Source organism: Oryza sativa, chromosome 1 (genome assembly GCF_034140825.1).
Source record: "Oryza sativa Japonica Group chromosome 1, ASM3414082v1".
Taxonomy (NCBI): domain Eukaryota; kingdom Viridiplantae; phylum Streptophyta; class Magnoliopsida; order Poales; family Poaceae; genus Oryza; species Oryza sativa.
The window spans coordinates 17,181,296-17,253,384 of NC_089035.1; the positions used below are offsets into that span (position 1 = coordinate 17,181,296).

The 72,089-nt window shown below is 44.3% G+C and overlaps 2 protein-coding genes and 1 long non-coding RNA gene across 3 annotated transcripts; all 3 read right to left on the bottom strand.

The window, feature by feature from the left end:
• Nucleotides 1-30,737: 30,737 nt before the first annotated feature.
• On the bottom strand, nt 30,738-33,726 carry LOC9269970 (uncharacterized). The gene is made up of 4 exons (XR_001540211.3): nt 33,318-33,726; nt 32,574-32,619; nt 31,766-31,840; nt 30,738-31,131 (listed from the first exon to the last, which is right to left on the bottom strand). It is a non-coding gene; the product is annotated as an uncharacterized lncRNA (long non-coding RNA).
• A 24,259-nt stretch (nt 33,727-57,985) lies between these two features.
• Nucleotides 57,986-58,540, bottom strand: LOC136355327 (uncharacterized). The gene has a single exon (XM_066307757.1). It carries the CDS (start codon nt 58,538-58,540, stop codon nt 57,986-57,988), a length of 555 nt encoding a protein of 184 aa, XP_066163854.1.
• Nucleotides 58,541-63,600: 5,060 nt separating this feature from the next.
• Nucleotides 63,601-65,615, bottom strand: LOC136355330 (uncharacterized). Its single transcript, XM_066307759.1, has 3 exons — nt 64,701-65,615; nt 64,056-64,223; nt 63,601-63,981 (listed from the first exon to the last, which is right to left on the bottom strand). The coding sequence occupies exons 1-3, from the start codon at nt 65,613-65,615 to the stop codon at nt 63,601-63,603; spliced, it is 1,464 nt and encodes a 487-aa protein (XP_066163856.1).
• Between the last annotated feature and the right edge of the window lie 6,474 nt (nt 65,616-72,089).

Consider the following 72,089-nt stretch of genomic DNA (forward strand, 5'->3'; position numbering starts at 1 on the left):
AAACATGATTTTTGGACATATTGGAGTGTATTGGGTGCGTTCGTGGCAAAAACTCACTTCGTGATTCGCGCGGCGAACTTTTGTCAATTACTGCCAATATTGGCAGACGAGGGTGCGATGTTTTCTACTGGAATCAAAAAGTTCAAAAAGAGCCAAAACATGATTATTGGACATATTGGAGTGTATTAGGTGCGTTCGTGGCAAAAACTCACTTCGTGATTCGCGCGGCGAACTGTTGTCAATTAATGCCAATATTGGCATACGAGGGTGCGATGTTTTGTACTGGAATCAAAAAGCTCAAAAAGAGCCAAAACATGATTTTTGGACATATTGGAGTGTATTGGGTGCGTTCGTGGCAAAAACTCACTTCGTGATTCGCGCGGCGAACTTTTGTCAATTAATGCCAATATTGGCATACGAGGGTGCGATGTTTTGTACTGGAATCAAAAAGCTCAAAAAGAGCCAAAACATGATTTTTGGACATATTGGAGTGTATTGGGTGCGTTCGTGGCAAAAACTCACTTCGTGATTCGCGCGGCGATCTATTGTCAATTAATGCCAATATTGGCACACGAGGGTGCGATGTTTTCTACTGGAATCAAAATGTTCAAAAAGAGCCAAAACATGATTTTTGGACATATTGGAGTGTATTGGGTGCGTTCGAGGCAAAAACTCACTTCGTGATTCGCGCGGCGAACTTTTGTCAATTAATGCCAATATTGGCACACGAGGGTGCGATGTTTTCTACTGGAATCAAAAAGTTCAAAAAGAGCCAAAACATGAATTTTTTACATATTGGTGTGTATCGGGTGTGTTCGTGGCAAAAACACATTTCGTGATTCGCGTCGCTAACTTTTGTCAAATAATGTCAATATTGGCATATATTGGCCCACACGGGTGTGATGTTTTTGAACAGAATGAAAATGTTCAAAAAGCACCAAAGCATGATTTTTGGACATATCAGAATGTATTGGGTGTGTTCGTGGCAAAAACTCACTTCGTGATTCGCGCGGCGAACTTTTGTCAATTAATGCCAATATAGGCACACCAGGGTGCGATATTTTCTACTGGAATCAAAAAGTTGAAAAAGAGCCAAAACATGATTTTTGGACATATTGGAGTGTATTGGGTGCGTTCGTGGCAAAAACTCACAACGTGATTCGCGCGGCGAACTTTTGTCAATTAATGCCAATATTGGCACACGATGGTGCGATGTTTTGTACTGGAATCAAAAAGTTCAAAAAGAGCGAAAACATGATTTTTGGACATATTGGAGTGTATCGGGTGTGTTCGTGGCAAAAACACATTTCGTGATTCGCGTGGCTAACTTTTGTCAAATAATGTCAATATTGGCATATATTGGCCCACACGGGTGCGATGTTTTTGACCGGAATGAAAATGTTCAAAAAGCACTAAAGCATGATTTTTGGACATATTGGAGTGTATTGGGTGCCTTCGTGGCAAAAACTCACTTCGTGATTCGCGCGGCGAACTTTTGTCAATTAGTGCCAATATTGGCACACGAGGGTGCGATGTTTTCTACTGGAATCAAAAAGTTCAAAAAGAGCCAAAACATGATTTTTGGACATATTGGAGTGTATTGGGTGCGTTCGTGGCAAAAACTCACTTCATGATTCGCGCGGCGAACTGTTGTCAATTAATGCCAATATTGGCATACGAGGGTGCGATGTTTTGTACTGGAATCAAAAAGCTCAAAAAGAGCCAAAACATGATTTTTGGACATATTGGAGTGTATTGGGTGCGTTCGTGGCAAAAACTCACTTCGTGATTCGCGCGGCGAACTTTTGTCAATTAATGCCAATATTGGCACACGAGGGTGCGATGTTTTGTACTGGAATCAAAATGTTCAAAAAGAGCCAAAACATGATTTTTGGACATATTGGAGTGTATTGGGTGCGTTCGAGGCAAAAACTCACTTCATGATTCGCGCGGCGAACTTTTGTCAATTAATGCCAATATTGGCACACGAGGGTGCGGTGTTTTCTACTGGAATCAAAAAGTTCAAAAAGAGCCAAAACATGAATTTTGTACATATTGGTGTGTATCGGGTGTGTTCGTGGCAAAAACACATTTCGTGATTCGCGTCGCTAACATTTTTCAAATAATGTCAATATTGGCATATATTGGCCCACACGGGTGCGATGTTTTTGAACAGAATGAAAATGTTCAAAAAGCACCAAAGCATGATTTTTGGACATATCAGAATGTATTGGGTGTGTTCGTGGCAAAAACTCACTTCGTGATTCGCGCGGCGAACTTTTGTCAATTAATGCCAATATTGGCATACGAGGGTGCGATGTTTTGTACTGGAATCAAAAAGTTCAAAAAGAGCCAAAACATGATTTTTGGACATATCAGAGTGTATTGGGTGCGTTCGTGGCAAAAACTCACTTCGTGATTCGCGCGGCGAACTTTTGTCAATTAATGCCAATATTGGCATACGAGGGTGCGATGTTTTGTACTGGAATCAAAAAGTTCAAAAAGAGCCAAAACATGATTTTTGGACATATTGGAGGGTATCAGGTGTGTTCGTGGCAAAAACACATTTCGTGATTCGCGTGGCTAACTTTTGTCAAATAATGTCAATATTGGCATATATTGGCCCAAACGGGTGCGATGGTTTTGACCGGAATGAAAATGTTCAAAAAGCCCCAAAGCATGATTTTTGGACATATTGGAGTGTATTGGGTGCGTTCGTGGCAAAAACTCACTTCGTGATTCGCGCGGCGAACTTTTGTCAATTAATGCCAATATTGGCACACCAGGGTGCGATGTTTTCTACTGGAATCAAAAAGTTCAAAAAGAGCCAAAACATGATTTTTGGACATATTGGAGTGTATTGGGTGCGTTCGTGGCAAAAACTCACTACGTGATTCGCGCGGCGAACTTTTGTCAATTAATGCCAATATTGGCACACGAGGGTGCGATGTTTTGTACTGCAATCAAAAAGTTCAAAAAGAGCCAAAACATGATTTTTGGACATATTGGAGTGTATTGGGTGCGTTCGTGGCAAAAACTCACTTCGTGATTCGCGCGGCGAACTTTTGTCAATTAATGCCAATATTGGCACACGATGGTGCGATGTTTTGTACTGGAATCAAAAAGTTCAAAAAGAGCCAAAACATGATTTTTGGACATATTGGAGTGTATCGGGTGTGTTCGTGGCAAAAACACATTTCGTGATTAGCGTGGCTAACTTTTGTCAAATAATGTCAATATTGGCATATATTGGCCCACACGGGTGCGATGTTTTTGAACGGAATGAAAATGTTCAAAAAGCACCAAAGCATGATTTTTGGACATATCAGAGTGTATTGGGTGCGTTCGTGGCAAAAACTCACTTCGTGATTCGCGCGGCGAACTTTTGTCAATTAATGCCAATATTGGCACACGAGGGTGCGATGTTTTGTACTGGAATCAAAATGTTCAAAAAGAGCCAAAACATGATTTTTGGACATATTGGAGTGTATTGGGTGCGTTCGTGGCAAAAACTCACTTCGTGAGTCGCGCGGCGAACTTTTGTCAATTAATGCCAATATTGGCACACGAGGGTGCGATGTTTTGTACTGGAATCAAAATGTTCAAAAAGAGCCAAAACATGATTTTTGGACATATTGGAGTGTATTGGGTGCGTTCGAGGCAAAAACTCACTTCGTGATTCGCGCGGCGAACTTTTGTCAATTAATGCCAATATTGGCACACGAGGGTGCGATGTTTTCTACTGGAATCAAAAAGTTCAAAAAGAGCCAAAACATGAATTTTGTACATATTGGTGTGTATCGGGTGTGTTCGTGGCAAAAACACATTTCGTGATTCGCGTCGCTAACTTTTGTCAAATAATGTCAATATTGGCATATATTGGCCCACACGGGTGCGATGTTTTTGAACAGAATGAAAATGTTCAAAAAGCACCAAAGCATGATTTTTGGACATATCAGAATGTATTGGGTGTGTTCGTGGCAAAAACTCACTTCGTGATTCGCGCGGCGAACTTTTGTCAATTAATGCCAATATAGGCACACCAGGGTGCGATATTTTCTACTGGAATCAAAAAGTTGAAAAAGAGCCAAAACATGATTTTTGGACATATTGGAGTGTATTGGGTGCGTTCGTGGCAAAAACTCACAACGTGATTCGCGCGGCGAACTTTTGTCAATTAATGCCAATATTGGCACACGATGGTGCGATGTTTTGTACTGGAATCAAAAAGTTCAAAAAGAGCGAAAACATGATTTTTGGACATATTGGAGTGTATCGGGTGTGTTCGTGGCAAAAACACATTTCGTGATTCGCGTGGCTAACTTTTGTCAAATAATGTCAATATTGGCATATATTGGCCCAAACGGGTGCGATGGTTTTGACCGGAATGAAAATGTTCAAAAAGCCCCAAAGCATGATTTTTGGACATATTGGAGTGTATTGGGTGCGTTCGTGGCAAAAACTCACTTCGTGATTCGCGCGGCGAACTTTTGTCAATTAATGCCAATATTGGCACACCAGGGTGCGATGTTTTCTACTGGAATCAAAAAGTTCAAAAAGAGCCAAAACATGATTTTTGGACATATTGGAGTGTATTGGGTGCGTTCGTGGCAAAAACTCACTACGTGATTCGCGCGGCGAACTTTTGTCAATTAATGCCAATATTGGCACACGAGGGTGCGATGTTTTGTACTGCAATCAAAAAGTTCAAAAAGAGCCAAAACATGATTTTTGGACATATTGGAGTGTATTGGGTGCGTTCGTGGCAAAAACTCACTTCGTGATTCGCGCGGCGAACTTTTGTCAATTAATGCCAATATTGGCACACGATGGTGCGATGTTTTGTACTGGAATCAAAAAGTTCAAAAAGAGCCAAAACATGATTTTTGGACATATTGGAGTGTATCGGGTGTGTTCGTGGCAAAAACACATTTCGTGATTAGCGTGGCTAACTTTTGTCAAATAATGTCAATATTGGCATATATTGGCCCACATTGGTGCGATGTTTTTGAACGGAATGAAAATGTTCAAAAAGCACCAAAGCATGATTTTTGGACATATCAGAGTGTATTGGGTGCGTTCGTGGCAAAAACTCACTTCGTGATTCGCGCGGCGAACTTTTGTCAATTAATGCCAATATTGGCACACGAGGGTGCGATGTTTTGTACTGGAATCAAAATGTTCAAAAAGAGCCAAAACATGATTTTTGGACATATTGGAGTGTATTGGGTGCGTTCGTGGCAAAAACTCACTTCGTGAGTCGCGCGGCGAACTTTTGTCAATTAATGCCAATATTGGCACACGAGGGTGCGATGTTTTGTACTGGAATCAAAATGTTCAAAAAGAGCCAAAACATGATTTTTGGACATATTGGAGTGTATTGGGTGCGTTCGAGGCAAAAACTCACTTCGTGATTCGCGCGGCGAACTTTTGTCAATTAATGCCAATATTGGCACACGAGGGTGCGATGTTTTCTACTGGAATCAAAAAGTTCAAAAAGAGCCAAAACATGAATTTTGTACATATTGGTGTGTATCGGGTGTGTTCGTGGCAAAAACACATTTCGTGATTCGCGTCGCTAACTTTTGTCAAATAATGTCAATATTGGCATATATTGGCCCACACGGGTGCGATGTTTTTGAACAGAATGAAAATGTTCAAAAAGCACCAAAGCATGATTTTTGGACATATCAGAATGTATTGGGTGTGTTCGTGGCAAAAACTCACTTCGTGATTCGCGCGGCGAACTTTTGTCAATTAATGCCAATATAGGCACACCAGGGTGCGATATTTTCTACTGGAATCAAAAAGTTGAAAAAGAGCCAAAACATGATTTTTGGACATATTGGAGTGTATTGGGTGCGTTCGTGGCAAAAACTCACAACGTGATTCGCGCGGCGAACTTTTGTCAATTAATGCCAATATTGGCACACGATGGTGCGATGTTTTGTACTGGAATCAAAAAGTTCAAAAAGAGCGAAAACATGATTTTTGGACATATTGGAGTGTATCGGGTGTGTTCGTGGCAAAAACACATTTCGTGATTCGCGTGGCTAACTTTTGTCAAATAATGTCAATATTGGCATATATTGGCCCACACGGGTGCGATGTTTTTGACCGGAATGAAAATGTTCAAAAAGCACTAAAGCATGATTTTTGGACATATTGGAGTGTATTGGGTGCGTTCGTGGCAAAAACTCACTTCGTGATTCGCGCGGCGAACTTTTGTCAATTAGTGCCAATATTGGCACACGAGGGTGCGATGTTTTCTACTGGAATCAAAAAGTTCAAAAAGAGCCAAAACATGATTTTTGGACATATTGGAGTGTATTGGGTGCGTTCGTGGCAAAAACTCACTTCGTGATTCGCGCGGCGAACTGTTGTCAATTAATGCCAATATTGGCATACGAGGGTGCGATGTTTTGTACTGGAATCAAAAAGCTCAAAAAGAGCCAAAACATGATTTTTGGACATATTGGAGTGTATTGGGTGCGTTCGTGGCAAAAACTCACTTCGTGATTCGCGCGGCGAACTTTTGTCAATTAATGCCAATATTGGCACACGAGGGTGCGATGTTTTGTACTGGAATCAAAATGTTCAAAAAGAGCCAAAACATGATTTTTGGACATATTGGAGTGTATTGGGTGCGTTCGTGGCAAAAACTCACTTCGTGATTCGCGCGGCGAACTTTTGTCAATTAATGCCAATATTGGCACACGAGGGTGCGATGTTTTGTACTGGAATCAAAATGTTCAAAAAGAGCCAAAACATGATTTTTGGACATATTGGAGTGTATTGGGTGCGTTCGAGGCAAAAACTCACTTCGTGATTCGCGCGGCGAACTTTTGTCAATTAATGCCAATATTGGCACACGAGGGTGCGATGTTTTCTACTGGAATCAAAAAGTTCAAAAAGAGCCAAAACATGAATTTTGTACATATTGGTGTGTATCGGGTGTGTTCGTGGCAAAAACACATTTCGTGATTCGCGTCGCTAACTTTTGTCAAATAATGTCAATATTGGCATATATTGGCCCACACGGGTGCGATGTTTTTGAACAGAATGAAAATGTTCAAAAAGCACCAAAGCATGATTTTTGGACATATCAGAATGTATTGGGTGTGTTCGTGGCAAAAACTCACTTCGTGATTCGCGCGGCGAACTTTTGTCAATTAATGCCAATATTGGCATACGAGGGTGCGATGTTTTGTACTGGAATCAAAAAGTTCAAAAAGAGCCAAAACATGATTTTTGGACATATTGGAGTGTATTGGGGTGCGTTCGTGGCAAAAACTCACTTCGTGATTCGCGCGGCGAACTTTTGTCAATTAATGCCAATATTGGCAGACGAGGGTGCGATGTTTTGTACTGGAATCAAAAAGTTCAAAAAACGCCAAAACATGATTTTTGGACATATTGGAGGGTATTGGGTGCGTTCGTGGCAAAAACTCACTTCGTGATTCGCGCGGCGATCTTTTGTCAATTAATGCCAATATTGGCACACGAGGGTGCGATGTTTTCTACTGGAATCAAAATGTTCAAAAAGAGCCAAAACATGATTTTTCGACATATTGGAGTGTATTGGGTGCGTTCGTGGCAAAAACTCACTTCGTGATTCCCGCGGCGAACTTTTGTCAATTAATGCCAATATTGGCACACGAGGGTGCGATGTTTTGTACTGGAATCAAAAAGTTCAAAAAGAGCCAAAACATGATTTTTGGACATATTGGAGTGTATTGGGTGCGTTCGTGGCAAAAACTCACTACGTGATTCGCGCGGCGAACTTTTGTCATTTAATGCCAATATTGGCACACGAGGGTGCGATGTTTTGTACTGCAATCAAAAAGTTCAAAAAGAGCCAAAACATGATTTTTGGACATATTGGAGTGTATTGGGTGCGTTCGTGGCAAAAACTCACTACGTGATTCGCGCGGCGAACTTTTGTCATTTAATGCCAATATTGGCACACGAGGGTGCGATGTTTTGTACTGCAATCAAAAAGTTCAAAAAGAGCCAAAACATGATTTTTGGACATATTGGAGTGTATTGGGTGCGTTCGTGGCAAAAACTCACTACGTGATTCGCGCGGCGAACTTTTGTCAATTAATGCCAATATTGGCACACGAGGGTGCGATGTTTTGTGCTGGAATCAAAATGTTCAAAAAGAGCCAAAACATGATTTTTGGACATATTGGAGTGTATTGGGTGCGTTCGAGGCAAAAACTCACTTCGTGATTCGCGCGGCGAACTTTTGTCAATTAATGCCAATATTGGCACACGAGGGTGCGATGTTTTCTACTGGAATCAAAAAGTTCAAAAAGAGCCAAAACATGATTTTTGGACTTATTGGTGTGTATTGGGTGTGTTCGTGGCAAAAACACATTTCGTGATTCGCGTGGCTAACTTTTGTCAAATAATGTCAATATTGGCATATATTAGCCCACACGGGTGCGATGTTTTTGACCAGAATGAAAATGTTCAAAAAGCACCAAAGCATGATTTTTGGACTTATTGGAGTGTATTGGGTGCGTTCGTGGCAAAAACTCACTTCGTGATTCGCGCGGCGAACTTTTGTCAATTAATGCCAATATAGGCACACCGGGGTGCGATGTTTTCTACTGGAATCAAAAAGTTCAAAAAACGCCAAAACATGATTTTTGGACATATTGGACGGTATTGGGTGCGTTCGTGGCAAAAACACACTTCGTGATTTGCGCGGCGATCTTTTGTCAATTAATGCCAATATTGGCACACGAGGGTGCGATGTTTTCTACTGGAATCAAAAAGTTCAAAAAACGCCAAAACATGATTTTTGGACATATTGGAGTGTATCGGGTGGGTTCGTGGCAAAAACACATTTCGTGATTCGCGTGGCTAACTTTTCTCAAATAATGTCAATATTGGCATATATTAGCCCACACGGGTGCGATGTTTTTGACCAGAATGAAAAAGTTCAAAAACGCCAAAACATGATTTTTGGAAATATTGGAGTGTACTGGGTGCATTCGTGGCAAAAACTCACTTCGTGATTCGCGCGGCGATCTATTGTCAATTAATGCCAATATTGGCACACGAGGGTGCGATGTTTTCTACTGGAATCAAAAAGTTCAAAAAGAGCCAAAACATGATTTTTGGACTTATTGGTGTGTATTGGGTGTGTTCGTGGCAAAAACACATTTCGTCATTCGCGTGGCTAACTTTTGTCAAATAATGTCAATATTGGCATATATTGGCCCACACGGGTGCGATGTTTTTGAACAGAATGAAAATGTTCAAAAAGCACCAAAGCATAATTTTTGGACATATCAGAATGTATTGGGTGTGTTCGTGGCAAAAACTCACTTCGTGATTCGCGCGGCGAACTTTTGTCAATTAATGCCAATATTGGCACACGAGGGTGCGATGTTTTGTACTGGAATCAAAAAGTTCAAAAAACGCCAAAACATGATTTTGGACATATTGGAGGGTATTGGGTGCGTTCGTGGCAAAAACACACTTCGTGATTCGCGCGGCGATCTTTTGTCAATTAATGCCAATATTGGCACACGAGGGTGCGATGTTTTCTACTGGAATCAAAAAGTTCAAAAAACCCCAAAACATGATTTTTGGACATATTGGAGTGTATCGGGTGTGTTCGTGGCAAAAACACATTTCGTGATTCGCGTGGCTAACTTTTGTCAAATAATGTCAATATTGGCATATATTGGCCCACACGGGTGCGATGTTTTTGAACAGAATGAAAATGTTCAAAAAGCACCAAAGCATGATTTTTGGACATATCAGAGTGTATTGGGTGTGTTCGTGGCAAAAACTCACTTCGTGATTCGTGCGGCGAACTTTTGTCTATTAATGCCAATATAGGCACACCAGGGTGCGATGTTTTCTACTGGAATCAAAAAGTTGAAAAAGAGCCAAAACATGATTTTTGGACATATTGGAGTGTATTGGGTGCGTTCGTGGCAAAAACTCACTACGTGATTCGCGCGGCGAACTTTTGTCAATTAATGCCAATATTGGCACACGATGGTGCGATGTTTTGTACTGGAATCAAAAAGTTCAAAAAGAGCCAAAACATGATTTTTGGACATATTGGAGTGTACTGGGTGCGTTCGTGGCAAAAACTCACTTCGTGATTCGCGCGGTGAACTTTTGTCAATTAATGCCAATATTGGCATACGAGGGTGCGATGTTTTGTACTGGAATCAAAAAGCTCAAAAAGAGCCAAAACATGATTTTTGGACATATTGGAGTGTATTGGTGCGTTCGTGGAAAAAACTCACTTCGTGATTCGCGCGGCGAACTTTTGTCAATTAATGCCAATATTGGCACACGAGGGTGCGATGTTTTGTACTGGAATCAAAATGTTCAAAAAGAGCCAAAACATGATTTTTGGACATATTGGAGTGTATTGGGTGCGTTCGAGGCAAAAACACACTTCGTGATTCGCGCGGCGAACTTTTGTCAATTAATGCCAATATTGGCACACGAGGGTGCGATGTTTTGTACTGGAATCAAAAAGTTCAAAAAGAGCCAAAACATGATTTTTGTACATATTGGTGTGTATGGGGTGTGTTCGTGGCAAAAACACATTTCGTGATTCGCGTGGCTAACTTTTGTCAAATAATGTCAATATTGGCATATATTGGCCCACACGGGTGCGATGTTTTTGACCGGAATGAAAATGTTCAAAATGCACCAAAGCATGATTTTTGGACATATTGGAGTGTATTGGGTGCGTTCGTGGCAAAAACTCACTTCGTGATTCGCGCGGCGAACTTTTGTCAATTAATGCCAATATTGGCACACGAGGGTGCGATGTTTTCTACTGGAATCAAAAAGTTCAAAAAGAGCCAAAACATGATGTTTGTACATATTGGTGTGTATCGGGTGTGTTCGAGGCAAAATCACATTTCGTGATTCGCGTGGCTAACTTTTGTCAAATAATGTCAATATTGGCATATATTGGCCCACACGGGTGCGATGTTTTTGAACAGAATGAAAATGTTCAAAAAGCACCAAAGCATGATTTTTGGACATATCAGAATGTATTGGGTGTGTTCGTGGCAAAAACACATTTCGTCATTCGCGTGGCTAACTTTTGTCAAATAATGTCAATATTGGCATATATTGGCCCACACGGGTGCGATGTTTTTGAACAGAATGAAAATGTTCAAAAAGCACCAAAGCATAATTTTTGGACATATCAGAATGTATTGGGTGTGTTCGTGGCAAAAACTCACTTCGTGATTCGCGCGGCGAACTTTTGTCAATTAATGCCAATATTGGCACACGAGGGTGCGATGTTTTGTACTGGAATCAAAAAGTTCAAAAAACGCCAAAACATGATTTTTGGACATATTGGAGGGTATTGGGTGCGTTCGTGGCAAAAACACACTTCGTGATTCGCGCGGCGATCTTTTGTCAATTAATGCCAATATTGGCACACGAGGGTGCGATGTTTTCTACTGGAATCAAAAAGTTCAAAAAACGCCAAAACATGATTTTTGGACATATTGGAGTGTATCGGGTGTGTTCGTGGCAAAAACACATTTCGTGATTCGCGTGGCTAACTTTTGTCAAATAATGTCAATATTGGCATATATTGGCCCACACGGGTGCGATGTTTTTGAACAGAATGAAAATGTTCAAAAAGCACCAAAGCATGATTTTTGGACATATCAGAGTGTATTGGGTGTGTTCGTCGCAAAAACTCACTTCGTGATTCGTGCGGCGAACTTTTGTCAATTAATGCCAATATAGGCACACCAGGGTGCGATGTTTTCTACTGGAATCAAAAAGTTGAAAAAGAGCCAAAACATGATTTTTGGACATATTGGAGTGTATTGGGTGCGTTCGTGGCAAAAACTCACTACGTGATTCGCGCGGCGAACTTTTGTCAATTAATGCCAATATTGGCACACGATGGTGCGATGTTTTGTACTGGAATCAAAAAGTTCAAAAAGAGCCAAAACATGATTTTTGGACATATTGGAGTGTACTGGGTGCGTTCGTGGCAAAAACTCACTTCGTGATTCGCGCGGTGAACTTTTGTCAATTAATGCCAATATTGGCATACGAGGGTGCGATGTTTTGTACTGGAATCAAAAAGCTCAAAAAGAGCCAAAACATGATTTTTGGACATATTGGAGTGTATTGGTGCGTTCGTGGAAAAAACTCACTTCGTGATTCGCGCGGCGAACTTTTGTCAATTAATGCCAATATTGGCACATGAGGGTGCGATGTTTTGTACTGGAATCAAAATGTTCAAAAAGAGCCAAAACATGATTTTTGGACATATTGGAGTGTATTGGGTGTGTTCGAGGCAAAAACACACTTCGTGATTCGCGCGGCGAACTTTTGTCAATTAATGCCAATATTGGCACACGAGGGTGCGATGTTTTGTACTGGAATCAAAAAGTTCAAAAAGAGCCAAAACATGATTTTTGTACATATTGGTGTGTATGGGGTGTGTTCGTGGCAAAAACACATTTCGTGATTCGCGTGGCTAACTTTTGTCAAATAATGTCAATATTGGCATATATTGGCCCACACGGGTGCGATGTTTTTGACCGGAATGAAAATGTTCAAAATGCACCAAAGCATGATTTTTGGACATATTGGAGTGTATTGGGTGCGTTCGTGGCAAAAACTCACTTCGTGATTCGCGCGGCGAACTTTTGTCAATTAATGCCAATATTGGCACACGAGGGTGCGATGTTTTCTACTGGAATCAAAAAGTTCAAAAAGAGCCAAAACATGATTTTTGTACATATTGGTGTGTATCGGGTGTGTTCGTGGCAAAAACACATTTCGTGATTCGCGTGGCTAACTTTTGTCAAATAATGTCAATATTGGCATATATTGGCCCACACGGGTGCGATGTTTTTGACCGGAATGAAAATGTTCAAAAAGCACCAAAGCATGATTTTTGGACATATTGGAGTGTATTGGGTGCGTTCGTGGCAAAAACTCACTTCGTGATTCGCGCGGCGAACTTTTGTCAATTAATGCCAATATTGGCACACGAGGGTGCGATGTTTTCTACTGGAATCAAAAAGTTCAAAAAGAGCCAAAACATGATTTTTGGACAGATTGGAGTGTATTGGGTGCATTCGTGGCAAAAACTCACTTCGTGATTCGCGCGGCGATCTATTGTCAATTAATGCCAATATTGGCACACGAGGGTGCGATGTTTTCTACTGGAATCAAAAAGTTCAAAAAGAGCCAAAACATGATTTTTGGACATATTGGAGTGTATTGGGTGCATTCGTGGCAAAAACTCACTTCGTGATTCGCGCGGCGATCTATTGTCAATTAATGCCAATATTGGCACACGAGGGTGCGATGTTTTCTACTGGAATCAAAAAGTTCAAAAAGAGCCAAAACATGATTTTTGGACTTATTGGTGTGTATCGGGTGTGTTCGTGGCAAAAACACATTTCGTGATTCGCGTGGCTTACTTTTGTCAAATAATGTCAATATTGGCATATATTAGCCCACACGGGTGCGATGTTTTTGACCAGAATGAAAAAGTTCAAAAACGCCAAAACATGATTTTTGGAAATATTGGAGTGTACTGGGTGCATTCATGGCAAAAAGTCACTTCGTGAATCGCGCGGCGAACTTTTGTCAATTAATGCGAATATTGGCACACGAGGGTGCGATGTTTTCTACTGGAATCAAAAAGTTCAAAAAGAGCCAAAACATGATTTTTGTACATATTGGTGTGTATCGGGTGTGTTCGTGGCAAAAACACATTTCGTGATTCGCGTGGCTAACTTTTGTCAAATAATGTCAATATTGGCATATATTGGCCCACACGGGTGCGATGTTTTTGACCGGAATGAAAATGTTCAAAAAGCACCAAAGCATGATTTTTGGACATATTGGAGTGTACTGGGTGCGTTCGTGGCAAAAACTCACTTCGTGATTCGCGCGGCGAACTTTTGTCAATTAATGCCAATATTGGCATACGAGGGTGCGATGTTTTGTACTGGAATCAAAAAGCTCAAAAAGAGCCAAAACAAGATTTTTGGACATATTGGAGTGTATTGGGTGCGTTCGTGGCAAAAACTCACTTCGTGATTCGCGCGGTGAACTTTTGTCAATTAATGCCAATATTGGCACACGAGGGTGCGATGTTTTGTACTGGAATCAAAAAGTTCAAAAAGAGCCAAAACATGATTTTTGGACATATTGGAGTGTATCGGGTGCATTCGTGGCAAAAACTCACTTCGTGATTCGCGCGGCGAACTTTTGTCAATTAATGCCAATATTGGCACACGAGGGTGCGATGTTTTCTACTGGAATCAAAAAGTTCAAAAAGAGCCAAAACATGATTTTTGGACATATTGGAGTGTATTGGGTGCATTCGTGGCAAAAACTCACTTCGTGATTCGCGCGGCGATCTATTGTCAATTAATGCCAATATTGGCACACGAGGGTGCGATGTTTTCTACTGGAATCAAAAAGTTCAAAAAGAGCCAAAACATGATTTTTGTACATATTGGTGTGTATGGGGTGTGTTCGTGGCAAAAACACATTTCGTGATTCGCGTGGCTAACTTTTGTCAAATAATGTCAATATTGGCATATATTGGCCCACACGGGTGCGATGTTTTTGACCGGAATGAAAATGTTCAAAAAGCACCAAAGCATGATTTTTGGACATATTGGAGTGTACTGGGTGCGTTCGTGGCAAAAACTCACTTCGTGATTCGCGCGGCGAACTTTTGTCAATTAATGCCAATATTGGCACACGAGGGTGCGATGTTTTCTACTGGAATCAAAAAGTTCAAAAAGAGCCAAAACATGATGTTTGTACATATTGGTGTGTATCGGGTGTGTTCGAGGCAAAAACACATTTCGTGATTCGCGTGGCTAACTTTTGTCAAATAATGTCAATATTGGCATATATTGGCCCACACGGGTGCGATGTTTTTGAACAGAATGAAAATGTTCAAAAAGCACCAAAGCATGATTTTTGGACATATCAGAATGTATTGGGTGTGTTCGTGGCAAAAACTCACTTCGTGATTCGCGCGGCGAACTTTTGTCAATTAATGCCAATATTGGCACACGAGGGTGCGATGTTTTCTACTGGAATCAAAAAGTTCAAAAAGAGCCAAAACATGATTTTTGGACATATTGGAGTGTATTGGGTGCATTCGTGGCAAAAACTCACTTCGTGATTCGCGCGGCGATCTATTGTCAATTAATGCCAATATTGGCACACGAGGGTGCGATGTTTTCTACTGGAATCAAAAAGTTCAAAAAGAGCCAAAACATGATTTTTGGACTTATTGGTGTGTATTGGGTGTGTTCGTGGCAAAAACACATTTCGTGATTCGCGTGGCTAACTTTTGTCAAATAATGTCAATATTGGCATATATTGGCCCACACGGGTGCGATGTTTTTGAACAGAATGAAAATGTTCAAAAAGCACCAAAGCATAATTTTTGGACATATCAGAATGTATTGGGTGTGTTCGTGGCAAAAACTCACTTCGTGATTCGCGCGGCGAACTTTTGTCAATTAATGCCAATATTGGCACACGAGGGTGCGATGTTTTGTACTGGAATCAAAAAGTTCAAAAAACGCCAAAACATGATTTTTGGACATATTGGAGGGTATTGGGTGCGTTCGTGGCAAAAACACACTTCGTGATTCGCGCGGCGATCTTTTGTCAATTAATGCCAATATTGGCACACGAGGGTGCGATGTTTTCTACTGGAATCAAAAAGTTCAAAAAACGCCAAAACATGATTTTTGGACATATTGGAGTGTATCGGGTGTGTTCGTGGCAAAAACACATTTCGTGATTCGCGTGGCTAACTTTTCTCAAATAATGTCAATATTGGCATATATTAGCCCACACGGGTGCGATGTTTTTGACCAGAATGAAAAAGTTCAAAAACGCCAAAACATGATTTTTGGAAATATTGGAGTGTACTGGGTGCATTCATGGCAAAAAGTCACTTCGTGATTCGCGCGGCGAACTTTTGTCAATTAATGCCAATATTGGCATACGAGGGTGCGATGTTTTCTACTGGAATCAAAAAGTTCAAAAAGAGCCAAAACATGATTTTTGGACATATTGGAGTGTATTGGGTGCATTCGTGGCAAAAACTCACTTCGTGATTTGCGCGGCGATCTATTGTCAATTAATGCCAATATTGGCACACGAGGGTGCGATGTTTTCTACTGGAATCAAAAAGTTCAAAAAGAGCCAAAACATGATTTTTGGACATATTGGAGTGTATCGGGTGTGTTCGTGGCAAAAACACATTTCGTGATTCGCGTGGCTAACTTTTGTCAAATAATGTCAATATTGGCATGTATTGGCCCACACGGGTGCGATGTTTTTGAACAGAATGAAAATGTTCAAAAAGCACCAAAGCATAATTTTTGGACATATCAGAATGTATTGGGTGTGTTCGTGGCAAAAACTCACTTCGTGATTCGCGCGGCGAACTTTTGTCAATTAATGCCAATATTGGCACACGAGGGTGCGATGTTTTGTACTGGAATCAAAAAGTTCAAAAAGAGCCAAAACATGATTTTTGTACATATTGGTGTGTATCGGGTGTATTCGTGGCAAAAACACATTTCGTGATTCGCGTGGCTAACTTTTGTCAAATAATGTCAATATTGGCATATATTAGCCCACACGGGTGCGATGTTTTTGACCAGAATGAAAATGTTCAAAAAGCACCAAAGCATGATTTTTGGACTTATTGGAGTGTATTGGGTGCGTTCGTGGCAAATACTCAATTCGTGATTCGCGCGGCGATCTTTTGTCAATTAATGCCAATATTGGCACACCAGGGTGCGATGTTTTCTACTGGAATCAAAAAGTTCAAAAAACACCAAAACATGATTTTTGGACATATTGGAGTGTATTGGGTGCGTTCGTGGCAAAAAATCACTTCGTGATTCGCGCGGCGAACTTTTGTCAATTAATGCCAATATTGGCACACGAGGGTGCGATGTTTTCTACTGGAATCAAAAAGTTCAAAAAGAGCCAAAACATGATTTTTGTACATATTGGTGTGTATCGGGTGTGTTCGTGGCAAAAACACATTTCGTGATTCGCGTGGCTAACTTTTGTCAAATAATGTCAATATTGGCATATATTGGCCCACACGGGTGCGATGTTTTTGACCGGAATGAAAATGTTCAAAAAGCACCAAAGCATGATTTTTGGACATATTGGAGTGTACTGGGTGCGTTCGTGGCAAAAACTCACTTCGTGATTCGCGCGGCGAACTTTTGTCAATTAATGCCAATATTGGCATACGAGGGTGCGATGTTTTGTACTGGAATCAAAAAGCTCAAAAAGAGCCAAAACATGATTTTTGGACATATTGGAGTGTATTGGGTGCGTTCGTGGCAAAAACTCACTTCGTGATTCGCGCAGTGAACTTTTGTCAATTAATGCCAATATTGGCACACGAGGGTGCGATGTTTTGTAATGGAATCAAAATGTTCAAAAAGAGCCAAAACATGATTTTTGGACATATTGGAGTGTATTGGGTGCGTTCGAGGCAAAAACACATTTCGTGATTCGCGTGGCGAACTTTTGTGAAATAATGTCAATATTGGTATATATTGGCCCACACGGGTGCGATGTTTTTGACCGGAATGAAAATGTTCAAAAAGCACCAAAGCATGATTTTTGGACATATTGGAGTGTACTGGGTGCGTTCGTGGCAAAAACTCACTTCGTGATTCGCGCGGTGAACTTTTGTCAATTATTGCCAATATTGGCATACGAGGGTGCGATGTTTTGTACTGGAATCAAAAAGCTCAAAAAGAGCCAAAACATGATTTTTGGACATATTGGAGTGTATTGGGTGCGTTCGTGGCAAAAATTCACTTCGTGATTCGCGCGGCGAACTTTTGTCAATTAATGCCAATATTGGCACACGAGGGTGCGATGTTTTGTACTGGAATCAAAATGTTCAAAAAGAGCCAAAACATGATTTTTGGACATATTGGAGTGTATTGGGTGCGTTCGTGGCAAAAACACACTTCGTGATTCGCGCGGCGAACTTTTGTCAATTAATGCGAATATTGGCACACGAGGGTGCGATTTTTTCTACTGGAATCAAAAAGTTCAAAAAGAGCCAAAACATGATTTTTGTACATATTGGTGCGTATGGGGTGTGTTCGTGGCAAAAACACATTTCGTGATTCGCGTGGCTAACTTTTGTCAAATAATGTCAATATTGGCATATATTGGCCCACACGGGTGCGATGTTTTTGAACAGAATGAAAATGTTCAAAAAGCACCAAAGCATGATTTTTGGACATATCAGAATGTATTGGGTGTGTTCGTGGCAAAAACTCACTTCGTGATTCGCGCGGCGAACTTTTGTCAATTAATGCCAATATTGGCACACGAGGGTGCGATGTTTTGTACTGGAATCAAAAAGTTCAAAAAACGCCAAAACATGATTTTTGGACATATTGGAGGGTATTGGGTGCGTTCGTGGCAAAAACACACTTTGTGATTCGCGCGGCGATCTTTTGTCAATTAATGCCAATATTGGCACACGAGGGTGCGATGTTTTCTACTGGAATCAAAAAGTTCAAAAAACGCCAAAACATGATTTTTGGACATATTGGAGTGTATCGGGTGTGTTCGTGGCAAAAACACATTTCGTGATTCGCGTGGCTAACTTTTCTCAAATAATGTCAATATTGGCATATATTAGCCCACACGGGTGCGATGTTTTTGACCAGAATGAAAAAGTTCAAAAACGCCAAAACATGATTTTTGGAAATATTGGAGTGTACTGGGTGCATTCATGGCAAAAAGTCACTTCGTGATTCGCGCGGCGATCTTTTGTCAATTAATGCCAATATTGGCATAGGAGGGTGCGATGCTTTCTACTGGAATCAAAAAGTTCAAAAAGAGCCCAAACATGATTTTTGGACAAATTGGAGTGTATCGGGTGGGTTCGTGGCAAAAACACATTTCGTGATTCGCGTGGCGAACTTTTGTGAAATAATGTCAATATTGGTATATATTGGCCCACACGGGTGCGATGTTTTTGACCGGAATGAAAATGTTCAAAAAGCACCAAAGCTTGATTTTTGGACATATTGGAGTGTATTGGGTGCGTTCGTGGCAAAAACTCACTTCGTGATTCGCGCGGCGAACTTTTGTCAATTAATGCCAATATTGGCATACGAGGGTGCGATGTTTTGTACTGGAATCAAAAAGTTCAAAAACAGCCAAAACATGATTTTTGGACATATTGGAGTGTATTGGGTGCGTTCGTGGCAAAAACTCACTTCGTGATTCGCGCGGCGAACTTTTGTCAACTAATGCCAATATTGGCACACGAGGGTGCGATGTTTTCTACTGGAATCAAAAAGTTCAAAAAGAGCCAAAACATGATTTTTGTACATATTGGTGTGTATCGGGTGTGTTCGTGGCAAAAACACATTTCGTGATTCGCGTGGCTAACTTTTGTCAAATAATGTCAATATTGGCATATATTGGCCCACACGGGTGCGATGTTTTTGACCGGAATGAAAATGTTCAAAAAGCACCAAAGCATGATTTTTGGACATATTGGAGTGTATTGGGTGCGTTCGTGGCAAAAACTCACTTCGTGATTCGCGCGGCGAACTTTTGTCAATTAATGCCAATATTGGCACACGAGGGTGCGATGTTTTCTACTGGAATCAAAAAGTTCAAAAAGAGCCAAAACATGATTTTTGGACATATTGGTGTGTATTGGGTGCATTCGTGGCAAAAACTCACTTCGTGATTCGCGCGGCGATCTATTGTCAATTAATGCCAATATTGGCACACGAGGGTGCGATGTTTTCTACTGGAATCAAAAAGTTCAAAAAGAGCCAAAACATGATTTTTGGACATATTGGAGTGTAGTGGGTGCATTCGTGGCAAAAACTCACTTCGTGATTCGCGCGGCGATCTATTGTCAATTAATGCCAATATTGGCACACGAGGGTGCGATGTTTTCTACTGGAATCAAAAAGTTCAAAAAGAGCCAAAACATGATTTTTGGACTTATTGGTGTGTATCGGGTGTGTTCGTGGCAAAAACACATTTCGTGATTCGCGTGGCTTACTTTTGTCAAATAATGTCAATATTGGCATATATTAGCCCACACGGGTGCGATGTTTTTGACCAGAATGAAAAAGTTCAAAAACGCCAAAACATGATTTTTGGAAATATTGGAGTGTACTGGGTGCATTCATGGCAAAAAGTCACTTCGTGAATCGCGCGGCGAACTTTTGTCAATTAATGCGAATATTGGCACACGAGGGTGCGATGTTTTCTACTGGAATCAAAAAGTTCAAAAAGAGCCAAAACATGATTTTTGTACATATTGGTGTGTATCGGGTGTGTTCGTGGCAAAAACACATTTCGTGATTCGCGTGGCTAACTTTTGTCAAATAATGTCAATATTGGCATATATTGGCCCACACGGGTGCGATGTTTTTGACCGGAATGAAAATGTTCAAAAAGCACCAAAGCATGATTTTTGGACATATTGGAGTGTACTGGGTGCGTTCGTGGCAAAAACTCACTTCGTGATTCGCGCGGCGAACTTTTGTCAATTAATGCCAATATTGGCATACGAGGGTGCGATGTTTTGTACTGGAATCAAAAAGCTCAAAAAGAGCCAAAACAAGATTTTTGGACATATTGGAGTGTATTGGGTGCGTTCGTGGCAAAAACTCACTTCGTGATTCGCGCGGTGAACTTTTGTCAATTAATGCCAATATTGGCACACGAGGGTGCGATGTTTTGTACTGGAATCAAAAAGTTCAAAAAGAGCCAAAACATGATTTTTGGACATATTGGAGTGTATCGGGTGCATTCGTGGCAAAAACTCACTTCGTGATTCGCGCGGCGAACTTTTGTCAATTAATGCCAATATTGGCACACGAGGGTGCGATGTTTTCTACTGGAATCAAAAAGTTCAAAAAGAGCCAAAACATGATTTTTGGACATATTGGAGTGTATTGGGTGCATTCGTGGCAAAAACTCACTTCGTGATTCGCGCGGCGATCTATTGTCAATTAATGCCAATATTGGCACACGAGGGTGCGATGTTTTCTACTGGAATCAAAAAGTTCAAAAAGAGCCAAAACATGATTTTTGGACTTATTGGTGTGTATCGGGTGTGTTCGTGGCAAAAACACATTTCGTGATTCGCGTGGCTTACTTTTGTCAAATAATGTCAATATTGGCATATATTAGCCCACACGGGTGCGATGTTTTTGACCAGAATGAAAATGTTCAAAAAGCACCAAAGCATGATTTTTGGACTTATTGGAGTGTATTGGGTGCGTTCGTGGCAAATACTCAATTCATGATTCGCGCGGCGAACTTTTGTCAATTAATGCCAATATTGGCACACGAGGGTGCGATGTTTTCTACTGGAATCAAAAAGTTCAAAAAACGCCAAAACATGATTTTTGGACATATTGGAGGGTATTGGGTGCGTTCGTGGCAAAAACACACTTCGTGATTCGCGCGGCGATCTTTTGTCAATTAATGCCAATATTGGCACACGAGGGTGCGATGTTTTCTACTGGAATCAAAAAGTTCAAAAAGAGCCAAAACATGATTTTTGTACATATTGGTGCGTATGGGGTGTGTTCGTGGCAAAAACACATTTCGTGATTCGCGTGGCTAACTTTTGTCAAATAATGTCAATATTGGCATATATTGGCCCACACGGGTGCGATGTTTTTGAACAGAATGAAAATGTTCAAAAAGCACCAAAGCATGATTTTTGGACATATCAGAATGCATTGGGTGTGTTCGTGGCAAAAACTCACTTCGTGATTCGCGCGGCGAACTTTTGTCAATTAATGCCAATATTGGCACACGAGGGTGCGATGTTTTGTACTGGAATCAAAAAGTTCAAAAAACGCCAAAACATGATTTTTGGAAATATTGGAGTGTACTGGGTGCATTCATGGCAAAAAGTCACTTCGTGATTCGCGCGGCGAACTTTTGTCAATTAATGCGAATATTGGCACACGAGGGTGCGATGTTTTCTACTGGAATCAAAAAGTTCAAAACGAGCCAAAACATGATTTTTGTACATATTGGTGCGTATGGGGTGTGTTCGTGGCAAAAACACATTTCGTGATTCGCGTGGCTAACTTTTGTCAAATAATGTCAATATTGGCATATATTGGCCCACACGGGTGCGATGTTTTTGAACAGAATGAAAATGTTCAAAAAGCACCAAAGCATGATTTTTGGACATATCAGAATGTATTGGGTGTGTTCGTGGCAAAAACTCACTTCGTGATTCGCGCGGCGAACTTTTGTCAATTAATGCCAATATTGGCACACGAGGGTGCGATGTTTTGTACTGGAATCAAAAAGTTCAAAAAACGCCAAAACATGATTTTTGGACATATTGGAGGGTATTGGGTGCGTTCGTGGCAAAAACACACTTTGTGATTCGCGCGGCGATCTTTTGTCAATTAATGCCAATATTGGCACACGAGGGTGCGATGTTTTCTACTGGAATCAAAAAGTTCAAAAAACGCCAAAACATGATTTTTGGACATATTGGAGTGTATCGGGTGTGTTCGTGGCAAAAACACATTTCGTGATTCGCGTGGCTAACTTTTCTCAAATAATGTCAATATTGGCATATATTAGCCCACACGGGTGCGATGTTTTTGACCAGAATGAAAAAGTTCAAAAACGCCAAAACATGATTTTTGGAAATATTGGAGTGTACTGGGTGCATTCATGGCAAAAAGTCACTTCGTGATTCGCGCGGCGATCTTTTGTCAATTAATGCCAATATTGGCATACGAGGGTGCGATGCTTTCTACTGGAATCAAAAAGTTCAAAAAGAGCCCAAACATGATTTTTGGACAAATTGGAGTGTATCGGGTGGGTTCGTGGCAAAAACACATTTCGTGATTCGCGTGGCGAACTTTTGTGAAATAATGTCAATATTGGTATATATTGGCCCACACGGGTGCGATGTTTTTGACCGGAATGAAAATGTTCAAAAAGCACAAAAGCATGATTTTTGGACATATTGGAGTGTATTGGGTGCGTTCGTGGCAAAAACTCACTTCGTGATTCGCGCGGCGAACTTTTGTCAATTAATGCCAATATTGGCATACGAGGGTGCGATGTTTTGTACTGGAATCAAAAAGTTCAAAAAGAGCCAAAACATGATTTTTGGACATATTGGAGTGTATTGGGTGCGTTCGTGGCAAAAACTCACTTCGTGATTCGCGCGGCGAACTTTTGTCAATTAATGCCAATATTGGCACACGAGGGTGCGATGTTTTCTACTGGAATCAAAAAGTTCAAAAAGAGCCAAAACATGATTTTTGTACATATTGGTGTGTATCGGGTGTGTTCGTGGCCAAAACACATTTCGTGATTCGCGTGGCTAACTTTTGTCAAATAATGTCTATATTGGCATATATTGGCCCACACGGGTGCGATGTTTTTGACCGGAATGAAAATGTTCAAAAAGCACCAAAGCATGATTTTTGGACATATTGGAGTGTACTGGGTGCGTTCGTGGCAAAAACTCACTTCGTGATTCGCGCGGCGAACTTTTGTCAATTAATGCCAATATTGGCATACGAGGGTGCGATGTTTTGTACTGGAATCAAAAAGCTCAAAAAGAGCCAAAACAAGATTTTTGGACATATTGGAGTGTATTGGGTGCGTTCGTGGCAAAAACTCACTTCGTGATTCGCGCGGCGAACTTTTGTCAATTAATGCCAATATTGGCACACGAGGGTGCGATGTTTTGTACTGGAATCAAAAAGTTCAAAAAGAGCCAAAACATGATTTTTGGACATATTGGAGTGTATCGGGTGCATTCGTGGCAAAAACTCACTTCGTGATTCGCGCGGCGAACTTTTGTCAATTAATGCCAATATTGGCACACGAGTGTGCGATGTTTTCTACTGGAATCAAAAAGTTCAAAAAGAGCCAAAACATGATTTTTGGACATATTGGAGTGTATTGGGTGCATTCGTGGCAAAAACTCACTTCGTGATTCGCGCGGCGATCTATTGTCAATTAATGCCAATATTGGCACACGAGGGTGCGATGTTTTCTACTGGAATCAAAAAGTTCAAAAAGAGCCAAAACATGATTTTTGGACTTATTGGTGTGTATCGGGTGTGTTCGTGGCAAAAACACATTTCGTGATTCGCGTGGCTTACTTTTGTCAAATAATGTCAATATTGGCATATATTAGCCCACACAGGTGCGATGTTTTTGACCAGAATGAAAATGTTCAAAAAGCACCAAAGCATGATTTTTGGACTTATTGGAGTGTATTGGGTGCGTTCGTGGCAAATACTCAATTCATGATTCGCGCGGCGAACTTTTGTCAATTAATGCCAATATTGGCACACGAGGGTGCGATGTTTTCTACTGGAATCAAAAAGTTCAAAAAACGCCAAAACATGATTTTTGGACATATTGGAGGGTATTGGGTGCGTTCGTGGCAAAAACACACTTCGTGATTCGCGCGGCGATCTTTTGTCAATTAATGCCAATATTGGCACACGAGGGTGCGATGTTTTCTACTGGAATCAAAAAGTTCAAAAAACGCCAAAACATGATTTTTGGACATATTGGAGTGTATCGGGTGTGTTCGTGGCAAAAACACATTTCGTGATTCGCGTGGCTAACTTTTCTCAAATAATGTCAATATTGGCATATATTAGCCCACACGGGTGCGATGTTTTTGACCAGAATGAAAAAGTTCAAAAACGCCAAAACATGATTTTTGGAAATATTGGAGTGTACTGGGTGCATTCATGGCAAAAAGTCACTTCGTGATTCGCGCGGCGAACTTTTGTCAATTAATGCGAATATTGGCACACGAGGGTGCGATGTTTTCTACTGGAATCAAAAAGTTCAAAACGAGCCAAAACATTATTTTTGTACATATTGGTGCGTATGGGGTGTGTTCGTGGCAAAAACACATTTCGTGATTCGCGTGGCTAACTTTTGTCAAATAATGTCAATATTGGCATATATTGGCCCACACGGGTGCGATGTTTTTGAACAGAATGAAAATGTTCAAAAAGCACCAAAGCATGATTTTTGGACATATCAGAATGTATTGGGTGTGTTCGTGGCAAAAACTCACTTCGTGATTCGCGCGGCGAACTTTTGTCAATTAATGCCAATATTGGCACACGAGGGTGCGATGTTTTGTACTGGAATCAAAAAGTTCAAAAAACGCCAAAACATGATTTTTGGACATATTGGAGGGTATTGGGTGCGTTCGTGGCAAAAACACACTTTGTGATTCGCGCGGCGATCTTTTGAGAAACCGGAGGGAACAGAGAATCGGCATCTCAAGTCATTGTACATTAACGGTTATGTCAATGGGAAGCCGATGTCTAAGATGATGGTCGATGGTGGGGCTGCTGTGAATTTGATGCCATATTCTATATTTAGAAAGTTGGGCGGAAATTCAGAGGATCTCATCAAGACAAATATGGTTCTCAAAGATTTTGGTGACAATCCATCGGAGAATAAGGGAGTTTTGAATGTAGAGCTGACAGTCGACAGCAAGACTGTTCCTACAACATTTTTTTGTCATCGATAGGAAGGGTTCCTATAGCCTGTTGCTAGGAAGGGATTGGATTAATGCCAATTGTTGTATTCCTTCGACCATGCATCAGTCCTTGATTCAATGGCAAGGCGACAAGATTGAGATCGTGCCGGCCGATAGGTCAGTTAACGTTGCCAGTGCCGATTTAGCTCTTTGGGAGATGGATGGTATTGATTGCCTGTCTGGGAAAGTTTGGGATGGAGATTTTCTAAGAGTGTCCGATTGTGATATACAACCAATTGAAGATGGAGAGCCCAAATTATTATTTTGAGGGCGTCGTGGAGGGTTCAAACGTCTACACCAAGGACACAGTAGATGATCTCGATGACAAGCAAGGACAAGGTTTCATGTCGGCTGATGATTTGGAAGAAATTGATATAGGTCCAGGTGATAGACCAAGACCGACATTTATCAGTAAGAATTTATCTCTAGAATTTAGAACCAAGTTGATAGAGCTTTTAAAAGAATATAGAGATTGCTTTGCTTGGGAGTATTATGAGATGCCAGGACTCAGCCGATCGATTGTCGAACATCGGCTTCCTATCAAAACCGGGGTTAGACCATACCAGCAACCACCGAGGAGGTGCAAAGCCGATATGCTTGAGGCTGTCAAGGCTGAGGTTGCACGTTTATATGATGCTGATTTTATTCGTCCATGCCGATATGCTGAGTGGGTTTCCAATATAATTCCAGTTATCAAGAAAAATGGCAAAGTCAGGGTGTGCATTGACTTTCGTGATCTAAACAAAGCTACCCTGAAGGACGAGTACCCAATGCCAGTAGCCGATCAGTTGGTTGATGCTGCTTCGGGGCATAAGATATTAAATTTTATGGATGGCAATGCAGGATATAATCAAATCTTTATGGTAGAAGAGGATATTCATAAGACAGCTTTCAGGTGCCCTGGTGCAATCGGTTTGTTCGAGTGGGTTGTAATGACTTTTGGTCTGAAGAGCGCTGGAGCTACATATCAGAGGGCCATGAATTACATATTCCATGATTTGATCGGCTGGTTGGTTGAAGTTTATGTTGATGATGTGGTTGTTAAATCAAAGGAAATAGAGAATCACATAGCCAATTTGAGGAAGGTTTTTGAGAGAACTAGAAAATATGGCCTGAAGATGAATCCGACAAAATGTGCTTTTGGCGTATCGGCTCGCCAGTTTTTGGGTTTTCTTGTTCATGAGAGGGGGATCGAGGTGACTCAAAGGAGCATTAATGCAATCAAGAAGATTCAACCTCCAGAGGACAAGAAGAAGTTGCAGGAGTTGATCGGCAAGGTAAATTTTGTTAGGAGGTTTAATTCTAATTTGTCTAGCAGGTTAGAACCTTTTATGCTGTTGTTGAGATTGAAAGCCGATCAAGAATTCACCTGGGGGGCAGAGCAACAGAAGGCTTTGGATAACATTAAAGAGTATCTTAGTTCTCCTCCAGTTTTAATCCCTCCACAGAAGGGGATACCTTTCAGATTATATCTATCGGCCGGTGAGAAGTCGATCGGCTCAGTTTTGATTCAGGAGCTTTAGGGGAAAGAGAGAGCCGTATTTTATTTAAGCCGCAGGCTTTTGGATGCAGAAACAAGGTATTCTCCTGTGGAGAAGTTGTGTTTGTGTTTATATTTCTCTTGCACGAAGTTAAGGCATTATCCATTGTCCAATGAATGCACTGTGATATGCAAAGCCGATGTGGTTAAATACATGTTACCGGCTCCAATTTTGAAAGGAATTGTTGGAAAGTGGATATTTGCTTTAACGGAGTTTGATCTGCGGTATGAGTCTCCGAAAGTGATCAAGGGACAAGCTATAGCCATTTTATTGTAGATCATCGTGATGACTCAATTGGCTCGGTCGATATTGTGCCTTGGACTTTGTTTTTCAATGGATCCGTGTGCACTCACGGTTGTGGTATCGGCTTAGTTATAATTTCTCCTCGGGGTGCAAGTTTCGAGTTTGCCTATACTATTAAGCCTTATGCAACTAACAATCAGGCTGAATATGAAGCGGTTCTCAAAGGATTGCAGTTGCTCAAGGAAGTTGAAGCTGATGCTGTTGAAATTATGGGTGATTCTTTGTTGGTGATCAGTCAATTGGCAAGACAGTATGAATGCAAAAATGATACGTTGATGGTTTACAATGAAAAGTGCCGAGAATTGATGGATGGATTTCGGCTAGTAACTTTGAAACATGTGTCTCGAGAGCAAAATATTGAAGCTAATGATTTGGCTCAGGGAGCATCGGGGTACAAGCCGATGACGAAGGATATCAAGGTGGAAATCGCTACTATATCAGCCGATGATTGGAGATATGATATTTTTCAATATTTGCAGAATCCATCTCAATCAGCTTCTCGGAAGTTGCTCTATAAAGCTTTGAAATACACCTTGTTGGATGATGAGTTATGTTATCGGATGATTGATGGGGTGTTGCTTAAATGTTTGAGTGCTGATCAAGCCAAGGTTGCGATAGGCGAGGTACATGAAGGAATTTGTGGAACTCATCAATCGGCTCATAAGATGAAGTGGTTGCTTCGGCAGGCAGGATATTTTTGGCCGACAATGTTGGAAGATTGCTTCAGATATTACAAAGGATGTCAAGATTGTCAGAAGTTTGGAGCAATTCAGCGAGCACCGGCGTCGGCTATGAATTCTATTATCAAGCCATGGCCATTCAGAGGTTGGGGAATTGATATGATCGGTATGATTAATCCACCTTCAAGCAAGGGACATAAGTTTATATTGGTGGCAACCGATTACTTTACCAAGTGGGTAGAAACGATTTCTTTGAAGAAAGTTGATTCAGGGGATGCTATACAATTCGTTCAAGAGCATATTATTTACCAGTTTGGTATTCCTCAGACCATTACAACCGATCAGGGCTCGATCTTCATGTACCGATGAGTTTGTTCAATTTGCCGATAGCATGGGTATCAAATTATTGAATTCTTCGCCATATTATGCACAAGCTAATGGGCAAGCCGAGGCATCTAACAAGAGTTTGATCAAGCTCATTAAGAGGAAGATTTCTGATTATCCTCGGCAATGGCATACTAGGTTGGCCGAAGCATTGTAGTCTTATCGGATGGCTTGTCATGGATCAATTCAAGTTCCTCCTTATAAGCTTCTTTATGGACATGAGGCAGTTTTACCATGGGAAGTTAGAATCGGCTTAAGAAGAACAGAATTACAAAACGAATTGACAGCCGATGAATATTACAATCTCATGGCCGATGAAAGGGAAGATTTGGTCCAATCCAGATTGAAAGGATTGCTAAGCATTATAACAAGATGGTAGTCCCTAAGTCTTTTTCTGAAGGAGAGTTTGTTTGGAAGCTGATCTTGCCGATAGGAACTCGAGATAACAAATTCGGCAAGTGGTCACCGAATTGGGAAGGACCATTTCAAATCCATAAGGTTGTGTCCAAAGGAGCTTATATGTTGCAAGGACTTGATGGAGAAGTTTATGGACATCGCTCAATGGCAAGTACTTAAAGAAATATTATCCAAGTGTTTGGGTTAATGCATGATCGGCTGAGTGTTGCCGATACATGATAGCCGATGTGTTTGCATCGCCTTGAGATAGCCGATATAGTTATATCACCCTTAGTTGTTTTCTTATTCATAATCGGTTGTGTTTTGCCGATGTATGATGGCCGATATAGTTATATTGCCCTTAGTTGTTTTATTATCTAATCAGTTGTGTTCTGCCGATGTATGATGGACGATATTTAATATATCGCCCTTAGTCTAAATTATAATTTTATCAATGCCTTCAGCATTGCAAAATTAGGGGGGCACATATATACAAAAGTCGAGAATTTTTTGCGTAAAGAAATTTCAAGCAAATTGAGAAGTTATATTAATCGACACAAAGGATCAGTGACAATCAAAAGGAGTACCAACGTTTCTTAGCCAATCACAAAAATTTTCTAAGTCCTATTACAAATATAATCATTCAGATAAGTAACGCTAGATAGCCGACACAGCCCATTCTCTAATTTGATCTACTTCTTCAATAGCTTGGATGTCTTGGGCATCGGTTCCAGGAATGACCTTGATGGACTTGGTCATATCAGCCACATTCTTGATAGCCGATTTCAGTCTAGACTTCTGTTCTTCGACAGCATTTGGGAGATTGGCTAATTTTTGTTTTTCCAAATCCAGCTCGGCGTTGCACTCTTGAAGTTGCGCTATGAGATCAATTTTGCGGGCCTCCAGCCAATCTATGTTAGACTGAATTGGCCCAACAGAGAGTTGATCAAGCTTGGCTTTCTCTTCATGTACAAGTTGCCGATTGGCTTTGGATAGTGGCTTCAATATCCTTTCGCTCTCGCCGATCGGCTATTCTCTGCTTGGCTTTGTCCAGCTTGAATTGATGCTGTTCGAGATATACAGCTGGAGAGATGGTGTTCGCCGAATCATCCGGGATTAGAGCTTGGATCTCTGCGAATCTTGCCTGGATTGAGCCACAGTCAGCCACCAAGTTATCCAATGATGACTCTAGCCGATGAGATATATCCTCAAGAGTTTTCTTGACATCTTCATTCAGAGGTGCTAGAGTTTTGCTTGTTGTCTCTTCTTCTGCCTCTTCACACTACAAGAGATCTTATGATAGGTGACGTTTCATTTACATCACAAACACATAAAATTTCGTCACGTTTTATAATCTGTGACGCTCGCGTGACGAAAATTCATTCGTCACCTATCATGCGTCTCTAATGGCGTTCTATGACGAAACCTTATTTTTTCGTCATTAATGTAGTGACAATCCTTCTGTCGTCATAACTTTATGACGCTCATATTCGTCATTATCTAGCGTAAAAAAACGTCATAAAATGTATGATGGGCTGTCAAGAACCATGTAGTTCTCGTGGGCTAAGCCCAATTGTAAATCTCGTCAGCTTTAGGCCTAGCCCATCTACAATATAGCAATTTACACACTATTGGCCTGTTTAGGGCAATGTCATAAGGAACCTATTTATGGGCCAAATCCAATTACGTAGCAGTTTATACACTATTTCAGCCCAGTTTGCTAATCCATTTGTAGCATACTAGCAGTACCAAATAACAAGTGGGCCAAGCCCATTTCAAAAGACTTTACAAGCCCAATAAATCATATAGCACAAAAATTACAGCCCTTATAATAGCTAATAAAATCCAATGATCTTCTAATACAGTGCAAATACATATGGGCCAACCCAGCCACATGTTCAAATACAATCACAGGTTCACTGACCATGAATACATTATAGGTTAACTAGCCAAAACAAAATACATCGGCACATAATCAGGTTCAGTACATCAGTATATCACTCTGACCAAAACCAGCCAGTCATTGACTTTAACACATAATCACAAGTCAAAATACATATGCGCCAACCCAAGTCCAAATACAATCTCAGGTTCACTTACCAAACGCAAAACCAAGTGTCGAAATCACACTAACCAAAATCCACTGCCGTCTCATCATGAATCATCAAGGCGACATGAGGAGGATTGACAAACCTTACCTCTGAAATTACATGTAAACAATTTATAAATACAAGACAAAAAATTGTAAACAAAACATGCCATCACAGTATGAAAGATTTTTTGTATACATAGTTAATGGGTTATATACAACAAGCAATCATTGTAAAGTTTTCTTATCCATAAAACTAGATGGTACCCCGAGCGTTGCTTCAGGATATTTACATCGACACTTTAGCAAAAGAGATATAAACAAGTAACTACGTTTGAACTTATAGGTTATTCTTGGAGATAGTATGGTAACTAAATTCTAACTATAATATATCAATGCATTTTTTATACATGCCCAGAATAGTGTATGGGCTGACCTGGAAATGATAAACACAGAAGAGTGAAGAATCCTAGTTTACATCCAAGTTTGATGGAAATAATATAATCCTAAGGAAATAGAATAAATAACTTCTTTTCAGTAGTAAACTAAAAATCTGTCAAATACTACAAACTAATAAAAGGATATGATGGATGTAATATGTTCAACTGTGAACAGGCAATAAACATTTCTTGAATTAAGAAAATGCATCAATGTTATATGGACTGTGGGGTCAAATATTTCTAGAAGGCAGTTTCTCTTTCCTAAGGATCATGGAAAGAAAAATCTAACATGTTATTCTGGTTACCTTCTCAAAGTATGTCTTTGGAGGAGCGATAACACCGCCAGCACCCATCACAGGTTCAGCAATGAAAGCAGCAATCTGAAAATAAAAGGGATACGGAATGCATCAGAGATTATTCAGCAAAATATAGGATATGGTCTTTTCTGATGGCATCAGAATAAGATTCTCCAGATTTAGGAGAACTCCCACTTTTCAGGGGAAATAACAACTGAAATCAACCAAGAACTCAACTACCTGAACCTATTTATCATTACACAAAGACAATGTTGCACAATCATAAATACTCCAGTTTATCTTTTAAGTAGGTTTGCATGTCTTTCCGATAGAAGATTCTATTAGAATTGCCTTACTTATATCACATTTTGTTCTTTATCTTGAACAGATGTAGCTTAGCTCTATCACACTTACAGAAAATACATCCATGTATACACTATCTACCGCCACAACCATACAAAAGTAGCACTAATTAACTATAAGTTTCTGCAAATGGAAGTCTAAGCACTAACACGCATAAAAGAAACTAATTGAACCTGGAATAAATTAGCTTAGGCATATTAAAGCTGTGAGAGTTTGGTACAGCAAAATTTGTGAATTGATATAGCAAAATCGATCGGTTGAGTTAGTAGATGAAAAAAAGAATTCAGGTAGTAGACAAAGCAAAAATGCAACCTGAATTAGAGCATAGGCATAGCAAACGATTGGGCATATGCATAGCATGATGAGATAAAAATGCTATATGTTCATGTGACCAGGATTAAGAAAAAACAACACAGGAAGTTTTGGATTGAAGAATGAATTGCACATGTCTCACCTAAGCCAGCATTACCTTCACCATTCTCATCTGCTCTCACCATCACCTATTGAAGTAGACAGTCAACATGGTCAGATCAACCTACAAAGCATAAGTTGAGAATTGGAGAGAAGAGAACGAACGTGTAGAACTAAACCAAATCAAATGCAGCATGGATCTTAAACATATATAATACAGGATCTTATAGTAGGCAATGGCATGTAAGCACAACTACATACATATATATAATATATGGATCTTATAGTAGGCAATGGCATGTAAGCACAACTACATACATATATATAATACAGATTATAAACCAAGAAACTGAAGGAAGGAAGGAAGGATTGAATTAACTCGAAATGGAACTCAAACCATGAGCAGCAAAATGCCTCTGCCATCTCAGATCTGGAAGCTGCTGCTTCCAATAAAATGCAGGAGCACACCAACACCCACCCTCTCTCATTCAACCATCCATTTCTTGGTGCCACAACCCACAAACAGCAAACGAACATGATCAACAGTAACGGAGAAGAAACAGAGGAACATTTCTACTAGAGTACTACTGAATGTAAAGAAATGAAAGGTTATTCACAAGTGGAGAAACAAAAGGAAAAGGGAAAGGAAGAACCACACAGAGCAAGAGAGAAAAAAGAAGAAGAAACATTGCATGCTAAAACTTTGGGGGAGGTGATGAAAGGAACTGTACGAGATTCCAGCCAAAAAAACCTATGAATTCAGACCATAGAGCATTTCTTGAATTACCTCAGAACCTATGAATTCAGACCATGGAGCATTTCTTGAGGTCGCTAGACGGCTGGGAGGAGGTGCGGCGCGGCGCGACTTGGCCGGCGGTGACGCCGGTGCCTCGACAGCTCGCCGCTTCCGCGCTCGATGGGCGCGCGAGAGGAAGGGGTGGGTGCCGCTTGCCCGCACCCTGCAGCTTGGCGGTCCCCCACCGGATAGCCTCCAGCTCCAACGCCGCTGCCATGCTGCCGGCCGCCGTCGCGTGGCACCACGCCGCCGACCCGGCCCTGCCGCCGCCGCCGACGCAGCACCCCAGCCACGCTCCAGCGGCGGAGGCGGAGGCGAGCGGCAGCCGCGGCACACGGTGATATTTTCTCTCCGAAGGGGACGGTGGCGGCTGGTTTCGATGGATTTGGGACTTGGGATCAGCTAGGGTTTGGGGAACCAGCGTGGGGTATGAAGCAATCGCAACGCGGTTTTACCAAAATGACCCTAGTGCGCCCACATTAGTTACTGAATTGTTTGGACAAAACGGTCTATTCACCTTGAAAATTTTTCGCTTGACCGCGCAGTGGATTGACCGCAAACATTTTGCGTCTACAAAATTTTGGCTCCCGCCCCACCAAAAATTTGGCGCCTGCGGTATCTTTCTTTTTGGAAAAAAAACGAACTATATGCAAAAATAATTACTATAGCAAATAAACAGTATATTACAACATAAATATATTTTTAATAAAATGAAGACATTTGGTTAAAATGGGTGATAATGTTACCAATTTTTTGAAATGGCATCCAAAACAAGTTACAAGAGCAAATGAACATTATATTCCTACATAAATATTTTTCATATATGTGGTACTTTTTAATTTCAAATTATGAGGACTTTAAATTTAATTTTATGTTGATTTTTGTGTTTCAAATGCAAAAATCATAAACAACAAAATTGTAGAACTCATCGAGATCTACAACTATTATATTGGTCCTTTTTACAATTAAGTTCATTTGAACAATTCAAATTTTGACAACTTCAAAAAAAAAATTAGGGTTAATAAATGATTTCAAATGGAAAGATCACCAAAACCAAAGTTGTAGAACTCGTCGAGATACAAAATTTTAATTTTGGTCATTTCTTCATCTGACTCTATTTGAACAATTTGAAATTTGAAATTCAAAGCTTGAGAACTTCAAATAGAATTTTTTATCGGTGAACGATTTCAACTGAAAAAGTCATCAATAAAAAAGTGGTATAACTCATCAAGATCTATAACTTTTATTTTGATCATTTTTTCATCCGACAAAGTGTTTTGTAACATTGTTCATAAAAAATACATATCTCTTATATAGTTTATAAACTACAGGAGATATATGTAAATTATGTGAATATTGTTATTATCACTTTGTCGGATGAATAAATGACCAAAATAAAAGTTATAGATATTGATGAGTTATACAACTTTGTTATTGATGACTTTTTAAGTAGAAATCATTTATTACTTGAAAATGTTGTTTGAAATTGTCATAATTTGAAATTCAAATTCAAATTATTGAACACAAAGTTATATAGTAAAATGATCAAAACAAAAGTTGTACATATTGATGAGTTATACAACTTTATTGTTTATGACTTTTTCATTTGAAATCATTTAGTATTTGAAAATGTTGTTTGAAGTTGTCATAATTTGAATTTCAAATTCAAATTACTGAAACAAAGTTATATAGCAAAATGACCTAAACAAAAGTTGTAGATCTTGATAAGTTGTACAACTTCATTGTTGACAATTTTTTTATTTGAAATTATTTACTACCCGAAAAGTTATTTGAATTGAGCAGAGAGAGGTAAAGTGGACTTCTCGGCGAGGGAGGAGCACTGGGCCGGCGGCCCGAAGAGGTAGGAGGAGGGAGAGAGAGGCTGCGGGCTGAGGGAGGGAGAGAGTAATACTTGGGCCGAAAAAGGCCCATGGACAAAGAGAGGAATTTTAATTTGTTTTTTATTTATTTTAATAGGTTAAATAAACTTTGTGGTATTAAAATTAGTTATTGAGCTCCGAAAATTCATGGAAAATTTTAAAGAATAATTTAGACCATGTAGAATATTAAAAAATATTTCCGGCCATGATTTTTAAAGGAAAATTTTAGTTACCTCATTAATTCACTTGATTAAATTGCTTTAACTTTTAATACTCCCTCCATTCCATAATATAAGGCGTGCACGTATTTCAATATTCAACTTTTAAGCATTTGACCAACACTTAGTATAATATGAAATGAATTTTATTTGTTAAAAATTACATCATTAGATTGACATTTAAATTTACTTTCATATGGTTATAATTTTGTTGCTGCAAATCTTATAGTATATAAGAAATTATAAGCTAAAGATTAGTTTTAGAGACCGTGCAAACTTTGACCGCGTATTATATTATGGGATAGAGGGAGTATATTTTTCTAGAAATGCATTATATATATCTATGACGTTTGCTTTATGCCCCTTATGACAAATTAATATTCGTCACGATGTCCCATTGAAATACTTTATGACGATTTCTAGTTGGTATTAACGATGAACACCTTTTTTTCGTCACTAAGCCACCCCATCTCATACTAATCGTCATAAAATTGAATGTGCTAATGACGAATAGCTCCGATGTCACAGGGAATTTGTCACAGAAAGTCATATTTCTTGTAGTGTCATCAAAGTAATCCTTGATGTCAAAACAGAACAGATCGGCTAAGACCTTAAAGAGAGACCATTGAAGACGATTGAATATCAAAGTAGATTATATAGCCGATCTAAGATTTATGACAATGGAAAGCTTACTGGGATAGCAGGAGCGGCTGGTTGTTCTTCTTCCTCGATATTGTGGTTGCCTGTAGCCGATGGAGTACGGTCACCTGGCATCGGCTGCACAGGAGGTGAAGGAGGAGGAGGGGGCTGAAAAAGACAAGTATTAAGTAACGTCGGTTATGATCAGATTTAGAAGATTTTTACAGAGAGAATCTTACCGATGGAGCTGGTTTAAATGTTGTTGGTGCCGATTTCTTCTTCACGGCAGTTTTCTTTTTCTGCAAACATAAGACTTATAAGTGATCGGCCGTATGAATAATCGCAAGAGATAATCAAGGTGAGTGATTTACCCTTGAGAAGTGAGCCGAAGCAGCAGGAGTTGAAGGAGTCTGTTTGGGAGAAGCCGATGGTGTTTTTTCTAAGTCACTCACTTTGGCTGCAGCTTGATCGACATCTTCCTCGATCTCTTCCTCGTCAATAGCTTGCTCTATGGATGGATCTAAGGCAGGTAGATCATCGGTTGGCTTGGATTTCTTCTTGGCCTTTTTCTTTGGAGCCAGAGCCGATGGATCAGCAGCCTATGCCTTGGTCTTTCTCTTCCTGCCAGCATCGGCTGGTTCTCTTATCTGCCCTTGGAGTTGACTTGAGGTCCTGGGGGCATGATAGCCGATGACAGGGGGAGCTAACCCACCTCCGTTTGGGATAAGGCCCAGAGCATATTGTCACAGCCTGATTTTCGTTTCAGGATTTATAAATAATTTAATAAATTATTAAAAAGAATTTATATTAAATGTTCATTAATTTACAAGTGAAGTTAAATGTGGGAAATAAAATTTCCTAAATATAAAACATGGTTGGATTTAATTTTTATTAAATTCTCCATGATTAATTATACTCTCTGAAATTTTCTCGGATTTTTCAGAGCTCAATTCCTAATTTTAATAATACAAAGAATATTTCAGTAATTATTTAATTAATAAATTAATCATTAAATGGTCTGGTTTTAATATTTTTAAATACTTTGAGTGTCCAAGTATGTTCAAGATTTTTCTTGGAATTATTTGAGCATTGAAAGTATTTTTAACAATTGAAAGATCATCTCATTGGTTAATTTATTTGGAAAAGTAATAAAAATTCTCCTCCTCAGCTTGGGCCGAATTCAGCCCATTCCCTCCTATTCCCTCCTCTCCTCTCAGCCGGCAGAAAAGTCTGATTTACCTCCCTGGAGCTACAGTACTCGATCTTCCTCCTCCAGACAGAGCCGAGCCAGCCGTGCTCGTGCACAGTGCCGCCGCCTCCTCCCACCAATCCGATCTCCCCGTTGCTCCTCTTTCCAAATTAGTTGCGGGAATGGAATCCCCTCAATCTCCTCTTCCTTTTCCACAAGAAATCCCCAAAATTTTCTATGGAAATTCTTTCCAATTTCGCGGATCAAATCCTTCCTTTTTCCGGCGAGAACCCTAGACTTTCCCGAGTTTTTCCCGTCGCTGTGGGCTTGATCCCGAGCTCCCGTGCCTATATAAAGGACCCCCTAGTCGTCCTCTACCAATCCCCTCAAGTCCCATCTTCCGCCGTCGTCGGAATCGCTCTCCCCGCGCTCTCCCTCTCTCTCCACCTCCGGCCGCCGCTCCAGCCGCCATTCGCCGTCGCCCCGGTCGTCGCCGGTCAGCGCCGCCACCTCCCTCGGCTTCGCAGTGAAGAGCTCTACCCCGGCCACCCGTTCTTTTGCGCCGAACCCCGCCGGAAGTCGCCGTCACCGTGAAGGCCGAACCGTTGCCATGTTTTGATCTCCGGCGAAGCTTTGCCGTCGACTCCGTGGTCGCCGGACCTCGCCGTATCCACTGTCGGCATCGCAGCAGTGAGGAGAAGCCCGGCAGCCATCTCCCCGAAGCCGAAATCCACCGGAGCTCCATCGTCGCCGTCAACCCGAAGCTCGCTATCGCGTTTTGATCTCCGGCGAAGCCCTGCTGCTCCTCCCGTCATCGCCAAGCTTCGCCGCTGCCTCCATTGGATTCGCAGCTGTGAAGTGAAGCCCGGCCACCCCTCCATTGTCGCCGCACATCGCCGGAAAGTCGTCACCTCCGTGGACAGTACCTCGCCGCCCTTCGAAGCTCGTCGCCGGCCATCTTCCGTTGCCGTTCGTCATCGCATAAGTGGTGGTAAGGGTCACTTTGATCCCCTCTCGCTCCCGGTGCCCTCCGTTTGCATTATTGTGCCGTGGTTCGCCGGCAACCGCCGCTCCCATGCCGTTCCCAGTGTAGTTTATCCCTAGGGTCTTAATCCCATCTAATCTAATCTAATCTTGTTTGGACCTAGTGTCGTCGTCGTCTCCATGTGTTGCCGCCGGTTCACCGTCGTCATCTATCTTTCCCCGATTGGTTCGGTGGGACGTCTATCCGTGTCTCCTTGGTTTAGATTTCAACCCATCGGCCGCACTTGCCAAGCCGCTTTGTCGCAGCCGCAGCCGTGCCTGTTGCGTTGTTGTTCGCCGCGCTGCTGCCCTAGCCCGTGCACCGTCGCTACCGGTTGTGCCGCTGTTGCTTGCCATCACCGCTGCGCTAGTCGTCTAGCTGCTGTTGTGCCGCTCCCTGCCACAGTCGTGTTGCTGCTGCTGTGCGTAACCGCTTGCCGCTAGCTGCTGTCTGGCCGCTGTGCTGTGCTGTGCCATTGCTGCTGTACCGTGTCGCAGCCGTGCGTCGCTTAAACCTAGCCGCCGCTTTAGCCCGTTGCTCGGTAGTTGAGTTGTCTAGCTGTAGGTGCATCCCTAAATTCCTGCCGGCCTATCGTTTGCTGTACCGGGGCTTTACCGTGAATTATGTCTAGCTCACCGGTTTAGTTGCAGCCGTTGCTGAGTCGTTCGCTCGTTCGTTCGAATGAGGTGTTCCCCGTGCTTCGTTCGTTCGTCCGTGTTGAGCTGTTCAGAGCCGCCGGTTCCGTTCGCCGGTTTCGGTTGATCATTTGGGTGATCCCGTGTCACGTAGAATTGACTCGTTGAGTCGGTATCTCGTGAGGCCCGCTTGCCAGATCAATCTAAGCCATCCAATCTTGGTCGACTCGGTCAAGATTAATCTCAGCCATATAAATCCGTTCTCTCTTTTCAGTGGCATATTATTTCTTTTTAATATATGTCATCTACCAAATATAATCTAATCTATTTCCGGAGGTTGCTTTAATCTTTTATCTCAGTTATAAATCATTCGTAAATGATTTAATTAATTTGGAATAGTCTTTTCTTTAATAGGTTTAATTGGAATTAAATCTTGTAAAATTCGTAATTAATTCATACGAAATCGGAATGAGACCGTTCAAGTCTCTAAATTTATCTAAAATCATGATCTACATGTTTGTTTACTTTTATGTACTGTTTATTTGGTTTTTATTAGTCTTTTTCCTCGTTTTGCGTGTTAGCTTGTCGTTTCCGTCATTTCGAAGGATTCGTGAGGCGTTGGAAGTATTCAAGAAGACTAATTGAAGACCAAATATTGCAAGGCAAGTCACACAGATCCCAAACACAATTCCTTTGAGCATGTTGATCCTATATTTAAATTCTCTATTTATTTCAACTGTGCATTTATTTTCGAATGTCACTGGGTGGTGAGCCTTTCCCATTTAATTATGGCCAAAGATGACTTTATTTTCCTATGGGTTATAATTTGATTAGCTAGAACCTTATATATTGGTTTGGTTCAGCTAGATGCTTATAATAGATGCTTAGCCATGCTTAGAAACAATAGCTCACTAATGGGATAAATCATGCTTCACTATCACTTATGGATATTTAATGGAAGCTCATGATGGTTGATCGTGATTGGTTAATTAATTAATTTGCCAACTAAAACTTGATAATGGTGGGTTGTGAGCACATGGTTTTGATGGTCGTGCTCATGATAATTAAGGACCGGTTCACGAGTTTCGGTTGTGAAACATTAACCGTGCCAACCACAAGCCAGCGTGGGCAACGGCTTTACCTTTTGTATAGCATGGTTCATTGCGGAGCACCAGACTAAGAAGTGGCGGAGATAAGCCCACGGGGGTCACTGGGGAGTCCATGCCTTGTTTATAAGGGGGTGATTATGATCCAGGAATGGTGCGCTATGGTGGATTGTGTTGTGCGAGGGGTACTGTCACAGCTCCTTTCTGAGGTACCGTGGTGGTATTGAGGCGCATGGTGACATGTTGTGGGGCTGTGTCTTGTGGGTACAGTGGTACACCTCTGGCCAGAGTAAAACTATTCGAATAGCCATGCCCATAAGCAAACATTATACCCGCACCAAAGCATTTCCCAGATAAGCTAGCCGTATATTCAGTATAACAATAACATAATGTAAAGTTGGTACTCATATACTCGGAAAGTATTTCAATACCATAAATTTATTTAGAAGAGTATTCTAATAAAAGTACAAAGCTTACAAAAGAGGAAAGGAAAGCTACTAGAGTTATACCCGAACTCTTCCGAAGGCTTCCGGACACCTGATTCCTATTCTAATTCTATTCCACCAGCTAGATACTACTAAACTAAACTTGAGAGGAATGAGAGAGCTCTTGCTTGAGGTGTGTGTTGAAGTGAAGAGAGTGAGCTCCTTATATAGAGGTAGGTATGACGGTTGTGGAAGTGGAATTGTCCGAAGTGCCCTCCAACCGTCATTGGGATGCAATCCTGGACGTCCACGCCAAAACCTGGATCCAACGACGCCAGGATTGGTTCGGCCGAACCACCAGGTTCGGCCGAACCTGGGGCTGGCCCAATCCAGCCCAATTTCGGCTGGTGGCCTCCTCTATTGCTCCACTTCGCAGACTTGTGAATTTTGGCTCAATTCATCGTGTCAATTTTGAGTTCTTGGCCCATCCATACATAAGTCTGGTCCTCGACATCGTCTGATTGATTTATCGTTGGTGTTGATGTCGATTCTCCTTCACTTTATTGTCATTCTCTGCAAAAAGGTTAGTAGACCTAATACTAGTGGAATATTATTGTTCTAACATATTTATGCATTGGAAGCATCACTAGTTCTCTCCTGTTTTAGTAATATTGACGGTCGAAACTGATTGATAATGACCGTCAACAAAACCCCCCAAGCTTGAACCTTTGCTTGTCCCGAGCGAAGGACGAAAGGAAACAATGACTTGGTTGTTGATTAGGAGTTGCTACTATGCTGAATATCTCAAAGATACAGGTGCAAGGTATATATACTCTCTCTCAGATTAAATAATCTTTGGCACGGTGGCTTACCCTTACCCCTGATTCCCACGAGACACTACTTCTCCTTGCCATGGGCAGTTGAAAGACAGAACAGCAATTAGAGCACCAATCACCCGATCTTTATTCAACTCTTGTTCTAGAAGTTTTCAATGATTTTGGAAAAGAAAACCAAGTTCCTCAATTGATTCACTCAGTCTCTCTAAGTGTATCAGCATTATTTCCTCACCAAAAGTTGCCTTGTTGATTCCTACTCTAACGTTTATATGTGGAGCTCGGTAGGGATTTATTACTGAGTCAAAAACTTAGAGTAAGGTTTATATGTGGGTGTATGATCTTGATCATAGAGCATGAGAAGTATCTACACAAGTCACAAGAGTTTGACAAAGTTCAATGGAATAGCAAGCAACTAAAATGTATATGGTGTAATCATGATAGCACATTTTTGGCTCTGGTAGGAATTTATATCAAATGAGGAACTTTCAATTTTATCATTTTTGAAAAACAAAACATCCGGAATTCAAGCCAAACTAGTATCTGGATCATAGCTACTCATATTTACTATCTCATATCTCCCAACAGCTTAGACTTAGATCAGCAAGTACAGCCCATTTACCTCAGGTTCCTGGATAGTTGTTGGCTACTTATATCTAACCTTTGAGAGAGTACTTACCAAGAACCCATATATCAGAGATATAAAATAGAGCAACTATTCATCATTTCAACAAAGAGAACTAGCTTGTCTTACCTAGCATGACTCAAACCTATCCTATCTTTTTGGTATTTTCTATTTTGCAAATTTTTATGTTGTTTTCATTTTTTTATAGGATGCAATTGGAAAGCAAATATGCAATTGGAAAGGGAAATATGCAATGTGATACAAGTTACCTCAGGGGGGGGGGGGGGCGAAGTCTCCCCCCAAGCTTGGCTTTTGCACTGGGTCCTTGATAGGATTTAATCCCTGAAAGCGAAAGTACGCTTGAAGGTCATCGTGCTGTTGCTGCATCATGTTGTTGTTGGCGAACTGAGCATCAGCAGATTGTTGCCATTCTTGCGTCTGAGCTATGTGTTCCGTGAGGTTGTACTGAATCTCATCTGCACATCAAGGGTGTCCATTCTCCTAGTGATTTCACCCAAGTCCCAACGAGAGGAACTTGAGCGCCATTCACTTGGGGATGGAGGCACACCACTTGATTTGGAGGGTTGGTTGTCCCCCCAGTGGATGTCATGAGGCGCATGCCACCGGTCCTCACTGGCGCTTGCCCAGGTTGAGACTCTGATGCTATGGCGTGGAGCTTGGGTCCATCCGGGTGCATCCCCAGTTGGTGCCCAACCTGCCTCATACATCTGCACAGGTGTCGAGGATGACGAACTTCCTTGTTCGTTCCTTGTCATGTTGCGCGTCTCCCTGTATGTTCCACCTGCACGAGATTCTTCTATGGTCTGCAGGGGAATGATAAGTTCATGGCAGTTGTACAAATGATACCCCGCATTTGGCAATGGGATTTCATTTGTACAACCGGGGAAAAAGTATATCAAAGATTCATTTGCTCCATGTTTCAAAATATTCCCTTGCACTAGATAGGCCTCATCAATACGCGGACGAGCGGCTGAGATAAAAGCAATTGGGTCGCTAACGACCCCTAGCCCTTTTGCTATCCGAGTAATCAGAGAAGTGCACTCGACAGGAGCAGAGAACTTTATACTTTCTAACCATTGTCTTATCATACATTTCACAGGAGCAATTTTGATCTTTCTAACCATGGCAAACATGATAATTAATTCATCTCCCCTAATGGATCTCAGATCACTTCTAGGAAACAAAGTCATAGCAATCCATTTGTGCATGAGCCTAAGTGTAGGATTATGAATATCATTCGTTCTAGTTTTCTTGCAAATTGGAGCACCAGAAATATCTTCCCAAAACCTATTTTTCTCGAACCCAGAAATTCCTTTCTGAAGATCGGTTTTACAGGAATCGTGAAAACCAAGAAGTGTACTCAAACCTTTCCATGTGAGCGTGAACTCCTTACGGAAAAAGTGAAAAGAAATACCATCTTCTATTTCTTTCAAAGTGCATAGAAATTGCAAAGTAAGCAAACGAGAACCAGGCTCATCTACCACAACAAATCTCTGCCAACCAATAGCTTTCCAAATAGAACGAAATTCAACATCCATACCTATTTTTTTCAGCAACTCCGGTGAGTATTCTCGCTTGTGAGCATACTCCTGGTCGCTCAGCATGTAGTAGGCTTGTCTCTCCCGATCACTGACAAGGTCAAGGTTGTCACGCCCTGAAGTTTCCCCCTTCTTCTTTCTTTAAAATTTGGGTTAAATAAATCGTCCGGAGAAATGGTTCAAATTAACCTAGAGCTAATTCCCTAACTAATGAATGCAATTAATAATTGGAAATGGCATTGTGGGATTTTTCTTGGGTTCCGCAATACATTAACAAGATTTTTAGTGGAATTTTCAGAGCTTTGGAAATAATTTTAACCAATTAAAAATGAGCAAGTGCAATATTCTAAATCCCAGGAAAAATCCTTTCTTTGTTTTCTTTTTCTTTTCCTCCTTTTTTCCCTCTTCTTGGGCCGTCAGCCCAGTCCACCCCGTTGCCCGCGCGCGCCTCTCTCCTTGTTGGGCCAGCCCGCGCCCCCTCCTTCTCTCTTCGGGACGCTGACAGGTGGGCCCCACCTGTCGGGTTGTCCCCAACCTCCGGCCGCCCACGCCCGCGCCAACCGCCGCCGAAACCACCGCCCACGCCGACGCATATCCCGCTGCTCCCGCGCCCACTCCGCGCTCCGCGACCACGTAGCCACCCACACCCTCGCTTTCCTGCCCGCGCACGCGCGCCCACAAGGGGCGGATTCAATTTTGAATCCCCCGCTCTCTCCTCCTCCACCTCTCCACGTCGTCGCCGCGGAACTGCCGCTCCCTGCAACGTCCGGCCTCCCCACCTCTATATAATCGACCACTGCGCCACTCTCCACCTTTTCCCCTCTTTCGCCGCCCGCTCCCGAGCTCCCTACCGCTCCCGCACCGTGCACCCACCCGCCGCCGCTTCTTCCACTACTCCGGCCGCCTCTAGCCGCCGCTAGGGCCGCCGCCGCTCCACGCCGCCGCCGCCGCCGTTGGGTTCACGCAGCCGAGGTCCACCTCGTCCACCACCCCGCCGTCGAGTTCCGCCGCCGGTGCCCGCTTCTCCCCGCGCGCCGGTGAGCTTCCACCATTGCCGCCGCCTTCGGCCATGGTTCTCGTTCGTCGCGGAGCCCCTCTCTCCCTCTAACTTCTCTCTTTTCCTCTCTTAAGGTATACCGGAGCCCGTCCGCTCGTCGCCGTCGTCCTCCCGTGGCTCGCCGTCGCCGTTCGCCGTCGCTCTTTGCCCGCACGGCCGAGCCCATCGGTGAGGACCGAACTCCCTCCCTTCCTCTCTCTCTCTTTGTCGCGCCGCCCGCCGCTTAGTGCTGCCGCTAGAGCAGCTTCGTGCCGCCGCTGTCCGCCGCTCGCCGTCGTGCGTCGCCGCTGCCTCCCACGCCGCCGCTTGCCGTCGCCGGCGACCGCTCGCTGCCGCCGCTCCCCATGGCCGGCCGGCCGGTTTTGAAGCCGAGCCGAGCCGTGCCTAACCGCCGCCGCGCCGTCCGATCGGCCTCAGGGCCGATCTGGACCGTCGGTCTCGTGGACTGGAGGTGGACCACCCGCGTGGTCCCGGTCCATGGTAGACCAGCACCCTTTGAGCCGCTGCCAAGTGGGGCCCGCTTGCTGGCGCCCCCCCCTTTCGCTGACGTCAGCCCTGGGCAATATTAAGGACTTTTCATCCGAGCTCCGTTTAAGTCCATTCAAGTTTCAGTAAATTCATAAAAATCCCTAGAATCCATTAAAAATGGTTTTGTTCTCTTTTTCAGTAGTCTTATAGTGTGTTTTGCTTGTGTGCTTTGTTTGTCGCATAGATCTCGGCCGTTTCGTCGATCTGCAGTTCCTCGAACACGTTGCTGAGGTCTCATCAGTGCGAGAGCAAGGCAAGTCATGCATTACATTTGATCATATTGTACCCAATTTACAAATATCCCGCATTTCTATTAAATGTTGCATTCTTTTACAATGTCATGTGGGATGGGTCCTATTACTCAGCCATATATTGTTTACCTTATGCCATTGATAACTTGGGTTTCAAAATGACTAGATGTTGGTTTAGAAAATGCTTAGCCATGCCTAGCTCAACTAGTACACAAATGGGGATCACATTATTACATAGACTTTGTCTATTAGCATAGCTTTGGATTGGTGCCACCGCGATGGTGTTAGTTAATTAAAATACACTGAATGGTGGGCTGTGGGTGCATGGTTTTGCTGGTCACACCCATGGCAGTTAAGGACCGGTTCACGGGAAACCCTGGGAGACTTACCGTGCTTACCACAAGCGGGAGTGGGTAACTGCTTGATCTGAAGTATAGCTCGACCCTTTCCTAGGCACCGGTGGCGAGGGTGGGCGTGATGGAGTTGGGTCGGCCGGGGTGTCCGGTTGTCCAGCTGCTGGATTCACCGTGGCGCAAGAGGTGACCGCCCACTGCCTTTTGAGGGGTGGGGGTGAAACCTTAGCGTGGTGTGGATGGTTAGGGGAGGGTTATGCGGAGGGTCTTGTCACGATTTCCTGTAGAGTGGAGTCGCCCCGCTGCAGAAGTCAAGCCTTCAAGTTTAGCTCGTTTTATCTTTTTCCGCTGCATTTGTAATCTTTTCTATTTTTGTAAGACGTGGATCTGTATGTCAACAATTGTTGTTTGTGTACCCTGGCTGGTCCTGGACAGGGATCTAATGCACATTTAGCTTAGAAATTCTGGTTCGTGAATTTCTGGGCGTGACAAGTTGGTATCAAAGCCGACCTTGACCGTAGGACAAGCCAACTGGAAACCTAAGAGCCCTCTGAACCCATTTTCATCTGCATATGCCTTTTGCACCTGGATTTGTTTCGGGAAAATTTGGGGTTTTGCCTCTTTGGTTTCCGGGAAAAATCTTGGTCGTTCATTCGGATCGGATCTTTAAAATTAGCTCAGTCTAGGGTTTTAGTAAAATTTCATTTGGAGTTTATTCGACAGTCAGTCCTATCCCTCGATCGCAAGCATTGCTCTGAGCTTCAGAGTCGTTGCCCTTAGCTTTATCGTCTTCTTAGTTCTGTTTGCTTGCTAGTTTCTGTGTTTTAGGTTTGTTGCTTGTGGGTTCCCACCAAACAGTTTGTCACGCCCTGAAGTTTCCCCCTTCTTCTTTCTTTAAAAATTGGGTTAAATAAATCGTCCGGAGAAATGGTTCAAATTAACCTAGAGCTAATTCCCTAACTAATGAATGCAATTAATAATTGGAAATGGCATTGTGGGATTTTTCTTGGGTTCCACATGTCGCAATACATTAACAAGATTTTTAGTGGAATTTTCAGAGCCGTGGAAATAATTTTAACCAATTAAAAAAGAGCAAGTGCAATATTTTAAATCCCAGGAAAAATCCTTTCTTCTTTTTCTTTTTCTTTTCCTCCTTTTTTCCCTCTTCTTGGGCCGTCGGCCCAGTCCACCCCGTCGCCCGCGCGCGCCCCTCTCCTTCTTGGGCCAGCCCACGCCCCCCTCCTCCTCCCTTCGGGACGCCGACAGGTGGGCCCCACCTGTCGGGTTGTCCCCAACCCCCGGCCGCCCACACCCGCGCCAACCGCCGCCGAAACCACCGCCCACGCCGCCGCGTATCCCGCTGCTCCCGCGCCCACTCCGCGCCCCATGACCACGTCGCCGTCCACACCCTCGCTTTCCCGCCGTTGCACGCGCGCCCACAAGGGGCGGATTCAATTTTGAATCCCCATCTCTCTCCTCCATCTCTCCACGTCGTCGCCGCGGAACCACCGCTCCCTACCACATCCGGCCTCCCCACCCCTATATAATCGACCACCGCGCCTCTCTCCACCTTTTCCCCTCTTTCGCCGCCCACTCCCGAGCTCCCTACCACTCCCGCACCGTGCACCCACCCACCGCTGCTTCTTCCACTACTCCTGCCGCCTCTAGCCACCGCTAGGGCCACCGCCGCACCATGCCGCCGCCGCCGTTGGGTTCGCGCGGCCGAGGTCCACCTCGTCCACCGCCCCTCCGTCGAGTTCCGCCGCCGGAGCCCGCTTCTCCCCTTGCGCCGGTGAGCTTCCACCGTTGCCGCCGCCTTCGGCCATGGTTCTCATTCGTCGCGGAGTCCCTCTCTCCCTCTAACCTCTCTCTTTTCCTCTCTTAAGGTATCCCGGAGCCCGTCCGCCCGTCGCCGTCGTCCTCCCGTGGCTCGCCGTCACCGTTCGCCGTCGCTCTTTCCCCACACTGGCTGAGCCCCTCGGTGAGGACCCGACTCCCTCCCTTCCTCTCTCTCTTTGTCGCGCCGCCCGCCGCTTAGCGCCGCCGCTGTCCGCCGCTCGCCGTCGTGCGCCGCCACTTCTGCGCCGGTCGCCGCTTCCTCCCGCGCCGCCGCTTGCCGTCGCCGGCGACCGCTCGCCGCCGCCACTCCCCATGGCTGGCCGGCCGGTTTTGAAGCCGAGCCGAGCCGTGCCTAGCTGCCGCCGCGCCGTCCGATCGGCCTCGGGGCCGATCTGGACCATCGGTCCCGTGGACCGGCGGTGGACCACCCGCATGGTCCCGGTCCACGGTAGACCGGCACTGATGCGGACATCACTACCTCGGATACACAAAACAATCCTCCAACGGTCATTCAAGGACCGATAACAAGAGCTCGTGCGCGACAATTAAATTTAGAGGTGAGCTCGTTCCTATGTTCTTCTTTGTATGAATTCGAGAATAGATTGCTACCTAATGATTATATTGTGAAAAGAATCTGTCCCGGTGCTGCGTCACCGTATTTGGGCCTTTGGCCCGTGTATCGTGTTGGAACCCATTAGGGTTGCGTCGAGAGGGGTTTGCACGACCCTAAACTCTATATATCAGTACCCGCCGCCATCTTTAGGTTTTTGGGTTTTGCTTAGATTAATCTGTCGAGAACAGTTTTGCCGCTAGATCGGTTTGTAAGACCCCAACTCATGAGCTTAATCATTCATCTGCAATTTTGGTTGTTTTTCTATCTCGTTCTTGTTTGTGTTCTTCGATTGGCAAACAGGAATTAGCCATTTCGGCGAGGTCATCCGCGTTTCGACATGGGTGATAACCAGAGGATACGTAGTGCTGTGATTGCGGGGCTCAAGAGCGTGCGTGTTCAAGAAGCCGGATCGATTTGTGTCGCGACTCTGTCCAAATCGTTGTTTATCAGAACCTTTCGGAAGATCGGAAACCCTAGTGCACATCAAGTGGTATCAGAGCTCTAGGTTCACCGTCAGGTTCGTTCAGTTTCTTTGCCCTAGATTAGTTTTTGTTTTTCGCAATTATCCTAGAGTCTACAGAGAAGCCAAAAAAAAATTTAGTTGTTTGTTACCTTAACCTAGACCGTGTTTAGCCTTTGCATGATTCTTTTTCAGAGTCCGTAGTGTTGAGTTTGAGTCCTAGTTTAAGTTCCTGTTGCTGGTCTAGTGCGTGTTTTAGTCTAGTCGTGTGTTTGTCCTTTGTAACCCTAGTCACTACCTTTCACCGTGTGTTAGGGTTCATCCTTTGAGAGCTGTTTCCGCCATCACAAACACCCATCCAGATCACCACGCATCACCAGAACACCCTACAACTCCGCTGCCACCATATCCCAATTCCACCGCATAATAGACTAGGTTATATCCCCTCTGGAAAACCTAGTCGGAAGCCGAAACTTCAAACAGCCATAACTTTTGCATACGGACTCGGCATCAGGTAAAATTTAACTTTTCGGATAAGAGAAAAAAATTTTACATCCGTTTCTCCCCGCCTTTGGCGGGTTTGGCGAATCCAAAATTCCGAAATTTGGCTTGCAAAATTGTCTGTTCAAGCTCACAAGTTCCTGCACCTTGTTTATAGTGGTTTCAGAAAAATCCATAGGCCACATATCTATTCCGATTGAGCTGTAACTTGGAGGTGTGCGTTCTGAAAATAGAAAAAAATATAAAAAAAATAAAAGAAAAAAAAGAAAAGTTGATTTCCACTAGTGCATTGAGCTCACGACGCGCTCCGTTGAGCTTATCTGCTAGTTCGGTTTTGTAGTTTTTGCTAAAACTTGCCGAAGCTTGCCTGCAAGTCCTTCTTTGCTGCTTACTAGTGTCATTTTTCTTGAGCCATAATTGTTACCACTACTGTCTAGGACACGAGTAGACCAGCAACTAAGGGCAAGTGACTTGGGATTTTTATTCAGCATTACTATCTGTCATTGGATAGTGTACCACTCATATACATATATTTGGCCTTCCTAGCTCCACATATTACTTCTAGGCAGCACAGGTTCTTATCCCTGCAATCGCTGACTACGCCTTCCAGGTATCCTTTGCTTTGCTGGTAAGAACCTTATAAGAGCTTGGTTAGGAACTCCATATTGCTGAGAATCGTTGAGAAGCACCACTACACCTGCGTAGTTGATTATTAGGGATAACCTTCACCTTTTTGTTTCTGTTTTGGTGTTTCAATGTCAGGTAACGAAGGTGAGAAGAGTCCCCAGGATTTTGCTGACTGTGTCAGCCAAGAGCAACTACGAACTCTCCAACAAAATACTCAAAAGGACATCACGGAGGCCGTTGCAAAGTCTGTCCAAGATGCCTTCACTAAAATCGGCTTCCTGATCCACATGGAGAGGTTGGACAAGCGGATATCCACGCTAACTGATCGGGTCGCCGCGTTGGAGACACCTTCCAATGAGGAAGTGGTAAGTGGTGACGACGATGCTCATCCTGAAGATACGGTGTATGATTCCAGTGGCTATATTGACGCACCGGCTACAAGGCAAGCACGGCTACGACGTCGCCTACGCACAAACCGCACAGGTATGGGTGGCACTCGCCACCAACAAGGTAATAATAATAATCGTGTGCCCGATGATCCTTATGCTAAGGTTAAGTTTAAAATACCATCTTTTTCGGGATATTATGATGCTGAGAAATACCTTGATTGGGAGATGACAGTAGAACAAAAGTTTAATGCCCACCTTGTACCCGAGCAACATAGAGTTAGACAAGCCAGTAGTGAGTTCAAGGATTTTGCTATTATGTGGTGGGCTGGGTTATCTGATGAGGGGGTACTACCTACTACTTGGGAAGAACTTAAGGTAGCTATGTGCGATAGGTTTGTTCCTCCATCTTATCATAGAGATTTACGCAAGAAACTGATGCGTTTGGAACAAGGGGATAAATCTGTACAGGATTACAGGATTACAAAAGGGTGTGAGACGCTGTGGCATAGTGGAGGGGGTCGAGGATTCTATTTGTCGTTTTTATTCTGGTTTGAGGGAGGAAATTCAGAACATTGTTGATTATAAGGAATTTAACTCTGTCAACCAGTTGTTTCGGTTTGCTATGCTTGCAGAGAAGGAATTACAGGGGCGTGAGCATCAGGGCAAGAGCAAGGCGAGCACATACACTCCACGCACGACGCCATCTGCGGGACTGCCCAACGCCGTCTCTTTTCGGGCGTCCTCCCAGCCAGCGGGCAAGCGACCAGCTGCATCCAGAGCTTCTGCGGCACCAAAACCATCTCCACCACCACGACCAGCAGAGTCAGGTAAAGGTTCCACGCAGGTACCCGCCAAGAGTGCCTCATCTATTGCCTCGACGGGACGCATTCAGTGCCACCGTTGCCAAGGGTTTGGGCATGTGCAGAAAGATTGCCCTAGTCAACGGGACTATGTTGCTACAGAAGATGGCTACATCACCACCTCCGACGTGGAAGAGGAAGAGGAGGAAGAAGAAGTTGAGGATGAGGATGGCGAAGTCTTTGGTCGTGATGACACAACGGACTACAGGACCATCATTGTGCAGCGGGTGCTCAGCACGCAGGTACAGCAGCATGACAGGTTGCAACGCCATAATTTGTTTCAGATTTTTTTCGTCATCAACAACTGTCGTGCACGTGTGATCATTGATGGAGGTAGCTGCAACAACTTGGTGAGTTCTGATTTGGTCAAGAAGCTTGGCTTGACTACACGTACACATCCACACCCTTACCATATTCAGTGGTTAAACGATTCCGGAGGAGCAAAGGTAACACAGGTTTGTAGGGTTTCGTTTTCCATTGGCTCATATGCAGATTCTGTTGATTGCGATGTGGTTCCTATGCAAGCTTGTTCACTTTTGCTGGCCCGTCCTTGGGAACATGATAATGATGCTACACACCATGGTAGGAGTAATAAATACACTTTTGTGCATAATGGGAAGAAAATTACTTTGCTACCTTTGACCCCTGCTGAAATTGTAGAAGCTGATAAAGAGCGAGCTGCTAGTTTGAAACTTGATGAATCTGAAAATCAGCAAGTGGCTAAATCTCTTTTTCCAACTAAAAAGGATAAGCTTTCACCTAGTTCTAAGGTTGAGGGAATTAAGTTGAAGGGTGGTGTTATGCTTGCAACGAAATGTGACATTGCTGAAATTTTAAATGATGATATGTGCTATTTCTTGATATGCAAACAAGCCTTGGTTTCTTTAGATGATATTGCTAGTTCGATACCTCCTGTTGTTACTAACCTTTTGCAGGAGTATGATGATGTCTTTCTAGCTGAGATACCCCCAGGATTGCCACCCATGAGAGGGATAGAGCATCAAATTGATTTGATTCCAGGAGCATCATTGCCAAACCGTGTTGCTTATCGAACCAACCCAGAGGGGACTAAGGAAATTCAGCGGCAAGTTCAAGACCTTTTGGACCGCGGGTATGTACATCAAAGCCTTAGTCCCTGTGCAGTTCCTGTAATTTTGGTTCCTAAGAAAGATGGTTCTTGGCGAATGTGTGTTGATTGTAGAGCCATTAATAATATTACTATCTGATATCGTCATCCTATTCCTAGGTTAGATGACATGCTTGATGAGTTGTGTGGCTCTATAATTTTCACAAAGATTGACTTGCGTAGTGGCTATCACCAAATTAGAATGAAACTTGGAGATGAATGGAAAACAACTTTTAAAACTAAATTTGGTTTGTATGAGTGGTTAGTAATGCCTTTTGGTTTGACTAATGCACCTAGTACTTTCATGAGCTTAATGAATGAGGTTTTAAGGCCTTTTATTGGACGATTTGTGGTAGTGTACTTTGATGACATATTGATTTACAGCAAGTCTTTGGATGAACACATGGATCATTTACGTGTTGTTTTTAATGCTCTATGCGATGCACGTTTGTTTGCTAACCTTGAAAAGCGCATCTTTTGCATGGAACGAGTCTCTTTTCTTGGATATGTTGTTACTCCACAGGGAATTGAGGTGGATGAGTTGAAAATTGAAGCCATAAAGAGTTGGCCGGTTCCCCAAACCATCACACAGGTGAGGAGCTTTCTTGGCCTTGCAGGATTCTATCGCCGTTTTGTCAAAGATTTCAGTACCTTTGCTGCACCATTGAACGAGTTGACGAAGAAAGGGGTGGTCTTCCATTGGGGAAAGACACAGGAGAAGTCGTTTGACACTTTGAAGGACAAGCTTACACACACACCATTGCTACAACTTCCAAACTTTGGTAAGACTTTTGAGTTAGAATGTAATGCTAGTGGAGTTGGCATTGGAGGTGTGTTGATGCAAGATGGTAAGCCTGTTGCATACTTTAGCGAGAAGTTGCAAGGTCCTGTTTTGAATTATTCCACGTATGATAAGGAATTGTTTGCTCTTGTACGTTCCTTAGAGACGTGGCGTCATTATTTGTGGCCTAAAGAATTTGTTATTCACTCCGATCACGAATCGCTTAAATATCTTCGCTCTCAAAATAATTTGGATCGTAGACATGCAAAATGGGTTGAATTTATTGAATCTTTTCCTTATGTTATCAAACACAAGAAAGGGAAAGATAATGTGATTGCAGATGCTTTGTCTAGGCGCTATACTTTCTTGTCCCAACTTGATTGTCGGATTTTTGGACTTGAATCAATTAAAGAACAATATGCGCTTGATCCTGATTTTAATGAAGTGATGATAAATTGCAAAGAGGGACGTAGTTGGAACAAATTTGTGATCAATGGTGGATTTGTTTATAGAGCTAACCGTCTATGCATTCCAGTTGGTTCCGTTTGTCTTTTGTTGATACAGGAAGCGCATGGAGGAGGGTTGACGGGACATTTTGGAGCTAAGAAGACAAAAGATGTTTTGGCCATGCATTTCTTTTGGACAAGGATGAGAAAGGATGTTGAGAGGTTCGTGGCACGTTGCACCACTTGTCAGAAAGCTAAGTCTCGTTTGAATCCACATGGTTTGTATATGCCTCTTCCTGTACCTTCTATTCCTTGGGCAGATATTTCTATGGACTTTGTTTTGGGATTACCTAGAACTAAGAGGGGGAGGGATAGCATTTTTGTGGTGGTGGATCGTTTTTCTAAGATGGCACATTTCATACCAATCCATAAAAGTAATGATGCTGTTCATATTGCTGATCTGTTTTTCCATGAGATTGTTCGTTTGCATGGTATGCCTTCTACTATTGTTTCAGATCGTGATGCAAAATTCTTAAGTCATTTCTGGCGCACGCTATGGAACAAGTTGGGTACAAAGCTATTGTTTTCTACAACATGTCACCCACAAACAGATGGACAAACGGAGATAGTCAACCGCACTTTGGGTACCATGTTGAGGGCTATTTTGAAGAAAAATTTGAAGATGTGGGAAGAATGTTTGCCTCATGTGGAGTTTGCATACAATCGGGCAACACATTCTACTACCAAGGTAAGTCCTTTTCAGTTAGTGTATGGTTTCAATCCTCGTGCTCCAATTGATATTTTGCCTTTACCTACTAGTGAGAAGGTTCATCATGATGCTAAGGCACGCGCTGAATTTATTTTGAAAATGCATGAGTCAACCAAGCTCAACATTGAAAAGATGACTGAAAAGTATAGAATTGTTGGTAGTAAAGGTAGGCAAGAGGTTAAGCTTGAACCGGGTGATTTAGTTTGGTTGCACTTGCGAAAGGATAGATTTCTGGAATTGAGAAAGTCTAAGTTGATGCCTCGTGCTGATGGTCCTTTTAAAATTGTTGAGAAGATTAATGATAATGCATATAAACTTGAGTTGCCTCCCGAGTTTGGGGTTAGTCCCACGTTTAACATTTCAGATTTGAAGCCATACTTGGGAGAAGAGGATGAGCTTGAGTCGAGGACGACTTCAATTCAAGAGGGGGAGGATGATGCGGACATCACTAACTCGGATACACACAACAATCCTCCAACGTTCATTCAAGGACCGATAACAAGAGCTCGTGCGCGACAATTAAATTTAGAGGTGAGCTCGTTCCTATGTTCTTCTTTGTATGAATTCGAGAATAGATTGCTACCTAATGATTATATTGTGAATAGGAACAATGGAGGGGTCAAGGAGACACTTGGAGAAGGACTTAGAGCCATGGAGGATCATCGGGGACGTCCAAGTCAAGGTGGAGGGCCAAACCAAGTTGACGTTGGGTGCAATTCGGAGTCCAGATCTAGTCTGCACTAAAACGGGCGCCCAGGTCGCATACATACTCGGATTGGGGCGTTCTTTATATGGATGGAAAGCTAAGAAGATAACCTTTCCAATGGTTTTGGTCCGACGTCCAAATTCTTTCCGAGTCAATCGGAATTGACCGAACAAGTTGATGTCCAGAATCTGTCCCGGTGCTGCGTCACCGTATTTGGGCCTTTGGCCCGTGTATCGTGTTGGAACCCATTAGGGTTGCGTCGAGAGGGGTTTGCACGACCCTAAACTCTATATATCAGTACCTGCCGCCATCTTTAGGTTTTTGGATTTTGCTTAGATTAATCTGTCGAGAACAGTTTCGCCGCTAGATCGGTTTGTAAGACCCCAACTCGTGAGCTTAATCATTCATCTGCAATTTTGGTTGTTTTTCTATCTCGTTCTTGTTTGTGTTCTTTGATTGGCAAACAGGAATTAGCCTTTTCGGCGAGGTCATCCCCGTTTCGACACAGGTGATAACTAGAGGAGACATGGTGCTGCGATTGCGGGGCTCAAGAGCGTGCGTGTTCAAGAAGCCGGATCGATTTGTGTCGCGACTCCGTCCAAATCGTTGTTTATCAGAACCTTTCGGAAGATCAGAAACCCTAGTGCACATCAGGCACCCTTTGAGTCGCTGCCAAGTGGGGCCCGCTTGCTGGCGCCGCCCCCCCCTTTCGCTGACATCAGCCCTGGGCAATATTGCGCAATAAAATTATTAAGGACTTTTCATCCGAGCTCCGTTTAAGTCCATTCAAGTCTCAGTAAATTCATAAAAATCCCTAGAATCCATTAAAAATGGTTTTGTTCTCTGTTTCAGTAGTCTTATAGTGTGTTTTGCTTGTGTGCTTTGTTTGTCGCATAGATCTAGGCCGTTTCGTCGATCCGCGGTTCCTCGAAGACGTTGCTGAGGTCTCATCAGTGCGAGAGCAAGGCAAGTCATGCATTACATTTGATCATATTGTACTCAATTTACAAATATCCTACATTTCTATTAAATGTTGCATTCTTTTACAATGTCATGTGGGATGGGTCCTATTACTCAGCCATATATTGTTTACCTTATACCATTGATAACTTGGGTATCAAAATGACTAGATGTTGGTTTAGGAAATGCTTAGCTATGTCTAGCTCAACTAGTACACAAATGGGGATCACATTATTACATAGACTTTGACTATTAGCATAGCTTTGGATTGGTGCCACCGCGATGGTGTTAGTTAATTAAAATGCACTGAACGGTGGGCTGTGGGTACATGGTTTTGCTGGTCGCACCCATGGCAGTTAAGGACCGGTTCACGGGAAACCCTAGGAGACTTACCGTGCTTACCACAAGCGGGAGTGGGTAACTGCTTGATCTGAAGTATAGCTCGACCCTTTCCTAGGCACCGGTGGCGAGGGTGGGCATGATGGAGTTTGGTCGGCCGGGGTGTCTGGTTGTCTAGCTGCTGGATTCACCGCGGCGCAAGAGGGGACTGCCCACTGCCTTTTGAGGGGTGGGGGTGAAACCTTAGCGTGGTGTGGATGGTTAGGGGAGGGTTATGCGGAGGGTCTTGTCACGATTTCCCCCTTTGCAGTATCATGGTGATACTTCGGGGCATGGCGACATGTGTGGAATCGTGTCTTGTGGGTACTGCTGTACACCTCTGGCCAGAGTAAATCTATTCGCATAGCCGTGCCCGTGGTTATGGGCGATCAACCAGATTCACCGTGATTAGTCTCACCCCTAGTTAGCTAATGAACTGGCGTAGTTCAGGTGGTTGGTTGGGCCTGTTGCAACGTGATGTAGTGTTGGACAGTGATTGGTTAATATTGATTAATTACTACAACTGTTTTACTACTTTCAACTACTGCTTTTAAATGCCTGCTTTATTGCAAATGAACCTCTAGCCTCCTTTGGTTATATCCTGCATGACTTGCTGAGTATAGTGGGTAGTACTCAGTCTTTCTCTCTTTTCCCCCACACCAGAGCTGAAGATCTTCCTAGTGGGAGCTGTCTTGTTGAAGTTGGTTTCGTTGCTGCCGTCAAGGATTGCCTGTGGAGTGGAGTCGCCCCGCTGCAGAAGTCAAGCCTCCAAGTTTAGTTTGTTTTATCTTTTTCCGCTGCATTTGTAATCTTTTCTATTTTTGTAAGACGTGGATCTGTATGTCAACAATTGTCGTTTGTGTACCCTGGCTTGTCCTGGACAGGGATTTAATGCACATTCAGCTTAGAAATTCCGGTTCGTGAATTTCTAGGTGTGACAGAGGTCATCGTCGCACAGGAGTTGTTGCGGAGCGTCGGCGTCTTCCATCGAGACATCGGCTGATGAGCGAGTACTAGACTCGTCATGACGACTTGATGGAGAGCCCGACCCCTTGAATAGACGAGACAGTCGCCTCCTCATACTGCACAATGGAGCAAGAACTGGCTAACTCGGCGGGGGTTAGAAATGACAAGAGTTTCACCCGCCGGTTAGTTTCACCAAAGCAACTTGTATGTATGCAACTAAAGATTTGAACTTGAGGAAAACTATGAAAGCATGAATGAACTTGAGAGCAAACTTTGGAGAGGGAATGAAAATGTGTTGAAATGGGGTGGAATTCCCTCTCTCGGTCGGCTGGCTTTTATAGGGTGCCCACAACGGTCAAGAATGACATGTGGGACCCACTAGCCGTTGCCTCAAAAAGTGAGGAAGCTGACCGTTGCCTGGCCGGTTCGGCCGAACACCCCTGGTGGGCCCAACCGGCCCCACTTTCGGCCGTTGGAATCCAACGGTTAGTGCGGTCATGGCACAGTGAATTTTTGTTGAAAAATTTATTTTGGTTTGCTCTGAAAAATAGATTTGAATAATTTCCTCAAAATTCAAAAATTCTAAATGCAATTTTGAAATTCAAACATGTGTTGATGCAAAAATTCAAATTGTTGAAAACAAATATGCGGATACATACCAATTTACCTATTGGCGAAGATCGTGTCATTTAAAGTCCGACGTGCAAGACCGTACCTCCTTTCGATTCAGTGCGCGGATTTTCCACCCGTCTCCGGAGGTGATGGAGCAGGCGCCTTTGGCTTTTCCTTCCACAGGTTATTTGATTTCGGTGCGGAAAACGGCTTCTTCTGAGCCGGCTGCTCTAACTTCTTGGCCGGTACAGGTGATTTTACCGGCGTCCTCCAATAACGGTTCCTGGGCATTGTTCGGCCCGTACTAGATTCTGACCATGGAGCATTGTTCCGTCCTTAGTTGAAACTCAAACTTTTCCTCCTTCCCGTTGATATGGAAACGGATACTCCCCATTCCCACATCAATGTTGGCTCCTGCGGTGCTAAGGAATGGATGCCCCAGGATGAGCGACGTCTCCTTCCCCGTGTCCATGTCTAGCACCACAAAATCAACCGGGATGAAGAAATCCCGTATCTTGACAGGCACATCCTCTGCTATCCCCACCGGGTAATGGACTGACGAGTCAGCCAGTTGGAGGCGCATCGGTGTTGGTGCCAACACCGTGAAGTTGAGTTTGTCAAAGATGTCTTTGGGCATGACGCTGACGCTGGCACCAAGGTCGCACAAGGCCTGGTCGAATTGTTGTGCCCCGATCGAGCAGGTGATCGTGGGACACCTCGAATCTTTCTTCTTCTCCGGGAGCTTGTGGAGTATGACGTTGCTGCAGTGTTCCGTCAGCTTGACCACCTCCGTTGTTGGGAGTGGTCTCTTGTTGTTGAGTATGTCCTTGAGATAACGGGCGTATGTTGGTACTTGCATAGCGTCCAACAACGGCACATTGATGTGGATCTTCTGGATTACTTCAACAAAACGTGCGAACTGCTGACGGTTTCCTACTCCGCTGAGGGAATGGCAGCAACCGTGTGTCGCAGTACTCCTGCGGCACGGTTTTCTCTGGCTGAATCTCCTTGTCAACCAAGTCAGTAGATGGCGTTTCTTTTGACAACCCATTAGTTCCTACAGGGTTAGGATATGGCGGATCACGAGTGGACTTACCTCCCCTCGTCGTGATCGCCTTAACATTTTCAATGGAGGAGTCGGGTTGCCCCGGAATCCTCTCGGATTCATTTGCAGGGACTAAAGATGCCAACTGAGCTAACTGGGTTTCTATCATCTTATTAAAGCTTAGCTGGTTTTGAAATGCAGAAGCAAAGCCATCTAGCTTGACATTTGTCGACGGGGGATACCTGTAGACCGGATATAGAGGGTATTGGGGTACGCTGGTACGAGGATCTACGTAGTACGACATCAAGCAAACAAAAGATACGGATTATACTGGTTCAGGCCCCTTAAGAGGTAATAGCCCTAATCCAATTGATATGGGATTATATGATGGAAATCACAGATTACAAAGAGAATAGTGGAACTCGATGATACCGACGAGATCGTAGTCAAATCGGTTCGACTAGATCACCCGGCGACTTAGCTCTTGCAGGCTCCGGCTTCGTAGGCTGTGGTGGATGTGTTGGCGGTCAAATTCGATGCCCTAGGTCCTCCCGGGGGGTCCCTCTTATACCGCAGGTTAGTTGGTCTCCAAGTAGGACTCGGAGACATCGGACCCTACACGATACAGTGACGACCCAGTCCTATCCGAGTAGGGATCCTTCCCATCTGTGGACTCCGTGATGAATTTCCTTAACGTGTACAGAGAACGTCCGTATACGTGCAGATATACCATATCGATATATGACGTATATCCAAGGGTAGAGGGTATACCTTATCTATAACCCTGACAGTAGCCCCCGACTTCTGCTTAAATGAACTCATATGACCGATCGCGACTTCTGATGTCGGGGTTGTTGTCGTTCTCGACTGGTTGATCTCGGTGTGAGAACCGTAGAGACAAGGAGTAATCAACAACACCATGCGAAGTTCAACGGTCGTGAGTGAATTTAAATTGAAGTCCGAAAACTGCCGCGCGTAACGGACCCAGAAATTTTTGGCAGCCATCTCTCTCCTTTCCTTGGAATTCGTACCGTCGGTAGTGCGTCTATTTAAGGGAGTTTTGGGTATCCACGTTGAAGTCCGCCTGCTGCGAAAAACTTTCCAGCCTCCAAGCGCTCCTCATCTTCTCCGCTCCCGCAAAAAGCCAAGCTTGCTCATCTCAGTCTCTTCTCCGGCGATCTACGGCGGCTATGGATCTCGACAAGTCCACTTCCACCAGTGCATCCCTGAAGAAGCTGCAGGAGGACGGCGCTCTCCCCAATCACGGGACCATGGAGAGAGAACTAGGAGGTATTGAACCCGAACCTGTCCTGGGCTGCATGGTTGCGGTTGAGGAATATATTCTTTGTGGTTTTCTTCCTCTGCCTTCCGAATTTCTTCTTCTTGTCTTGAATTTCTACGGTCTTTCGTTGCTCCATTTGAACCCCAATTCCATCGCCTTCCTCAGTATTTTTTCCGATCTTTGTGAGGCCTACATTGGGGTAGAGCCGTTTCTTGATCTCTTTCGTTTCTACTACGAGTTGCGCTGGATGGAACCTAAGAAGGTATCCGGATGTGTCGGTTTCTGACTTCGGGATGGCCTGAAGTCGCGATACATCCCCTTCCAGTGCCCCTCTTCTCATAGCAAATGGCGGGCGAGGTGGTTCTATCTTTAGATAGAGAATTCGGATCCCGTCTTCATTGTCCCGGAGGAACAACCAGACAAGATTTCGTCTTGGACCGCCAAACCCGCCTTAGCCCCCTCCCTTCAGTCCTTCATCGATATCATCGATGACCTCCGAGTTCGAGGGTTGTCGGCGTATGAAGTCGCTGCCGACTTCATTGGTAGGCGGATCCAGCCGCTACAGGCTCGAGCCCACCCAGCCTTTGACTATTCTGGGCCGGAGGACGGGACCCGGGTTTCTCCTCGGGGTATTTTTCTTATATTTCAGATTCCATTCCTTATGTGCATGTTCCTCCTGACTTATTGAATTCTGGTTCTCGATCTACAGGTTTGAACAGCGAAACCGTGGAGCGCCGCGTCGGTCAAGTGATGATCAACGGCCCCACAACGGCGAGCAACGTCCCTATCCCCCTTTGCGAGAAGGGGACAGCCGAGCGTGAAGCTGCAATCAACGTGAGTGTACTCGACGACCCCTTTATCCTTTTCTTCCAGGATCGCATTGTGACTTCATGTAGTGCAGGCTCTCCCTCTGACTGACGTCATCGGGCCGCTCGTGGACCACTAGGCGGTGGCTTCGTTGAAAGAGGGCGTTGCCCAGGAGGTGTCCGACGTTGCTGCTGCTGCTGCCGCTGCCACGACCAGTGGCAGCAACATTCCAAAGAAGGGAAGGAAGTTTTCCTCCGTGGTTTGTAACCGTCGGAAGGCGCCCACTCCAACGGTAAGCCCCTTTGGTCACTTGTTGCGTAGTCGGAAGATATTGTCCTCACACCGTACTCGTTTTACTTAGGCCTCGGATGCGTCTCTCCCACCTCAGCGACGGCAGAGGCAGGTGACACTTGGCGAGAAGTAAGTAGACGAACTTGAGGTCTTGTTATTTCATCGAACTCTGGCAGCCCGTCTTGATGGCAATTACGGCAATCCTTCACAGGGCGGCGCGGGCAAAGGCGGCGCAAGATGGGTCTCGAGGGAACTCCAGTGCGTCTCTTGCAGCGGCTTCGACCGAGGTTGTGGTCGTGCCCAAGAGTCGTGAGGCGACGCCCAGCGGCTCTGTCGGCGGCCTTGTGCCCGCTCGAGGCCCGCTCGCTGACATCCTCACCAGGGGGGAGCTCCAAATCGAGATGGAGCGCATCCTCCAGGCTGGTGCTCGCAGGATAGGGCGCGAGATTGAGGAGGCGAAGGCGGTGGCGTCATCGTCGGTGAACGAACGCGCCGACAAGCTGGCGCGTGACCTGGCGAAGGTCCACGAGGACCTCCAGAAGATGAGAGAGCTGGTGGTCGGCAACGAGCGGCAGCGGCAGGGGCTCGAGAACCACATGTCGGAGCTCGAGAACAACCTGTCGGAGATCCGCGGCTCGCTGCGGACCACCTACACCGGGCTGAACCAGCTCGCCGTGGAGTGCGGTGTTACGACCACCATCCCGGCGAATCCCGACGAGTTCTCGCGGATGACTTCGCTTGCGGAACTGGTGACGGCGATGGAGGAGATCCCCTCCAAGCATGCGGCTAGGATCGGGGAGGAGACGTCCAACGGGATCTACATCGGGGCGTGCCACGTCCTCTCGTGCGTAAGGTTGGCGCATCCTGAACTCGACCTCCAGAGGATCTTGGATCAGGGGCCTGCTAACGACGCGCGTAAGGGCGTGATGGAAGAAGTCAGAGATCTGGGGGAGTCTGTTCTCCCCCTTTTTGAAGAATAGGATTTGAGTTCCCCTGTGCTCCTTAGTCAGTCGTGCTTGTAAAACTTTTGTTGGTTCCAACTGCCTTTGTGTGTGCAGTCATCACCTTTGTTTTCTTTAGCATTTTGATCCCGAGTACTTTGCTGTCGTTGTAGAGATGTCGATGTCGAGGATGTCTAGCAGCGCGGGCAGCCTGAGTTGCCTGTAATCGTTCCGGCACTTGCGCTCGAGCCGTATGTGCCGCAGGACGACGTAGATCGGAACTTGCCCGTGGAAGCGGGCGTGGCGACGACTTCCTTAGGTTGGTTTTTTTGTTTTCATCTGCTTTGCTGATTTGTCGGGATTGACTTAATTTGCCGTGTTCTCGAGAGAAAAGAACAGCTTGACTTAGCCGTTTCCATGCTGAGCAGACCTCGAGAGTGCGCTGGCCGACCAAGATCGTCGCATCCAATACTGGAGGACGAAGTTCGAGGTGGCCGAACTCGAGAGGACTATGGTGGAAGTGAAGAAGGATCGGGCTGTGGAGGCACTCCGAGGTCGCGAGGTGTGGTTCAACTCGTACCTCAAGAGCTGTTGCGCCGCCATGGCCGGAGTCTCCAGGGAACTCCAGTACCACGCGGGGATCCCGAGGAGTCGGCGGCCGGATATATCTCGTGGTTGAATGGGGCCTGTGCCCAGCTCGAAGGTATCGACAAGCATATCGACGAGGCCCTGAAGCAGGAGTGCCGTCGATAGAGCCGATATGCTGGAGGGCATGTGCTGGCCTGTATCCGAGATCACCGTCCGCAGCTGCACCTCGAGTTCCTCCACGGAGGGTTTTCACGTTCTCGGAGGACTCCCGCAGAGATAGATAACTTGGCGAAGTCGATGGCACCGCTTGCGGAGAAAGTCTTCCAGTCGATGGACTGGCGCTGGCCTTCCTGGTAGTCTTTATATCCTGTGACAAATATATCAGAGAGACATGTAATATATTTTGGAATTTTTACGAACTGTAAGAAGTACTTGTGAAATAGAATATAAATCTATCTAAGTCTCCTTACTCTGGATGTGGTGTGTAAGAGTGTCTTCTCACTTCGCGACTTCGATCAGTCACTTGAGTCATACACTCTCCCTAGCCCCCGGCCTTGTCATCGGAGAATTTTTCTCGAAAGATAAGGCTCTTGGACCTTTGACCTGCCTTGGTTGAACAAGCACTGATCCTAGCCCCCAGCCGTGAAGTTAGAAAACCCAATTTCCGATTACACGGCTTGGTTAATACGCACGGTGAGAACTCTTACACGACCAGATCTTACATGGTCTTTTGTCTCTACAAGATCCGACAAGGCCTTATCGGCTCTGGGCGTCCCTAGCCAAAGTTCCCTTAGGTTCCTTGGAGGCATTGTCAAGACGGCGTAAAGGGACAGTAGGATAGGTTTCAACGCTAGGTGTCATCGTGGTAAAGGATCATCAGGAAGGAACAATTTGATTGTAATCTTTACCTGAAAATAAACTTTATTGAAGCTGTAAGATGTCTTACAAGTATGAATACTATTGATTTATACATAGAATTTACGTAATTGATCAATGTTCCAAGAATTTGCCAACTCTCGACCATCGCCGTCTGCAATCTTGAATGTGCCTGGCCGCAAGACATGCGTGATCGTGTGCGGTCCTTCCCATTTGGGTGAGAGCTTGTTTCGCCCTGCTTGGCTTTGAACCCGTCGGAGGACGTAGTCACCGATCGAAAGTGTGCGTGCTCTGATGCGCTTCTCGTGGTATCGGCGGAGGGCCTGTTGGTAGCTGGCTGCTCTGACGGCGACTCTTTCTCGATGTTCCTCGAGTAGGTTGACATCGTCGTTTCGCTGCTCCTCCTGATTCTCATCGAAGTACTTCTGTACTCGTGTACTCTGATGTCGTAGCTCAGTGGGGAGCATGGCCTATGAGCGTACACGAGGAAGAAAGGTGTCTCCTTGTTGGACGTTGTCGGTGTGGTACGCACGGCCCATAGTACCGATGGGAGTTCTTCGACCCACTTCTTGTCGTGTGACATGAGCCTGTCGTAGACATGGGTCTTCATTCCTTGTAGTACTATGTCGTTTGCCCTCTCAACCTGTCCATTGCTCTGAGGGTGAGAAACCGAGGCGAAGCAGATCTTGACTCCTAGCCTGATGCAGTAATCCTGGAAGTTGGCACAAATGAACTGGGAGCCGTTGTCCGTTATGACGCGGTGAGGCAATCCATATCTGCAGAATATCCCTTTGATGAATTTGATGGCGTTGTCGGCCTTGATTTCCCCCGTGGGTGTCGCTTCAATCCACTTAGTGAATTTGTCGATCGCCACGAATAGGAACCTGTAGCCGCCTTGTCCTCGTGGGAATGGTCCTAGTATGTCGAGCCCCCAGCACAAGAACGGCCAAGTAAGAGGGATAGTCTGGAGCGCTTGCACTGGTAGCTTAGTGTGTTTACTGCGAAATTGATAGGCTTCACACCGCTGAACCATGTCGCAAGCGTCTTTGAGGGCAATCGGCCAAAAAAACCCTTGTCGAAAAGCTTTTCCGACCAATGTGCGACCGGCGGCATGCGACCCACAGATCCCTTCGTGTATGTCGAGGAGGAGATGTTTGCCGTCGTCGAACGAGACGCATTTGACAAGTACCCCGTTTGGCGCCTTCTTGTATAGGTCGTTGTCGATCATACAATAGATTTTGGCTTGATGGGTTATTTTCTCGGCTTCTGCATCGTCCTCGGGCAACTCGTCGCTACTTATGAATTTAATGAGCGGGATCCGCCAGTCGTCTATGGTCTCGATGTCGGCAACGGCGCGCTCTGCCTCTATAGCCCCCGAGCTGATGTCGGGGGCGACTGGGCTATCTTCATTGTTTGCCTCTTTCACTGATGGCTTTGTCAGGATGTCCAAAAAGGTGCCGGGTTCGAGTGGCTCCCGTCTGGACGCACGCCTTGCTAGATCGTCCGGTTCGATGTTGTCATTGCGGTATACGTGTCGGACCTCGATTCCATCAAATCTTTTTTCCAGCTTCCTGACTTCTGCGAGGTACTTGGATAACTCGGGGCTAGAGCACTTGTAGTCTTTGTGCACCTGGTTTGCGACTAGTTCGGAATCCCCTTTTACGATCAGTCGCTTGACTCCAAGTACGGCTGCTGCTCTTATCCCAGCGAGTAGTCCTTCGTATTCTGCAGTGTTGTTGGTCGCCCTGAAGTTGAGGTGAATTGCATGCTTGAACTGATCTCCCGAAGGTGATGTCAAGATGAACCCTGCCCCAGCTCCTTGGCTGTTGAGTGCGCCGTCGAACGCCATTATCCATGTTTCGTTGTCGATTTGACTGTCTGACCTGTTTTCAGGCATAGTCCAATCGGCTACGAAGTCGGCCAGAACCTGGGACTTGATGGTTGTTCGTGTCACAAAATGGACATCAAACTGGCTTAGCTCGACTACCCATTTCGCAATGCGGCCAACAACGTCTTTGTTTCTCACGACTTCACCAAGAGGGAAGGAGGAAACAACTGTGACCCTGTGTGCTTGGAAGTAGTGGCGTAGCTTTCTTGACATCATGATTACTGCATAGAGCAGTTTTTGGATCTATGGGTATCTTGTTTTCACGTCGTGGAGAGCTTCGCTGATGTAATAGACTGGTCTTTGCACCTTCTCTCTCTCGACAACAATGACAGTACTAACGGAGTATAGCGTGGCGGCAATATAGAGGAATAATTCTTCATTAGATTGGTGTCACGTCCCAAAACGACCCTAAAATATATCCTCTAAATTATGCCTAGAATAATTAAAATCCGTGTGAAAGCCTCCAACAATTAAAATGTGCAAAGTTAAAAGACAAATAATGCTTAGAGGATTTTTGTATATTTCCTAAAAGCCTAAAAGACGTAAATAAATTTTAGTGGAATTTTCAGAGCACAAATAATAATTGTTAAGAAATAAACAAAGTTAAAAAGGTTTTATAAAAAGAAAAACCCTAAAAAGTCCCCCTTCCCTCCCTTGGGCCGGCCCGGCCCATCTCTCCCCCCTCTCTCTCTCCTCTCCCCGCGGACCATCCGGCCTCTCCCCGCGCGCGCGCCGCTGACGGGCGGGCCCGCCCGCCACCCTCGCTGACGGGTGGGGCCCACCCGTCATCCCCTTCTTCCCGCCGCTCCCGCCGCCTCCCCCGCGCCCTAGCGCCGCCGCCGCCGCGAATTCCGCCGCCTCCCGCCGTCCCCGCGTGCAATAAAGTGGGGGGAATTACTCCCCGTGATCCCCTCTCCCTTTCCCCCCATTTTTCCCTCTCTCTCTCGCGTTCAAACGGGCGGATTTGCCCCCGCAAATCTCGCCGGCGCCATTGATGGCGGCCGGACCTCCCGCGCCGGTTTCCTTCCCCTCCGGCCGCTCTCTCCCCCTTCCAACCCTATTTAAACCCTCCCCGCACCTCCTCCGTCCGTTTCCGCCTCTCGCCGCCCTTCCTCCTCGCCGGATTCGAGCCCGCGACGTCGCTCTCTCTCTCCGCCGTCGCCGCCGAGCTCCGGTCCGCCGCCGTCGTCGTCCCGGACCGCCTCCCACCTCGGCGCTGCCTCCTTCGGCTTCGCCGCATCCTCGCCGACCTCGTCCACCTCTCCGTTTCGGTCGCCGACCGCCGGAACGCCGTCGACCCCGTCGACCCGAGCCGCGCCGTCGCCTCCCTCCGCTCCGACCGCCCCCTCCGTCGCCACCGTCGCCCCGGGGTGAGCCGTGGACCGTCGCCTCCTTTCCCCCTTCCCTCCGCTCTCTCGGCCGCCGCTCCGCCGCGCCGGTGGTCGCCGGCGGCGACCATCGGGGCGCGGGCGCGCCGCCTCCCGTAGACCGCGCCGGCGTGGCCGCCCTCGTGCGCGCCGAGTGGCTGCCGCGTGGGGCCCGGCCGTCAGCCGCCCGCGCCCTCGGGTGCGGCTGACGTGTGGGGCCCACGGCGCCGGCCGGTGCGAGCTGGGTGCGCCCGGTCCACCGTGGACCGTGAGGCTGCCGCGTGGGCCCCACTCCCGTGGACCCGGTCCACGCGTCCCTCCCCCTCGGCTGACGCAATAAACCCTTTTTAAATTAAAATTTAAATGAAGAAATTCGCAAATATTCATTTAAAGAGCATATAAACTTCAAAGGGCCATAACTTGGCCATTTGAACTCGAAATTGGACCGTTCAAGTCTCTAATATTTCCTTAAGAAGTCAAGAACCCATTTTTGTGCTTTGTTCCTGCTTGTTATATGGAGTTTATTAGAGTAAAAGCCTTTTCTTTTCCGTTGGTCGTGTAGACGCTGCAGCTTCGGAAGATCCGCTCTTCGTGGAGGTTGAAGCCGACGTTTGGGAAAGCGAGCAAGGCAAGTCACATCATCCTTGAGCATATTGAATCCCAGTTTATAAAATTATTTTGATTTAAATTATTGCATTATCGTTTTACTTAAATTCCCGCGTTATCACTGTTTTATTTAGCCATGCCTATTTACCTTTGTTATGACCTTATTATTATTGTTATTGATATTATTACCTTGTTCACCCTATATTAAACAAAACCCCAACTAGTGGACACTGTACTCATGGTACCACTAGTATGATTTTAGGTAGATGCTTCGCTGGTTAATTAGGCAACATTAGGTGGTTTTACAACTCTAGACTTTGGGAATATTCTCATCACCTGGACACTATGGAATGGATGGATTATTGTGGAATTGGATTCACACCTCCCCCTCTATTCAAAACCCTCAAAATGGTTTTAGGCTGGACTCGGATCTCGGAATTTGATGTTCTTGGACTCTATGGAAAGATTATTCAAGGGGCTATCCAACCCATGAAAAATACATCAAGAAACACAACTTAAGTCAAGAATAAAGGGCTCACACTTCAAAGGATATCCACCGGACATACCCACAAGATGTCACTCACTCCTATTGGACTTGTCCACTTCTCTCTTTATTTAGGACATGAGAAAACTCATCACACATGCTAGACAAGCCCACCAAATGCTCCTACATTCATATGAACTAATATGGCACAAGATCATCCACGTGCTCGCTTCATAGACCCGTCTTGATAGTATGGCGCCTATCTAGCAAATCCGGTCTACACCAAACACCAAGACCGGGAAAAAGACTAGGAAAACATCTTCGCTCGATTATACCTTTGCCTTGCGCCATCCAACTTGGGGTCAATGCTTGAACCAAGATCAACACATGTGACTATTCAGTTGAATCTTGTTTATGCCTAGGTCTTGACCATCCTTTGTCAAGACTTTCTTCTCATCACAATCTTGACTTCATTCTTGTCAACATGGCGATGTCCTTGGCTTGGTGATCATCAAACCATGGTGTCATCTATTAGCCTCATCACGGTGGGACCTATTCCTTTGCACAGCTCAAAGGAGAACATTAGTCCCAACAAATCGGTTGTCATCCTGCACTTGATGACCAACCAGTTGCATATGAAAGATATGAATATGTTTGTTGAGTATTCATTATTCATTAACACCACAATTGTCATATACTCACATGCAAGCTTAAATGCAAAGATCCAATATAAATAATAGGTGAACAACATGGATCTACAACATGCACAATAAATGTATAGGATTTGCTCCCCCTAAATATATGCATACAAATAAATATACAAGAGATGCAAGTGTATGCATAATTAGAGAATGACCAATGGGGGTTTATCCTGTACACATAGAGAAGGCATATGTAGTAATGATGTAGACCAACATAAAACACATACATTCATGATCTCCATGTTCTTAATGTAAATGAGACTAAATAAGATACGACTCGAGTAAACATTAGTCTCACACTTATATAACAATAACATGGAAATCATATATATGAACCTATCAAAAAGTAGGAGATAAGAAGTGGTACATAACGTTTTATCTCCATGCATTTCATCCTTATCATGATTAAGGTCCATCACCAAAGAATGCATATCTACCACATCTCATCATCGGGAAATAACCTAGTTGACAACTCTCATCATTTTTATTTTCATATCGAAACGAGACTAGTCAAAGAAAAGCTCATAAAAACGTTAGTCTCATATTATTAGATTTGTCATTAATCACCAAACCAAATTAAGGCACTTGAACTTACAAGAACGCGCTTCTCCGCGACGGCGTGGCCCAGCTTGCCCTTCTTGGAGAGCTCACGGCAGTCCACCACCTTCATGGCGTACTCGCACGAGGACGACGAGCCGACGCATTCTCCTTCAGGCGATGTCCCCGACGCCGACGTGGTGGACGAGGGTGAAGTCCCGCGGGCGGAGCGGCGATGAGGATGGGCACCCAAGCGAGGTCGGTCGCGTGGTGCTGGCGTGGTAGGGAGCAGATGGGTGTGGCCATGTCAAGAAAGCGACACCCACTAACCCACCGTGCTACTGCTGCCGTTGGCCCGCTGCTACTGATGCTTGCGCTGGGCATGGAGGCAGCGTGCATGTGCATACCATGGTAGGCCTGCGCGTGACAGCGCAGTGCCGTCCCAGCCGAGGTGCCACACCAGGCCCGCGTCTCGCCGCGCTGTAGCTGATGCTCTCCCTCTCCCTCGGGCTTGCTTGAAGAAAAGAGCAGAGAGAGAATGAGAGAGAAAAGAACAAGGAAAAGAAGGAACAGAGAAGGATAGAGAAAAAAAAAGAAAAAAATTCGAAGGGTAGAACCGTACTTACACAGTTTTTTCTCTCTCCAATTTCTCCGGATATAATAAAATAATCCCGCGGGTGTCCAGCAGCTAATTACCAACATTTTGCGATGCCCTATAGCATATTTCCGTTCTTGCGGTGTCTCCCAGCTAATTACACGTTTTTTATGTCCTGTAGCAAATTTTGCTTTTAATCTAAACAGGTATCTTAGTATAAAGTAGTATCGGAACAGTAGCCAATACATGTTAGATTTGCCTAAGGCCTTGCTAGGAATATATATAATCTTTGCTTCAAAGTACCTTTAGATATAAGTGGTTTATACTTTCTCGGCATGTTGTCCGATCTATCCGAATCACTAGGTATAAGCGTATTTCGAAGCCTACATTATATATTATAAGATAATCAAAGAAATGCCATTGACAAGCATCCAAATCCCAGAAATGCCATTGATAAGTGTGAGTTCCAAGAAATGCCATCATACAAACAACTTTGTCCCAAAAATGCCATTGCCATTAGGGTTCCGTCCATTCCGCGCGTTAATTATAGGATGAACAATGTATTTAACGGCGCAAAATGGACGGAACCCTAACTGTGATGGCATTTTTGGGACAGAATCGTTTGTACGATGGCATTTCTTGGAACTCATACTTGTCGATGGCACTTCTGGGACTTAGACGCTTGTCAATGGCATTTCTTGGATTATCTCATATATTACTGATATCTACGGGCAATAGCGTAGGTTTAATCTTTTCTTTGCCATATACTTCACTGCCAATCTGATCCATATCGCATCAGCCTGATATGAACGATACGTCATCAGCAATCCAGCCGATCGGCTATCGTTTATGGATCTAACTTTGGCTCCTTTGTTTCTTGTTGGTTGCAGGATCAAACCAACTGGCACGCCTTGAACCCAAAAGCAAAATTTAGGACCTGCACTAGAGTAAAGCAAATCTCTCAGACCAGTGTGTGTTTTTCGCATCAACATGCTTTTGGCATGCTTAGTGGGACTGACTTCGACATATCTTCATCATGGTGGATATCAAGTCAACTAATGTTGACCCGGACAACATCGTCCCGATAACGCTAGACAAGTTGACAACAGAACAAAAGGTGGACCTCGAGCAGATGATGAACCAAATGCAAAATAAGTATTTGCACTCATTTGTGTTAACTAGATCAGGGACGGTAATTCAGAGGTATAAGATAGCGATGCTATCTGATGACGACCCAGAAACGAGTTCTCCTAAAGATGCCAAGCCTAAAAATGAGAAACCATAAGGAGATCCTAAAGGGCTCAATAATATGCAAGATCGGATTGACTATGCTGTTTATCATGCTTTGATCAACCAATCAGGAGTGCTTGTCTAATATGATCAAGTGAGTATCAAGCTAAGGGATCGATTTTCCTTCCTGAGGGTGTTTTTCCACAATATAGGACCATCAGCACTAATAATGGTGGTAAGCATCAACCTGCATCTGGAATAACCCCAGAGCAACAGCCTATAGTTACAACGGCTTTTGGGAAGCTGGGTGCGTCAACATCGGCTCACGGTCAGCCGAGTGTTTTGTTCAAGCAACAACCACAGCACACGGAGCCCAACCTACAATCAAATTATTATCCCAGGCTATCAATGAATCAGGGTAAGCAAAAGGCTGAGTACGGGTAAATTCCATCCCACATGACATTATAAAATAATGCAATTTTAAGAGAAAAGCAGGGGTTTTGCAGATAGGCTCAATATGATCTATGATATCTGTATGACTTGCCTTGCCCTTGAGCTGACAGAACCTCTTCAACCACTTCAAAATAAACTGGAGCGTCGGAACTGCCAGAGTCTAAGCGACAAACAAGGCACACAATAAATACAAGCTAAAAAGCTATTGAAACAGCAAAAGAAACCAATTTTAATGGATTCTTAACACTTTACTGGCAAGCAAGCCTCATGAGATACCAACTCAACGAGTCAATTCTACGTGACATGGGATCACCCAAATGGTCAACCGAAATAGGCGAACGGAACCTGCGGCTTTGAACGGCTCTAAACTAAAGGACGACTCAACACGGACGGACGAACGAAACACGGGGACACCTCGTTCGAATAAACGAGCGAACGACTCAACAACGGCTGAGGCTAAACCGGTGGGCTAGACACGATTCACGGTAAAGCCCCGGTACGACAAACGGTAGGCCAGTAGGAACCTAGGTTTGCATCTATGGCTAGGCAACTCAGCTATCGAGCAACGGGTTAAAGCGGCAGCTAGGTTTTAGCGGCACACGACTGCGACATGGCGATGCAAAGCGGCGGCTCGGCTCGGCTTGGCTCGGCAGCGGCTCAGCTGCGGTGGCAGTTTTCGTAGGCTCTCCGGACCTCCCATTATATTTGAGAGATGAA

Bases quoted from the DNA above. Each gene is read 5' to 3' on its own strand.
- LOC136355327 (XM_066307757.1), bottom strand. From the start codon at position 58,540: ATGCAAGTACCAACATACGCCCGTTATCTCAAGGACATACTCAACAAC.
- LOC136355330 (XM_066307759.1), bottom strand. From the start codon at position 65,615: ATGATGTCAAGAAAGCTACGCCACTACTTCCAAGCACACAGGGTCACA. The intron at 64,224-64,700 runs GTACTTGTCAAA...GCCAACTTCCAG, and splicing joins ACAAGAAGGCGCCAAACGGG to GATTACTGCATCAGGCTAGG. The intron at 63,982-64,055 runs GTACTATGGGCC...GTACGCTCATAG, and splicing joins GGGTCGAAGAACTCCCATCG to GCCATGCTCCCCACTGAGCT.